Below are 72089 nucleotides of genomic sequence, written 5' to 3'. Positions count from 1 at the left end.
AGCCTTAAAAAGCCGGTTTTAGACAAGAGTTGTCTAAAACCGGCCATTTAGGCTCCAATGGCCTGAAACATTTTTTTTGGTCAAAATGACTCAATTTTGGTCTCCAAGTGTCTAAAAAGCCTTTTTTAGTCAAAATAACTGAATTTTGTCACCAAAGGTCTAAAAAAAATTTAGTCAAAGTGACTGTATTTTTGTCTTTTAGAGCCTTAACCACTTGCCGACTGCCGCACGACTATTTACGTTGGCAGTCAGCCCCTCACAGGCAAAGTGACGTTGATCTACGTCACTAGTCTGTGAGGGTCTAGGGAGCGAGTGCGCGCCCTCGGAGGCGCGCTCCCGCGTGGTCACGGACCCCCCCGCGCGTGTGACCGGCGGACCCGATGTCCACCGGTCACTCGGCGATCGTCGCTGCAGAGGGAGAAAGTCAGGCGGCTGATGTAAACAAGCCACCTGTCATTCTCCCCTGTGTAGAAACAGTGATCATACGGTTCTACTATGTAGGACCATTGATCACTGTTCCTACAGCTCAAGCCACAGCCAATCACAGTTAGAATCACGCCCCTAGGGACACACACAGCCCCTCCCTCTCAAAAAAAGTTAACCCCTTCACTGCCAGTGTAATTTTACAGTAACAGTGCATATGTATAGCACTGATTACTGTAGAAATGTCACCCCAAAAGTGTCAAAAATGTCAGTCAAGGGTCCGATCTGTCCACCGCAATTTTGCAGTACCACAAAAAAATCGCAGATCGCCGCCATTACGCATTAAAAAAAAACAACAAAAATAACAAAAATCTTTCCCTTTGTTAGTAAACGCGATAACTTTTGCGCAAACCAATCAAAATACGCTTTTTGCAATTTTTTTACCACCTCTTCCCCTTTAGTGAACTGGTTTAATAATGGGAAGGAATAAAATTCATGGGATTCGCACTGAGCTGGGAAGGCCGGAGCATCCCTTGGTAGGAAAAACCCTCACCAATAAACGTGTCTCTTAGGGAGGAGGGAAGGGGGGGGAAAAAGGGGAATTTTTTTTTTTGTTTGGATAAATTGGGTGGTATTTCACTCATAGCACAAATAAGAGCTAAGTCGATGGTTGACTTAGAATTAATTGGATTTTTTTTTTTTTTTAGAAAACTGGGTGATATTTTACTCACAGCACAAACATGGGGGGGGGGTTGATCCTGGGAAAATATTATTTTTTTTTCTTTCCTCTTGTTTTTTTTTCATCGATACTAATAGATAGGAAAACTCCATGGCTGTTGGAGGAGAAGTTAAGCGATGATTCTTGTTCTTAAAGGGAAAGATAGGGGAAACCCAGTTAACCTTGGCCACTTTATACGCTCCTAATAAACATCAGGATAGGTTTGTAGCTAAAACACTAAACACGCTTAGAAAATTTACACAAGGGCAATTATTGCTAGGAGGCTATTTTAATATGCCTCTGTCTCCAACGGTCGATACCTCTAGGTCTAAATCGACCATTTCTGCAATGGCTTGCAGACGGATGCTGAGGACCAGGGGCGGACTGGGCCGGGAGGCAAGGAGGCAATTGCCCTCCAGGCCGCTCTAAAGCTTCCTAAAAAGGCCACTTGTTCCGCACCGCTTCCACCCCTGCAGACAGGCATGACACCCGCCGGCCGCCGCTACATTGTGTTATACTTGCGGTCGGAGCTTCACTGCTCTGCTGCAGCTCTGCAAGTATACTGTAATACTATGTAGCGGCGGCCGGCGGGTGTCATGCCTGTCTGCAGGGGTGGAAGCGGTGCGGAGCAAGTGGCCTTTTTGACTGGTGAGTCCAGTCACTTCCCTGTCAGGCGGAGTGATCTCCACCCGACAGGGGCTTCCTAGTCCCGGCCGAGCGTGATGTCATCCGGATTCCAGAGGCCAGGAGGCGGGAAGAAAGGACGGAGGAGAGTGCTTCTGTTAAGAACTGCGAGGAAGCTATGTAGATGACCTTAGGTCAACATTCAGTTCCTAAAAGGCAAGGTGAGAGATTGCACCACATTTCAGGTCTTCCCTCTCAAGCCTGCCCTAGTATCTGAAGTCCACATGGTTCTCTCTCAGCAGCAATCCCTCTGCAGCCTAGATCCCCTCATGGCACAGCTACAGCCTCACATCTCTCCACCCCATTGCACTGCTATCCCTGCCTCTCCCTCAGGTTCTCTCCCTATACTCACGAGGAGCCAGCCCAGGCAGTGAAGACTTGTGCAAGTGAGTTTCAGAGGCTGATAATACACCTTGTGTGAACTGGCTGAAGTGTTTAACTCATTGAGGGGAGGGGTTAATTTACAATGCTGTTTGTAAAATGCAGCATGGAGGGGGTTAATGTACTGCCACTGGCCACTGATGCATTAGTGACCAGTGGCAGTTAATTAACCCCTTTGTGCTGCATTAGTGACAGTGGCACCAGTGTCAGTGTTAATTAACCCCTGTATTGTGCAGCATGAAATGGTTAATAAACACTGACACTGGTACAACTAATGCAGCACAAAGGGGTTAATGACTGCCACTAGTCACTATGCATCAGTGTCCAGTGGTGTATTTTATTTTTGTGCTGCCCTAGGCAAGATTTAAATCGGCACCCCCCATCTACATTTATCCCACCCCAGCCACAGTATACTGTTCTTGTCTCAGGGTCTGATGAGGAAGCCACAGCTGTTCACAATGAATGGCTGCGGCTTCCTTATCAGACCCTGGGACATTAGGGCAGAGGATGGGGGTCAGTGGGACATAGGACGGGGTCAGCAGGGCAGAGAATTTGGCGGCAATGGTAAGCACTGATCAGGAGCAATAATTAAGCTGCATTGATATGCAGCACTAGTAGGTGGCACTGATGGACACTGATAGGTGGCACTGATCAAGCTGCACTGATGAGGCTGAGCTTGAATGCACTGGTGAGGCTGCATTGATGGGCAATGATCAGGCTGCATTGATGAGCACTGATGAGGCTGCACTGATGGACACTGGTGGTGCTGCGTTGATGGCGACTGATGAGGCTGCATTGATGGAAACTGATGAGGCTGCACTGGTGGACACTGATGAGGCTCAAAAAGTGAAAAAATGTGGCGCTCAACAACTTGATAAAACACAAAATAAATTATTCCAATGTGCAAACATTCGTGCAAAAAAACAGTTTCTAGTGTCCAAAAAAAAAAGGGTTAAGCAAACAGCCAATGATGGAAACACAGACTTGATAGGAGTGAATCTCAAAAAAGCCTCCACCTCCACACGATCACCCAGTGAAATGTATAGGTACCGCTTACCAGAACCACTGGACCCCTTAGTTATAGGGGGTCAAACACGCTTATTGATCCATATCAGATCCGACCTTGCACATCCCCCTCTCACACAGGCGAGATAGGAGACGCCGCTCCACGCCTGCGTTCCTTAGACCCTTAGATTGGGAACGTGAGACCGTAAACTTCCGGGTCTAAGGAACGCAGGCGTGGAGCGGCGTCTCCTATCTCCAGCAAACTGAAACTGATCTTAAGGCTTTTCATTGTTCGGATTGTAGTAAGTGCATTTTATATCAATAAATGATCCTTTGATGAGTAATACTGCACCATGAGAGCCTGTTTGTCATTTCTCTCCATCTATGACTTGGTTCTTTAATACTCCATCGATTTGGCTACACACTGTCGCCTATGTGAGAGGGGGATGTGCAAGGTCGGATCTGATGTGGATCAATAAGCATGTTTGACCCCCTATAACTAAGGGGTCCAGTGGTTCTGGTAAGCGGTACCTATACATTTCACTGGGTGATCGTGTGGAGGTGGAGGCTTTTTTGAGATTCACTCCTATCAAGTCTGTGTTTCCATCATTGGCTGTTTGCTTTACCCATTTTTTTTTTTGGACACTAGAGACTGTTTTTTTGCACGAACGTTTTCACATTGGAATAATTTATTTTGTGTGTTATCAAACTGTTGAGCGCCACATTTTTTCACTTTTTCATTTGTCACGTTATTCACGTTGATTTTACAGCTCGCAGAGTGGAAGCTATTTCACCTTAAACACATTTATGGATATGAGTAGTGTTTATTTATTTATACATCACATTCATTTTGCGCAGTTTTTGTTGGGTTCACCAATAATCTTCTTTCACTGATGAGGCTGAGCTGATGGACACTGATCAGGTTGCATTGATGGGCAATGATCGGGTTGCATTGATGGGCACTGGTGAGGCTGCATTGATGGGCACTGATCAGGCTGCATTGATGGGAACTGATAAGGCTGCACTGGTGAGGCTGTATTTATGGGCACTGGAGAGGCTGCATTAATGGACACTGGTGAGGTTGCATTTATGGGCACTGGTGAGGCTGAATTGATGGGCACTGATCAGGCTGCATTGATGGGCACTGGTCAGGTTGCATTGATGGGCAATGATCAGGATGCCTTGATGGGCACAGGTGAGGCTGCATTAATGGGCACTGATGAGGCTGGACTGATGGGCACTGGTGAGGCTGCATTAATGGGCACTGATGAGGCTGGACTGATGGGCACTGGTGAGGCTGCATTAATGGGCACTGATGAGGCTGGACTGATGGGCACTGGTGAGGCTGCATTGATGCATTATTTTTGTTAAACCTCATTTGTTGCTATTAACATTAAATTATGTTACCACATTGTATCATATTTGTCTTGTTTTATAACATCAATATCAGTTATAAACCAGGTGGGCATAGATGGTGAGCTCGGTGGTTCAATGGGCCACTTGACTGGACTTGCCCCCCAGGCCCAAGGCTGCCAGTCCTCCCCTGCTGAGGACTCTATACAAGGAACAAATGATAGATGTATGGCGTATTCAACACCCGACGGAAAGGGAATTTACATTTTATTCAAGTTCACATGGGAGTTATTTGAGAATAGATTTCTTTCTGGTCCCCCACACTCATCTCCAAGCGGTTAAATGCACTGATATAGACAACATAACATGGTCAGATCACGCAATGATCTCAATGATTTATAGTGTCACAACAATTTATTCAATAAAACAGAGATCTTGGAAATTAAACAAGAGTATTTTGCAGATAGAAGAGGTGAGGGTGGAGTGCAGAAGGAGCTTAGGGACTATTTCGATGTTAACGATCAGCCAGGATGCTCTATAGGAATATTGTGGGAAGCCCATAAATCAGTGATAAGAGGAGTTCTGATTAACCACTTGCCTACAGTGCACTTTCACCCCCTTCCTGCCCAGACCGATTTTCAGCTTTCAGCGCTCTCACACTTTAAATGAGAATTACTCAGTCATGCAACACTGTACCCATACAAAAATTGTGTCCTTTTTTTTACACAAATAGAGCTTTCTTTTGATGCTATTTGCTAAATACTGGGTTTTTTATTTTTTGTGCTATAAATAAAAAAATACTGAAAATATCGTGAAAAAACGAATTTTTCTTTGTTTCTGTCATAAAATTTTGCAAATTAGTCATTTTTCTTCACAAATTTTGGCCAAAATTTATACTGCTACTTATCTTTGGTAAAAAAAACCCAAATAAGTGTATATTATTTGGTCTTTGTGAAAGTTATAGAGTCCACAAGCTATGGTGCGAATCATTGAAAATTGATCACACTTGATCACACCTGATGTACTGAAGGCCTATCTCATTTCTTGAGACACTAAAAAGTCAGGAAAGTACAAATACCCCCCAAATGACCCCTTTTTGGAAAGTAGACATTCCAAGGTATTTAATAAGGGGCATGGTGAGTTTTTTGAAGTTGTAATTTTTTCCCACAATGCTTTGCAAAATGAGATTTTTTTTTTTTTTTTTTACAAATTGCCTTATTAACAGGTTATTTCTCTCACACAGCACATGTATACTTGCAACTACACCCCAAAACACATTCTACTACTCCTCCTGAGTATGGCGATACCACATGTGTGAGACTTTTTCACAGCCTGGCCACATACAGAGGCCTAACATCCAAGTAGTACCGTCCGGCATTCTAGGAGCACAAATTACACATATCATTTCCTGACAACCTATCGCACTTTTGAAGGCCCTGGAGCACCAGGACAATGGAAACCCCCATAAAATGACCCCATTTTGGAAAGCAAACAGCCCAACATATCATTTTTGAGGCATGAGTCTTTTGAATGTCATTTTTTTCCACAAGTTTTTGGAAAATGTGGAAAGAAAATGAAAACACATTTTTTTACACAAAGCTGTCCATTTATGCAATATTTCTAAAACATAGCATGTACATAGCAAACATTGCACCCCAAAATACATTCTGCTATTCCTCCTGAGTATGGCGATACCACATGTGTAACACTTTTTTACAGCCTGGCCACAAACATAGGCCTAACATCAAAGTAGCCCTTTTCACAAAGTTGTCCATTTATCCACTTTAAGACTGGGCCTATTTTTGACACTTGGTGTTTACAAGCTAAAATCATTTTCTTTGCTAGAAAACTACTTGGAACCCCCAAACATTATATATTTTTTTTAGCAAAGACCCTAGAGAATAAAAAGGAGATCGTTGCAATATTTTTTATCACACTATATTTGCGTAGCAGTCTTCCAAATGCGATTTTTTTGAAAAAAATTCACTTTTTTGAACTAAAAAATAAGAAAACAGTAAATTTAGCCCAATTTTTTTCCATAATGTGAAAGATAATGTTACGCCGAGTAATTAGATACCCAACATGTCATGCTTCAAAATTGCGCATTCTCACAGAATGGCGCCAAACATTGATACTTAAAAATCCCCATAGGCAACATTTTGAAAATTTCTGCAGGTTACTAGCTTAGAGTTGCAGAGGAGGTCTAGGGCTCAAATTATTGCTCTCACTCTAACGATCGCGGCGATACCTCACATGTATGGTTTGAACACCGTTTACATATGTGGGCGGGACTTGCGTATGCGTTTGCTTCTGCGCGCGAGCTAACGGGGACAGACCGCTTTAATTTCTTTTTTTTCCTATTTATTTTATTTATTATTTTTTTATTTTTACACAGTTTAAAAAAAAAATGTTTTGATCATTTTTATTCCTATTACAAGGAATGTAAACATCCCTTGTAATAGAAATAGGCATGACAGGTCCTCTTTATTGTGAGATCTGGGGTCAAAAAGACCTCACACCTCACAACTGCACTAAAAAAGAAAAAAAAATTGTTGAAAGAGGAAAAAAAAAAAAGAAAAAAAAAGTGGCCCTTTAAACCGGTTGCTAGGCAACGTCTTTTGACGTAGCTCCGGTCCTCCAAGACCATAGAGTCGAGTGAGGGCCATCTTGCCCTCACTCGACTTCCTGTCTCTGAGGATCCGGGACCGGATAGTTTTCCTCGCTGCCGGCGGGTCCGGTAAGCTGGGAAAACGTCTGGGACGCGGCAGGAGGGGGGGCACCTCTTCCCCTGCACCGTAAGGGTAATTCCGCGGCGAATCCGCCACTGGGACCACCCTTATCTGAAAGCCGATCGCCCGCCGTTTCAAAAAATACCGGGGTTATGGGGGCTATCTGCTACCATAACCCCAGTATTTAGCTTTTAATGGCCGACGCATATAGTCATTAGGCGGTCAGTAAGTGATTGCATGTATATGGCAAACAGGTGTCGATGACTGATGGGGTGACAGGTGACAATGACTGATGGGGTGACAGGTGACGATGACTGATGGGGTGACAGGTGACGATTACTGATGGGGTTACAGGTGACGATGACTGTTGGGGTGACAGGTGACGATAATTGATGAGGTGACAGGTGACGATGATTGATGAGGTGACAGGTGACGATGATTGATGGGGTGACAGATGACAATCACTGACGGGGTAACAAGTGACGATGATTGATGGGGTGACAGGTGACGATCACTGATGGGGTGACAAGTGACGATGATTGATAGGGTGACAGATGATGATGACTGATGGGGTAACAGGTGACGGTGATTGATGGGGTGACAGGTGACCGGCGATGGTCACTGATGGGTGACAGGTGATGGGCAATGGTGCACGGCGGTACTGATGGCAGTCTCTGGTGACCGGTGAACTTTAGGCTACGTTCACATGTGAGCATAGCGATCGCGGGCAGAATCACCGCGATTCCGCCCGCGATCCAGAAATCATTGCAAATCGTGGGACGCCTGTGCGTTGCCCGTGATTTGCAATAGCACCCCAAACGCTGTGCGATGTTGCTGCGATTTCCGCCTGCCGAATCGAGGTAACATCACGCAAACAATGCATGACGCCCCAAAGAAGCTCTTGTACCTTTTTTGGGCGTCATGCGATGTTTGCGCGATGTTACCGCGATAAAAATCCCCATAGGCAACATTTTAAAAATTTCTGCAGGTTACTTGCTTAGAGTTACAGAGGAGATCTAGGGCTCAAATTATTGCTCTCGCTCTAACGATCGCGGCGATACCTCACATGTATGGTTTGAACACCGTTTACATATGTGGGCGGGACTTGCGTATGCGTTTGCTTCTGCGCGCAAGCTAACGGGGACAGGGCGCTTTAATTTCTTTTTTTTCCTATTTATTTTATTTATTATTTTTTTATTTTTACACAGTTTAAAAAAAAATTTTTGATCATTTTTATTCCTATTACAAGGAATGTAAACATCCCTTGTAATAGAAATAGGCATGACAGGTCCTCTTTATTGTGAGATCTGGGGTCAAAAAGACCTCACAACTGCACTAAAAAAGAAAAAAAAATTGTTGAAAGAGGAAAAAAAAAAGTGGCCCTTTAAACCGGTTGCTAGGCAACGTCTTTTGACGTAGCTCCGGTCCTCCAAGACCATAGAGTCGAGTGAGGGCCATCTTGCCCTCACTCGACTTCCTGTCTCTGAGGATCCGGGACCGGATAGTTTTCCCCGCTGCCGGCGGGTCCGGTAAGCTGGGAAAACGTCTGGGACGCGACAGGAGGGGGGGGTCACCTCTTCCCCTGCACCGTAAGGGTAATTAAGCAGTGAATCCGCCACTGGGACCACCCTTATCTGAAAGCCGACCGCCCGCCGTTTCAAAAAATACCGGGGTTATGGGGGCTATCTGCTGCCATAACCCCAGTATTTAGCTTTTAATGGCCGACGCATATAGTCATTAGGCGGTCAGTAAGTGATTGCATGTATATGGCAAACAGGTGACGATGACTGATGGGGTGACAGGTGACAATGACTGATGGGGTGACAGGTGACGATGACTGATGGGGTGACAGGTGACGATGACTGATGGGGTGACAGGTGACGATGACTGTTGGGGTGACAGGTGACGATAATTGATGAGGTGACAGGTGACGATGATTGATGAGGTGACAGGTGACGATGATTGATGGGGTGACAGATGACAATCACTGACGGGGTGACAAGTGACGATGATTGATGGGGTGACAGGTGACGATCACTGATGGGGTGACAAGTGACGATGATTGATAGGGTGACAGATGACGATGACTGATGGGGTGACAGATGACGATGACTGATGGGGTGACAGGTGACGGTGATTGATGGGGTGACAGGTGACGGGCGATGGTCACTGATGGGTGACAGGTGATGGGCGATGGTGCACGGCGGTACTGATGGCAGTCTCTGGTGACCGGTGAACTTTAGGCTACGTTCACATGTGAGCATAGCGATCGCGGGCAGAATCACCGCGATTCCGCCCGCGATCCAGAAATCATTGCAAATCGCGGGACGCCTGTGCATTGCCCGTGATTTGCAATAGCACCCCAAACGCTGTGCGATGTTGCTGCGATTTCCGCCTGCCAAATCGAGGTAACATCACGCAAACAACGCATGACGCCCCAAATAAGCTCTTTTACCTTTTTGGGCGTCATTCAATGTTTGCGCGATGTTACCGCGATTCGGCAGGCGGAAATGGCGGCAACATCGCACAGCGTTTGGGGTGCTATTGCAAAAAACGGGCAACACACAGGCGTCCCGCAATTTGCAATGATTTCCGGATCGCGGGCAGAATCGCGGTGATTCTGCCCGCGATCGCTGCGCTCACATGTGAACGCTATGGGTGTCAATTTCTGGGCACTGATGAGGTGACTGTTGGGTGACAGGTGACATTGGTGGGGGGGCGCTGAGGACTGTGTGGGGACCTTTATTAGTGTGATTTTACTGTGATTTTACTTTTACAGGTACACAGAGCAGTAACTCACTGTTTCTAGCTCTGCTCCCCTCATACTGGAAACTGTATGAGGGGAGAAGAGCTAGTAACAGTGAGTTACTGCTCTTTGTTTACATTTTGTGATCGGCTGTGAATGGATTCACAGCCGATCACATAGTAAACAGTCACTGTCAGTGACTGTTTACTACTGCCGGTGACAGCTGTGTTCCTACGGAACACAGCACCACCGACATGACCGCGCTGCGCGCTCCCGATCGCGCATGCGCGGTCATCTCCCGGGCGCCTCCATTGTGATCGGCTGTGTCATTGGAACACAGCCGATCACGTGGGAAACAGCCACGCCCATTGGCTGTTTCCCCCCCTGCCGGTGACGGGGGGTGTCCCGGGGACACCCCGACACCGGCAGTGCAGGGCGGCGCGCACGCGATCGCGCGCCTGCCCTGCATTCCTGGGATCACGTCATATGACGTCTTCCCAGGATAATGGTCGCACCGCTCCGCCGTCAATTGACGGCGGGCGGGCGGCAAGTAGTTAAGCATGGAGCAAGAATAGAAAGAAATAAACAATTAACATTATTAGAGAAACTTAAAATATTAGAAATAGAGCATAACATCAAGGGAGGGAGGAGCCTGTCGATGGCGCCAAGCCGGTGTGCGGGTGTATGCTGGAGTGAGAGCTGTCTGATGAGATGGATGTGAAGTGCCTCGGCTTCCCCAGCGTCCCTGCACTCGGGAGCTTATGAGAGCTCTCCCCCCTGGGAGTGTCCCCTACCCTGCACCCTAAGCGAGCCACAGAGAGTGGAGAGAAATCCACCAGCAAGCTGAGTATACCGCCTGGAGCCCGCCTTGAGCCCGCTGAAGACCCGTTGGAGCTTTGGCAGCGCCGGGTGAGAGCCGGCGCTGGTTGATTCGGAGCCAGCCGGAAAGAGAAGGCGGGAGCTCGGCGGCAGCTCGGCGGAGGAACACAGGCGAGCGGTCAAGCTTCCGGAGAGCGAGCGGGTCCCAGTAGGGACACACAATGGCCACGAGGTGGGGAGTCGCAGCACCAAGCCCGGCAGCCGGCGACCGACCGCACCGTCTCTGAAAGAAGCGGAGCAGACGCCTAGAACCAACGGAGAGAAGTCAGCGCGGCTGATGAAGATGTGGTGAGAGGGTGAAAGCCCCCCTTCTTTCTTTTTATGTGTAGTTACTTCCCTAAACTGCTTGTTGGCACCTAGGACATAACTGTACAATGCAAATGGAAGCAGATATTTAAAAAGGTTGCCATACAAGCAATAGATCAATTGAGGATAAATGGTTATATGGGATGGACTGACCTGAAAAAAGGGTGACCTGATTACACCCCTCCAGAAAAAATCTAAATACTATATATTGACATTGGTATTAACACTGCATAGATAAGGGGGAAAAGATCAATTAGGGAGAAAACCCCCTCTGGAAGAAAAAAGAAAGAAAAGATCAGACCTCCTACGGACGTATTTTTTTTTTTTTTTTTGCCTCTTCCTTTTTCTTGTATACCTTTATCGTTTTTTTTTTTTTTTTTTTGCTGTGTTCTTCCCTCTCTATTTGGGTCGGGAGATATAATTGTGAGTCTTTGGAAATAGACCTATCTAACTAACAAATAATTGATGGAGATATAAAACTGAGTCTGCATTTTATGTCTATCTCAAACTCCTAGCGATTACATACAGAAATTGATCTGGAGGCCTTACTAGAAACCGCACTAGGTCAAATCAGTTTCTATATATATATATGTGTCACTGTTCTAAGACACTACAGAGAAAGCTATTAAAATAACAGACACCTCTCTGAGGGCCTTAAATATCCAGAGAAAGCATATTCTTTCTCTATTTAGAGAAAGTACATAAAGTTTAAATTAATACAGCAACCGTGCCACATTTCTCTATAACTGAGATAGAAGGGGCCCAGACAAACAAGTGAAATATAGGCAAGTCAAGACCTTAAATAAGAGAAGAGAAATACTATAAGAAAAAGATACCCATATCACTGTATCAAGAGAGACTGAGGCCTAATATGAAGAACAAGACCACAAAAGAAATACCAGGGAAACCTGCAAAGTGTTCAGCTAGCCCAGGGACTATTAAAAAATACATGACACCAGAGGGAAAGGGGCTAAGTATACCACCAGAAAGACAACCGGTGGTTAGACCAAAACAGAATACAGAGGCTAGTAAAAAAACGAAATCTCAAGGAAATATGGGTACAAGTGGAGAAGAAAGTTTGGAAGTATCAAGGGATAGTACTCAAATATTAGAAGATAATGAAACGAGCAAAGCTGAGGAAAATAGTGGGAAGGAAACCCCTCCATCAAAGTCAGAGATGCGTGAAATGTTCGCTAGCCTCGAAAAATCTATTAAAGCAGAAATGGCAACTTTATATGGAGATCTGGGCCATATTTTTGTCAGAGTTGAGGAAACAGAAGACAAGATAGTTCATCACGGGAGGAAACAGAAAAATTTAAAGGAACAAATGAAGAAAATGCAGACAGATCAAAGAAATATGTTATATAAAATGGAGGATCAGGAGAATAGACATAGAAGAAAGAACTTACGAATAAGAGGAATACCGGAGAAGGGAAAAGCGGAAAATCTACAAGAAACATTGGAGAACATCTTTAACCCCCTGCTGGGAAATGCAACCACAGAAAAAATGGAATTTGAGAGAATACATAGATTAAGGAAACCAATTAATATACCAAAGGATAAATCAAGGGACGTGATTGTTAGATTTCACAAATATGAGACAAGAGCCCAGATTTGGGAGAAAATGAGAGAAAGACCTGTCCTAAAATGTGAGGGAGAGGAGATTCAGATCTTCCCAGATCTGGCGCAAGAGACGATCAATAGGAAACGTATCCTAAGGCCAGTAGTGGAAGAGTTAATTGGGGAAGGGGGGAAAAGAGCGGGAGGGGAAAATGGGAAAAAAACCCCAAAAAAACGATCCTACCCTATTAAGAGATAGGAAAAAAAACCCCAAAAAAATAACTAATTTCTATAAGACAGGGTCCAACCCAGAAGAACTTGAACCCTTAAACCCCAGAGAATATATTAAAATCCAGGTAAACGAACAGAAAAGTTATATAAATCAGAAATGGTACTAATCAATATACTTTCTTATAATGTACGAGGGTTAAACTCACTAGATAAAAGGAAAAAAATTCTAAAAGAAATCAATTACTTGAAAGCAGACATAACATTTCTACAAGAGACTCATATTTCCCACGCGTCCAACATCAGGCTATACTCCCAGAACCATCCCTTCTGGTATTATGCAGACTCCACGGGAAGCAAGTCCAGGGGAGTGGCCATTGGTATGACCAGAAATCTTGGATTTGTGCTTGAGGAGAGACTGGGGGATCCAGAGGGTAGATACCTCTTCTTAAGAGGTAAGATAGGAGAGGAGGAAATTACCTTAGCAAATATATACAGTCCTAATGTAAGACAAATAGAGTTCCTGGGGAAAGTAATGAGTAAATTATTGACGTTTAAAAAGGGGGAGTGGTCGTAGCGGGAGACCTAAATCTTTGCCTCGATCCAGAAATAGATACTACATCAAAATCTGTAAGCTCCAACAAAAATAAAAAAAAAGAATTAAAGAAAAACTGCTAATAAATCAATTAGTAGATGCTTGGAGAATTCTCCACCCGAAAAGCAGAGATTATACCTGTTTTTCAAATGCTCATGGAACTTTTTCGAGATTAGATTACATATTAATAGAACATAGATGGCTGGAAAAAATAGAAGAGGCAGAGATAGGGACAAGGACCTGGTCCGACCACACCCCCATCAATGTAAAATTAAAAATGTCTAAAGAGAGGCCTAAGATGGACGCGTGGAGAATTAATGAAGAGATCCTCAGAGATAAAAAATGGGGGAAAGAAATAGAAAAAGAGTTGGCACTCTACTTTCAAGTAAATGATCAAAATGATTCACCAAAAAATATGGTGTGGGAAGCTCATAAAGCTTATATAAGGGGTATACTAATCTCAAAAGGGGCACAAAAGAAAAAAGAAAGTACAATAAACAAAGATAATCTCCCAACAGAAGTACACTATCTTGAGTATAAACATAAAAAAACACAAGATACACAGACATATAAGTTATTAGAAAAAAAGAGTGAAGAATTGAGAGACCTCCTAGACCAGGAAATTAGACAAGAAATGAAGAGATATACAAAAGAAAATTATACGGAAAGTAACAAAGTTGGGAGAAATCTCGCAAGAATATTAAAAAAGAGGAAAGCGAGGAACTTTATAGATAAAATAAAAAACAAAAACGTGGACATAATCCAAACAACAACAGGAATTGCTAAAGAATTTCAAAAGTACTATGAAAACCTTTACTCAGTAAAAAAAGAGGATTCGCAGGGCTTTGAGCCGGATAGAAGGGAGAAAATTAAAAAATATCTTAGGAATGCTACACTGACAAGGGTAGAGGAAGATATACTATTAGATCTAGAGAGACCAATTTCTGAACAGGAAATAGAGACAGCGATAAAGGAAACAAGCTCAGGTAAAAGCCCAGGCCCAGACGGGTTTACAATTAATTATTATAAAAGATATAAGGAAATATTAATACCAAAATTAAAAGAATATTTGAATGGAATTGGCACTCAATATATGATGAGCAGAGAAGCTCTATCCGCCTCAATAACTGTGATCCCCAAAGAGAAGAAAGATTGGTTATTATGTTCCAGTTATAGGCCTATTGCCCTCCTTAATGTAGACACTAAGTTATTCACAAAAATTTTGGCGACTAGGTTTAAGAGGTTAATGAGGAAATGGATACATAGAGACCAAGTAGGGTTTATCCCGGGTCGACAGGGTCGAGATAACGGAATTAAAACCATTCTCCTAATTAACCAAATGCTAAAAAATAGTCCCTCAAGTATTATAATGTCATTAGATGCCGAAAAGGCATTTGACAGAGTGGATTGGGAGTTTATAAGAATGGCCATAATATTACTGAACAGTGTCCCTGAGGAAATATATAAAGAAATATTGCAGATTGCTAGAATATGGCATCAGTGTTTCTTAGACCCCTGCTAGTGGGGTGCGGTTTGTTATTGTGAATACCTGCATTCCATTGTCCTATTGTTTCTGTCTGTCTTGTAAGCATATTATGGGATGAGTGTTTGTGTGGAATGACTCGAAGAGGGAGGGGGTTTTGGAGAAGTGTAGATCTCTTGTGTTTTCAATAAACAATGCATTCTGAGTTGACTCCCAGCCTATGTGTCGTCTAGTTCTTGGGAGGAAAAGTGTACAGTGAAAAATCCAGGAAAATCAGAGGGGGAAATAAGAAAGTTCTTATCTGCTAACCAGAAAACAACAGAAACCAATAGAACAGCAGAAATGGGTGATACCCCTACAGAATGGGACTCTAGTGGTGTTACAGACTCTAGAACAACATCCCCTCTGCAGATGGGAGACGCGGAAGTCACTCCAAATACATGATTAAGACAGAAAAGTGACTCAGTAGTCTCGCTAGGGCCCCAATGGGATATACAAATGGCTGAGTTTAGAGCCATGATAAGCTCCCTCCCAACAAAACGGGACATGGAACAGTTAGTTGGACGATTAGATGAGACTCACAGAAAGGAAATACAGTTGATTAAAAAGAGATCAGACGAGATTGGGCGCGTTCAGGGTTATTTGGCCATAGGCGATCACCACTGCCACCCTCGACCCCTTTGAACTTGGTCATGGCAAGATGGCACCTCAGGAGAAACCAAAAGAAAGCCAACGAATAAAGGAAAAGCCAAAAGCCTACAGCACCTGATATTCCCAGGCAGTCTCCCATCCAGCTACTAACCAGGCCTGACCCTGCTTAGCTTCTGAGATCAGATGAGATCGGGTGCTTTCAGGGTGATGTGGCCGTAGGCGATCACAAATGCCACCCTCGACCCCTTTGAACTTGGCCATGGCAAGATGGCACCTCAGGAGAAACAAAAAGAAAGCCAACGAATAAAGGAAAAGCCAAAAGCCTATAGCACCTGATATTCCCAGGCGGTCTCCAATCCAGATTTTAACCAGGCCCGACCCTGCTTAGCTTCCGAGATCAGACGAGATTGGGCACGTTCAGGGTGATGTGGCCATAGGCGATCACCACTGCCACCCTCGACCCCTTTGAACTTGGCCATGACAAGATGGCACCTCAGGAGAAACAAAAAGAAAGCCAATGAATAATGGAAAAGCCTACAGCACCTGGTATTCCCAGGCTGTAGCGGAATGGACACTGAGAGTGTGGCTTGTGTTGAAAGAATGGCCATAATATTACTGAACAGTGTCCCTGAGGAAATATATAAAGAAATATTGCAGATTGCTAGAATATGGCAGCAGTGTTTCATAGACCCCTGCTAGTGGGGTGGGGTTTGTTATTGTGAATACCTGCATTACATTGTCCTATTGTTCCTGTCTGCCTTGTAAGCATATTATGGGATGTGCGTTTGTGTGGAATGACTCGAAGAGGGAGGGGGTTTTGGCAGAGTGTAGATCTCTTGTGTATTCAATAAACAAGGCATTCTGAGTTGACTCCCAGATTATGTGTCGTCTAGTTCTTGGGGGGGAAGGATTGTATAAGGCTACATGGATTGTTGCATGCTGTACCTGCCTAGTTGGATTATTACCTGTTTTCCTATCTACCAGCAGAGCCAATGTAGATTAAACTACTGCTCCGCTACACAGGCGGTCTCCCATCCAGGTACTAACCAGGCCCGACCCTGCTTAGCTTCTGAGATCAGACCAGATTGGGCGTTTTCAGGGTGATGTGGCCGTAGGCGATCACCACTTCCACCCTCGACCCCTTTGAACTTGGCCATGGCAACATGGCACCTCAGGAGAAACAAAAAGAAAGCCAACGAATAAAGGAAAAGCCAAAAGCCTACAGCACCTGGTATTCCCAGGTGGTCTCCCATCCAGGTACTAACCAGGCCTGACCCTGCTTAGCATCCAAGATCAGGCGAAATCGGGCGCGCTCAGGGTAATGTGGCCGTAGGCGATCACCACTGCCACCCTCGACCCCTTTGAACTTGGCCATGGCAAGATGGCACCTCAGGAGAAACAAAAAGAAAGCCAACGAATAAAGGAAAAGCCAAAAGCCTACAGCACCTGGTATTCCCAGGCAGTCTCCCATCAAGGTACTAACCAGGCCCGACCCTGCTTAGCTTCCGAGATCAGACAAGATCGGGCGCTTTCAGTGTTATGTGGCCATAGGCGATCACCACTGCCACCCTCGACCCCTTTGAACTTTGCCATGGCAAGATGGCACCTCAGGAGAAACAAAAAGAAAGCCAACGAATAAAGGAAAAGCCAAAAGTCTACAGCACCTGGTATTCCCAGGCAGTCTCCCATCCAGGTACTAACCAGGCCCGACCCTGCTTAGCATCCAAGATCAGACGAAATCGGGCGCGCTCAGGGTAATGTGGCCGTAGGCGATCACCACTGCCACCCTCGACCCCTTTGAACTTGGCCATGGCAAGATGGCACCTCAGGAGAAACAAAAAGAAAGCCAACGAATAAAGGAAACGCCAAAAGCCTACAGCACCTGGTATTCCCAGGCAGTCTCCCATCAAGGTACTAACCAGGCCCGACCCTGCTTAGCTTCCAAGATCAGACGAGATCGGGCGCTTTCAGTGTGATGTGGCCGTAGGCGATCACCACTGCCACCCTCGACCCCTTTGAACTTTGCCATGGCAAGATGGCACCTCAGAAGAAACAAAAAGAAAGCCAACAAATAAAGGAAAAGCCAAAAACCAACAGCACCTGGTATTCCCAGGCAGTCTCCCATCCATTTTCTAACCAGGCCCAACCCTGCTTAGCTTCTGAGATCAGACGAGATTGGGCGCATTCAGGGTTATGTGGCCGTAGGCAATCACCACTGTCACCCTCGACCGCTTTGAACTTGGCCAAGCCAAGATGGCACCTCAGGAGAAACAAAAAGAAAGCCAATAAATAATGGAAAAGCCTACAGCACCTGGTATTCCAAGGCTGTAGCGGAAGGGACACTGAGAGTGTGGCTTGTGTTGAAAGAATGGCCATAATATTACTGAACAGTGTCCCTGAGGAAATATATAAAGAAATATTGCAGATTGCTAGAATATGGCAGCAGTGTTTCTTAGACCCCTGCTAGTGGGGTGCGGTTTGTTATTGTGAATACCTGCATTCCATTGTCCTATTGTTTCTGTCTGCCTTGTAAGCATATTATGGGATGTGTGTTTGTGTGGAATGACTCGAAGAGGGAGGGGGTTTTGGAGAAGTGTAGATCTCTTGTGTTTTCAATAAATAATGCATTCTGAGTTGAGTCCCAGCCCATGTACATGTCATGTCTTTTATGTTTTCTCCTTTTTGTTACCGAGAAATGTTCACTCTCGAGAAATGTCTATGAAAACTCCTGAAGAAGCTATTATGAAGATGGCGAAACATGTAGAATATATTTCAGTACCCCAGCTCTGAACAATTGTGCTATAAAATATACACCATGGGCCTCCCACATCTCCGCGCCCTCTAGACGAAACAGTTCCGAAAAGTTGCGATTATGCCAAATCGGAGTCTGAGGAAGGTAACCCGTGATCTGCAACATCCCCTTGACACAGCGCCACACCATGCGAATCAAGGCGAGTGTGGGTAACCGAGTCCCCATATTGGAGAACCCCACTTCAAGGTGTACAAGGACAGGGTGAGGCGAGTCAGTAGGGACCAATAAGGACCCAATAGGATCGAATGGATCCAAAAGACCCCAGCCCCCCATATGCTGAACCTGGAAAGCTAGAAAATATACTCTGGGGTCAAAGTGACTGTATTTTTGTCTTTTAGAGCCTTAACCACTTGCCGACTGCCGCACGACTATTTACGTCGTCACTAGTCTGTGAGGGTCTAGGGAGCGAGCGCGCGCCCTCGGAGGCGCGCTCCCGCGTTGTCACGGACCCCCCCGCGCGTGTGACCGGTGGACCCGATGTCCACCGGTCACTCGGCGATCATCGCTGCAGAGGGAGAAAGTCAGGCGGCTGATGTAAACAAGCCACCTGTCATTCTCCCCTGTGTAGAAACAGTGATCATACGGTTCTACTATGTAGGACCATTGATCACTGTTCCTACAGCTCAAGCCACAGCCAATCACAGTTAGAATCATGCCCCTAGGGACACACACAGCCCCTCCCTCTCAAAAAAAGTTAACCCCTTCACTGCCAGTGTAATTTTACAGTAACAGTGCATATGTATAGCACTGATTACTGTAGAAATGTCACTGGTAACCCCAAAAGTGTCAAAAATGTCAGTCAAGGGTCCGATCTGTCCACCGCAATTTTGCAGTACCACAAAAAAAATCGCAGATCGCCGCCATTACGCATTAAAAAAAAAAAAAACAACAAAAATGACAAAAATCTTTCCTTTTGTTAGTAAACGCGATAACTTTTGCGCAAACCAATCAAAATACGCTTTTTGCAATTTTTTTACCACCTCTTCCCCTTTAGTGAACTGGTTTAATAATGGGTAGGAATAAAATTCATGGGATTCGCACTGAGCTGGGAAGGCCGGAGCATCCCTTGGTAGGAAAAACCCTCACCAATAAACGTGTCTTTTAGGGAGGAGGGAAGGGGGGGGGGAAAGGGGAATTTTTTTTTGTTTGGATAAATTGGGTGGTATTTCACTCATAGCACAAATAAGAGGGGGGGGGGGGTCGATGGTTGACTTAGAATTAATTGGATTTTTTTTTTTTTTTTTAGAAAACTGGGTGATATTTTACTCACAGCACAAACATGGGGGGGGGGGTTGATCCTGGGAAAATATTATTTTTTTTTCTTTCCTTTTGTTTTTTGTTTTTTTTAGAAAACTGGGTGATATTTTACTCACAGCACAAATAAGAGGGGGGTTGATATAGAAATTTATATATACACACCACGCGACTAATATGCAAACAAAATCTCGAGGGGTATCGATACTAATAGATAGGAAAACTCCATGGCTGTTGGAGGAGAAGTTAAGCGATGATATTGGCAGATTCTTGTTCTTAAAGGGAAAGATAGGGGAAACCCAGTTAACCTTGGCCACTTTATACGCTCCTAATAAACATCAGGATAGGTTTGTAGCTAAAACACTAAACACGCTTAGAAAATTTACACAAGGGCAATTATTGCTAGGAGGCGATTTTAATATGCCTCTGTCTCCAACGGTCGATACCTCTAGGTCTAAATCGACCATTTCTGCAATGGCTTGCAGACGGATGCTGAGGACTCTATACAAGGAACAAATGATAGATGTATGGCGTATTCAACACCCGACGGAAAGGGAATTTACATTTTATTCAAGTTCACATGGGAGTTATTCGAGAATAGATTTCTTTCTGGTCCCCCACACTCATCTCCAAGCGGTTAAATGCACTGATATAGACAACATAACATGGTCAGATCACGCAATGATCTCAATGATTTATAGTGTCACAACAATTAATTCAATAAAACAGAGATCTTGGAAATTAAACAAGAGTCTTTTGCAGATAGAAGAGGTGAGGGTGGAGGTACAGAAGGAGCTTAGGGACTATTTCGATGTTAACGATCAGCCAGGATGCTCTATAGGAATATTGTGGGAAGCCCATAAATCAGTGATAAGAGGAGTTCTGATTAACCACTTGCCTACAGTGCACTTTCACCCCCTTCCTGCCCAGACCGATTTTCAGCTTTCAGCGCTCTCACACTTTGACTGAGAATTACTCAGTCATGCAACACTGTACCCATACAAAAATTGTGTCCTTTTTTTACACAAATAGAGATTTCTTTTGATGCTATTTGATAAATACTGGGTTTTTTATTTTTTGTGCTATAAATAAAAAAAGACAGAAAATATCGTGAAAAAACAAATTTTTCTTTGTTTCTGTCATAAAATTTTGCAAATTAGTCATTTTTCTTCACAAATTTTGGCCAAAATTTATACTGCTACTTATCTTTGGTAAAGAAAACCCAAATAAGTGTATATTATTTGGTCTTTGTGAAAGTTATAGAGTCCACAAGCTATGGTGCGAATCATTGAAAATTGATCACACTTGATCACACCTGATGTACTGAAGGCCTATCTCATTTCTTGAGACACTAAAAAGTCAGGAAAGTACAAATACCCCCCAAATGACCCCTTTTTGGAAAGTAGACATTCCAAGGTATTTAATAAGGGGCATGGTGAGTTTTTTGAAGTTCTAATTTTTTCCCACAATGCTTTGCAAAATGAGTTTTTTTTTTTACAAATTGCCTTATTAACAGGTTATTTCTCTCACACAGCACATGTATACTTGCAACTACACCCCAAAACACATTCTACTACTCCTCCTGAGTATGGCGATACCACATGTGTGAGATTTTTTCACAGCCTGGCCACATACAGAGGCCTAACATCCAAGTAGTACCGTCCGGCATTCTAGGAGCACAAATTACACATATCATTTCCTGACAACCCTTCGCACTTTTGAAGGCCCTGGAGCACCAGGACAATGGAAACCCCCATAAAATGACCCCATTTTGGAAAGCAAAAAGCCCAACGTATAATTTTTGAGGCATAATGAGTCTTTTGAATGTCATTTTTTTCCACAAGTTTTTGGAAAATGTGGAAAGAAAATGAAAACACATTTTTTTACACAAAGCTGTCCATTTATGCAATATTTCTAACACATAGCATGTACATAGCAAACATTGCACCCCAAAATACATTCTGCTATTCCTCCTGAGTATGGCAATACCACATGTGTAACACTTTTTCACAGCCTGGCCACAAACATAGGCCTAACATCCAAGTAGCCCTTTTCACAAAGTTGTCCATTTATCCACTTTAAGACTGGGCCTATTTTTGACACTTGGTGTTTACAAGCTAAAATCATTTTTTTTGCTAGAAAACTACTTGGAACCCCCAAACATTATATATATATTTTTTTAGCAAAGACCCTAGAGAATAAAATGGAGATCGTTGCAATATTTTTTATCACACCATATTTGCGCAGCAGTCTTCCAAATGCGATTTTTTTGAAAAAAATTCACTTTTTTGAACTAAAAAATAAGAAAACAGTAAATTTAGCCCAATTTTTTTCCATAATGTGAAAGATAATGTTACGCCGAGTAATTAGATACCCAACATGTCATGCTCACTGAATGGCGCCAAACATTGGTACTTAAAAATCCCCATAGGCAACATTTTGAAAATTTCTGCAGGTTACTAGCTTAGAGTTACAGAGGAGGTCTAGGGCTCAAATTATTGCTCTCACTCTAACGATCGCGGCGATACCTCACATGTATGGTTTGAACACCGTTTACATATGTGGGCGGGACTTGCGTATGCGTTTGCTTCTGCGCGCGAGCTAACGGGGACAGACCGCTTTAATTTCTTTTTTTTCCTATTTATTTTATTTATTATTTTTTTATTTTTACACAGTTTAAAAAAAAATGTTTTGATCATTTTTATTCCTATTACAAGGAATGTAAACATCCCTTGTAATAGAAATAGGCATGACAGGTCCTCTTTATTGTGAGATCTGGGGTCAAAAAGACCTCACACCTCACAACTGCACTAAAAAAGAAAAAAAAATTGTTGAAAGAGGAAAAGAAAAAAAAGAAAAAAAAAAGTGGCCCTTTAAACCGGTTGCTAGGCAACGTCTTTTGACGTAGCTCCGGTCCTCCAAGACCATAGAGTCGAGTGAGGGCCATCTTGCCCTCACTCGACTTCCTGTCTCTGAGGATCCGGGACCGGATAGTTTTCCCCGCTGCTGGCGGGTCCGGGAAGCTGGGAAAACGTCTGGGACGCGGCAGGATGGGGGGCGCCTCTTCCCCTGCACCGTAAGGGTAATTCCGCGGCGAATCTGCCACTGGGACCACCCTTATCTGAAAGCCGACCGCCAGCCGTTTCAAAAAATACCGGGGTTATGGGGGCTATCTGCTGCCATAACCCCAGTATTTAGCTTTTAATGGCCGACGCATATAGTCATTAGGCGGTCAGTAAGTGATTGCATGTATATGGCAAACAGGTGACGATGACTGATGGGGTGACAGGTGACAATGACTGATGGGGTGACAGGTGACGATGACTGATGGGGTGACAGGTGACGATGACTGATGGGGTTACAGGTGACGATGACTGTTGTGGTGACAGGTGATGATAATTGATGAGGTGACAGGTGACGATGATTGATGAGGTGACAGGTGACGATGATTGATGGGGTGACAGATGACAATCACTGACGGGGTGACAAGTGACGATGATTGATGGGGTGACAGGTGACGATCACTGATGGGGTGACAAGTGACGATGATTGATAGGGTGACAGATGATGATGACTGATGGGGTAACAGGTGACGGTGACTGATGGGGTGACAGGTGACGGTGATTGATGGGGTGACAGGTGACGGGCGATGGTCACTGATGGGTGACAGGTGATGGGCGATGGTGCACGGCGGTACTGATGGCAGTCTCTGGTGACCGGTGAACTTTAGGCTATGTTCACATGTGAGCATAGCGATCGCGGGCAGAATCACCGCGATTCCGCCCGCGATTCCGCCCGCGATCCAGAAATCATTGCAAATCGCGGGACGCCTGTGCATTGCCCGTGATTTGCAATAGCACCCCAAACGCTGTGTGATGTTGCTGCGATTTCCGCCTGCCGAATCGAGGTAACATCACGCAAACAACGCATGACGCCCCAAATAAGCTCTTGTACCTTTTTTGGGCGTCATTCGATGTTTGCGCGATGTTACCGCGATTCGGCAGGCGGAAATGGCGGCAACATCGCACAGCGTTTGGGGTGCTATTGCAAAAAACGGGCAACGCACAGGCATCCCGCAATTTGCAATGATTTCCGGATCGCGGGCAGAATCGCGGTGATTCTGCCCGCGATCGCTGCGCTCACATGTGAACGTTATGGGTGTCAATTTCTGGGCACTGATGAGGTGACTGTTGGGTGACAGGTGACATTGGGGGGGACGCTGAGGACTGTGTGGGGACCTTTATTAGTGTAATTTTACTGTGATTTTACTTTTACAGGTACACAGAGCAGTAACTCACTGTTTCTAGCTCTGCTCCCCTCATACTGGAAACTGTATGAGGGGAGAAGAGCTAGTAACAGTGAGTTACTGCTCTTTGTTTACATTTTGTGATCGGCTGTGAATGGATTCACAGCCGATCACATAGTAAACAGTCACTGTCAGTGACTGTTTACTACTGCCGGTGACAGCTGTGTTCCTACGGAACACAGCGCCACCGACATGACCGCGCTGCGCGCTCCCGATCGCGCATGCACGGTCATCTCCCGGGCGCCTCCATTGTGATCGGCTGTGTCATTGGAACACAGACGATCACGTGGGAAACAGCCACGCCCATTGGCTGTTTCCCCCCTGCCGGTGACGGGGGGTGTCCCGGGGACACCCCGACACCGGCAGTGCAGGGCGGCGCGCACGCGATCGCGCGCCTGCCCTGCATTCCTGGGATCACGTCATATGACGTCTTCCCAGGATAATGGTCGCACCGCTCCGCCGTCAATTGACGGCGGGCGGGCGGCAAGTAGTTAAGCATGGAGCAAGAATAAAGAAAGAAAGAAATAAACAATTAACAACATTATTAGAGAAACTTAAAATATTAGAAATAGAGCATAAACAAAAAAAGGTAAATAAGACACTAGAGGAACTAGTTATCGTAAGAAAACAAATATCAGATCTACTCCAATATAGAGCTAAGGCTGCAATACAAATATCGAGAAAGGTATCCTATGAATCAGGAAACAAATGTGGAAAGACCTTAGCAAGATCTATTCAGAACCAAAAATTAAGATCTTATATCCCACAGATTGTAACATCAGAAGGTGATACCGAAACAAATTTCTGATGAGTTTAGGAATTTTTATTCTCTGTTGTATAATTTACCGGAGACAGGGAAAACACAGAAAGAGATAGATGAGTATTTGATACAAACAGGTCTCCCTAAACTATCGGAAGAAGAACGAGAGGATCTGGAAAAACAAATCTCGTTAGAGGAAATACAACAGACTATAAGAAACATGAAGATAGGCAAAGCACCAGGACCGGATGGATTAACACCACAGTACTTCCATGTATTGTCCCCAATTTTGGGACCATACATGGAAAGACTATTTAATGAGAGAGGTCCAGAGGGGAGCCTACTTGACGCTGATTCTGAAGGAGGGTAAGGACCCAGCAAATTGAGGAAGTTATAGGCCTATCTCCCTGTTAAATACAGATTTAAAAATCTTCACGAAAATATTAGCTACTAGAATGTCGAGGATCCTTTCGAGGGTAATTCATTTAGATCAAGTAGGATTCATGATGGCAAGAGAAGCGAAAGACAATACTACGAGAGTCCTCAATTTAATCCACATAGTTAATAAAGCAAGGACCCCCTGTGTTATACTGAGCACCGGCGCTGAAAAGGCTTTCGATAGAGTTGAGTGGGCCTTTATGCAGTCAGTGCTCAGATATATAGGAGTAGGAGAAGTAATGAGGGAAAGAATCACCAAAGTCTATTCAAATCCGACAGCGAGGGTGAAGGCTAATGGGGTACTCTCAGAACCTTTTTATATAAAGAACGGCACAAGACAAGGATGTCCACTTTCCCCATTGCTCTTCGCTCTAGTACTGGAACCTTTCTTATGTAAAATCCGCATGAATCCGGATATAAGAGGAGTTTCCCAGGGCAAAGAGCAATATAAAATCACAGCCTATACGGATGATCTGTTATTTACCTTGACAGAGCCAGACATCTCACTACCGGTGCTCCTAAAGGAATTTAAACAGTATGGGGACATGTCGAATCTCAAAATAAATTATGGGAAATCGGAAGCGCTGGGAATAGGGGTCTCGGAAGTAAAAATGAAGAGACTAAAAAGTAACTTTGGCTTTATCTGGGTAAAAGAGGCAGTGAAATATTTAGGGACATATATATCAGCAGTCCTGTCAAGGTTAGTCGACCTGAATTTGCTCCCTCTGGTCAAGGAGACAAGGAGACTTCTTGACCAATGGGAGGGGGGACTCCAGTCTTGGTTTGGGAGGGGGAACCTAACAAAAATGAACATCATACCAAAATATTTATATTTGATGCAAGCTCTGCCTATCAAAATATCGAATAGCTTCTTTAAAACCATACATGGAATGTTTACTAGATATATCTGGGCCAAGAAGAAGCCACGCATAGCTCGTAATAACTTAACTTTGCCTAAGCATATGGGAGGACTTGCGATCCCAGATCTACGTAGATACTATCATGCCACACAGCTAAATAGAATAATAGATTGGTGGCACCATTCGGAAATGAAAATTTGGGTTCAAATAGAACAGGCACAGACTGCAGTGTCCTTAAAGAGAGCGTTATGGTGCTATCAGAGTCTCCCTAAGACATTAAAAACACACCCGTTGATAGGAAATACTATAAAGATAGGCAATCAGCAATCCCTGAGGCAAAAGTTAACAACAATAGATTCCCCTCTATATCCTATATTGGGGAACCCAAACTTTACCCCAGGACTGGATAGACAGTATTTCAAAAAACTAAGAGAATCCGGACAAGTAAGTGTAAAAACGTTAAAAGAGCTGGCCCTCGATCCCTAATTTAACAGATAGGAATGGACCATTTGGCCTCCCCCTTTGGGAGGCGCTCCAGGTACGACATTTCTTGGAGTCGCTCCCAAGGCCGGAGAAATTTGTAAAACCGTTGAAAAACTTTGAGAGGCTATGTGAGAAGGGGGAGAGTAGTGGACGTGTCCTCTCTATGCTATATAAAAAGGATGAATACCCCAGTAGAACAACCAAATTTAAATTGGGTGGAAAAGTGGAAATCAGATTTAAATAGGGATATAACAATAGCACAGGTACAGAGAATATGTAGGTTAACATTCGGGCCAACAAAGTGCACTAAAATTCAGGAAACAAATTATAAGATCTTAACCAGATGGTATAATACACCAGATAAATTACATAAGTGGTATCCCCAGGAATCTGATAGGTGCTGGAGATGTGGGGAGGGAGAGGGTACGTTGTACCATATTTTCTGGAATTGCCCAGATATAAAGAAATACTGGTCGGAAGTAGGGGGTATAATTCAGAAAATAACGGATTATAGAATTGAGGGAGATGCAGCCTTTTGCCTCTTGCAGATATCGGGGCTATCAAGGAAGAAATATGAAAGATCGATATTACCTCATATGATGAATGCTGCAAGAGCATGCATACCGCAATACTGGAGGAGGACAAATCCCCCCTTAGTATCTGAATGGGCACGAAAATTAGAGCATATAAATAAAATGGAGGATTTAGTACTTTCCTCACAAAACAAATACGAACACTATAAGGCGATATGGGGTATCTGGAACTTATTTACGATCTCGGATGAGGGGAAACAACTTCTCCACTTAGCACCCTAAAATATGAGCTTGGGGGACTAGACTACAAAGGTTCAGCGTTTTGGAGGCCTTGGTTGAGGGAGGAGAGGGGGAGGAGAAAAAAATTCTAAAAAATGTTTTTTTTTTTTGTTTTTTTTGTGAGTGGATGTTTGTCTGATAGTATGAGTGAGGGAAGGGGGGAGGGTAGGGAGGGAGGGGAAAAGAGTGGAAAGGAGAAAAGAATAGTGTAGAAGACGGAAAGATGAACTCCATAGCTGTCTTCTCGGAAGACACAATACAGAGGTAGATTAAAGGGGGCAGCAGTGATGTTTGGAGAGGAAGGGAGAGGGAAGAGTGAAAAGGAAGATTGGGTAATAGCCTTGTGATCTGGACAAACTGTTTCCTCGTCAACAAATTTTTTTCTCTTTCTTATTGCGGGCATAATTGGTACCCTGGAAAATGATGGATATTTCTTTGAATGTGAACACATTGTGTACTGGGAAGAGGATGGGGGCTTGTATTGTGGTTCTCGTTCTCTTTTTGTTTATGCCTTGGAGGTATATATTATACTTTGTGTTGTAATTCTCCTTGAAATTGAAATAAAGAACAATAAATACAAAAAAAGAAAGCTAAGAACGTAGTATTTTAAAAAAGAATAGCGCGCAAATGCAAAGGAAATTACTACCAAATCTGAAGAGAGTCCATAAATAAAAATGGGGGTTTGGTCCCACCATATGGCCATATCGTGCTCAAGCCCACTACTGCGTCAAAGTACCCCATTATCAGTGGGTCCTACACTATCCATGAAAAAGAGATGAATCCAGCCTTTCTAACCCATGGAGATAATACTCCTTGCTGGGAAAAATGTGCAAATGCACTACAGGGGACTCCTCCTATATCCACTTGATGGTGGACACTGATTGAGTACAGGTGTGTGTGGGGGGTGGGGAGGGCTGCTCAACCCCGATAGTCTGGTCAGACCGAATACATAATAAACAGGCAAAAAATTTGGGGGAGCATACCCATGTATTTCCAAAGCTGCTGCAGCTATGAACCAAAAGACATGTATATTAAAAAAGAATAGCGCGCAAATGCAAAGGAAATTACTACCAAATCTGAAGAGAGTCCATAAATAAAAATGGGGGTTTGGTCCCACCATATGGCCATATCGTGCTCAAGCCCACTACTGCGTCAAAGTACCCCATTATCAGTGGGTCCTACACTATCCATGAAAAAGAGATGAATCCAGCCTTTCTAACCCATGGAGATAATACTCCTTGCTGGGAAAAATGTGCAAATGCACTACAGGGGACTCCTCCTATATCCACTTGATGGTGGACACTGATTGAGTACAGGTGTGTGTGGGGGGTGGGGAGGGCTGCTCAACCTCGATAGTCTGGTCAGACCGAATACATAATAAACAGGCAAAAAATTTGGGGGAGCATACCCATGTATTTCCAAAGCTGCTGCAGCTATGAACCAAAAGACATGTATATTAAAAAAGAATAGCGTGCAAATGCAAATGAAATTACTACCAAATCTGAAGAGAGTCCATAAATAAAAATGGGGGTTTGGTCCCACCATATGGCCATATCGTGCTCAAGCCCACTACTGCGTCAAAGTACCCCATTATCAGTGGGTCCTACACTATCCATGAAAAAGAGATGAATCCAGCCTTTCTAACCCATGGAGATAATACTCCTTGCTGGGAAAAATGTGCAAATGCACTACAGGGGACTCCTCCTATATCCACTTGATGGTGGACACTGATTGAGTACAGGTGTGTGTGGGGGGTGGGGAGGGCTGCTCAACCTCGATAGTCTGGTCAGACCGAATACATAATAAACAGGCAAAAAATTTGGGGGAGCATACCCATGTATTTCCAAAGCTGCTGCAGCTATGAACCAAAAGACATGTATATTAAAAAAGAATAGCGCGCAAATGCAAAGGAAATTACTACCAAATCTGAAGAGAGTCCATAAATAAAAATGGGGGTTTGGTCCCACCATATGGCCATATCGTGCTCAAGCCCACTACTGCGTCAAAGTACCCCATTATCAGTGGGTCCTACACTATCCATGAAAAAGAGATGAATCCAGCCTTTCTAACCCATGGAGATAATACTCCTTGCTGGGAAAAATGTGCAAATGCACTACAGGGGACTAAGAACGTAGTATTCTGTGGCTGAAGGTACATTAGGCATTCACTGGATAAAGAAGTAAGTGTCGGCCGTAAAAGGCCCCACAAATTAGCCCACATCAGTTTACCTGACAACTAAGAACGTAGTATTTGGTGGCTGGAGGTACATTAGGCATTCACACAGTATACAGAAGTAAGTGTCGGCCTGTATAGGCCCCAAAAATTAGCTCACATGGGTTTAACTGACAGCAAAGAACGTAGTATTTAATGGCTGGAGGTACATTAGTCATTCACATGATACAGAAGTAAGTGTCGGCCTGTATAGGCCCCAAAAATTAGCTCACATGGGTTTAACTGACAGCAAAAAACGTAGTATTCTGTGGCAGAAGGTACATTAGGCATTCACAGGATACAGAAGTAAGTGTCAGCCATAAAAGGCCCCAGAAATTAGCCCACATGGGTTTACCTGACACTCACCTTCAGCCACAGAATACTACGTTCTTAGCTGTCAGTTCAACCCATGGCTAATTTTTGGGGCCGATACAGGCCGACACTTACTTCTGTATCCTGTGAATGTACCTTCAGCCACAGAATACTAAATACATTCATTTTGACAAAAAAAATTTCAGACCATTGGAGACCAAATGCAGTTATCTTGTCTAAAACCGGCTTTTAAAGACTCTAAAAGACAAAAATACAGTCATTTTGACTAAAAAATGTTGTCAGACCTTTGGTGACTAAATGCAGTTATTTTGACTAAAGAAGGCTTTTTAGACACTTGGAGACCAAAATAGAGTCATTTTGACCAAAAACAATTTTTCAGGCCATTGGAGCCCAAATAAAGTTATCTTGTCTAAAAACAGGCATTTAAGGCTCTAAAAGACAAAAATACAGTAATTTTGACTAAATATTTTTTCAGACCTTTGGTGACCAAATGCCGTTATTCTGACTAACAAAAAGACACTTGGAGACCAAAATAGAGTCATTTTGACCAAAAAAATTTTTTCAGGCCATAGGAGCCCAAATGTCTAAAATCTTGTCTAAAACCGGCTTTTTAAGGCTCAAAAAGACAAAAATAGAGTAATTTTGAGAAAAAAAAATTTCAGACCTTTGATGACCAAATGCAGTTATTCTGACTAAAAAAGGCTTTTTAGACACTTGGAGACCAAAATAAAGTCATTTTGACCAAAAACATTTTTTCAGGCCATTGGAGCCAAATGTCTAAAATCTTGCCTAAAACCGGCTTTTTAAGGCTCTACAAGACATAAATGTAGTCATTTTGATTACATTTTTTTTCAGACGTTTGGGAGTCATTTTGACAAAAACATTTTTTTCAGGCCATTGGAGCCCAAATGGCTGATTTTAGACAAATCTTGTCTAAACCCAGCTTTTTATGGCTCTAAAAGACAAAAATACAGTCATTTTGACTAAAATTGTTTTTCAGACCTTTGTTGACCAAATGCAGTTATTTTGACTAAAATAGGCTTTTTATACACTTGGAGACCAAAATACAGTCATTTTGACCCAAAAAATTTTTTCAGACCATTGGAGACAAAATACAGTAATCTTGTCTAAAACCGGCTTTTTAAGACTCTAAAAGACAAAAATAGTCATTTTGATTAAAAAAATTTTTCAGACCTTTGGTGACCAAATGCAGTTATTTTGACTAAAAAAGGCTTTTAAGACACTTGGAGACCAAAATAGAGTTATTTTGACCCAAACAAATGTTTCAGGCGATTGGTTAACAAATGCAATTATCTTGTCCAAAACCGGCTTTTGAAGACTCTAATAGACAAAAATACAATCATTTTGACTAAATTTTTTTCAGACCTTTGGTGACCAAATGCAGTTATTTTGACTAAAAAGGGCTTTTTACACACATGGAGACCAAAATAGAGTCATTTTGACCAAAAAAATGTTTTCAGATCAATGGTAACGAAATGCAATTATCTTGTCTAAAACCGGCTTTTTAAGACTCTAAAAGACAAAAATACAGTCATTTTGGCTAAAAAAAAGTTTTCAGACCTTGGGTGACCAAACGTAGTTATTTTGACTAAAAAGGGCTTTTTATAGACTTGGAGACCTAAATAGAGTCATTTTGATGAAAAACATTTTTTCAGGCCATTGGTTACCAAATGTAGTTTATCTTGTCTAAAAGCAGTGTTTTAAGACTCTAAAAGGCAAAAATACAGTCATTTTGGCTAAAAAAAGGTTTTCAGACCTTTGGTGACAAAATGCATTTATTTTGACTAAAATAAGCTTTTTAGACACTTGGAGACCAAAATAGAGTCATTTTGACCCAAACAGATGTTTCAGGCGATTGGTTACCAAATGCAATTAATCTTGTCCAAAACCGGCTTTTTAAGACTCTAATAGACGAAAATACAATCATTTTGACTAAAAAAAGGTTTTTCAGACCTTTGGTGACCAAATGCAGTTATTTTGACAAAAAGGGGCTTTTTAGGCACTTGGAGACCAAAATAGAGTCATTTTGACCAAAAAAATGTTTTCAAATCACTGGTTACGAAATGCAATTATCTTGTCTAAAACCGGCTTTTTAAGACTCTAAAAGACAAAAATAGTCATTTTGGCTAAAAAAGTTTTTCAGACCTTTGGTGACCAAATGCAGTTATTTTGACTAAAAAAGGCTTTTTAGACACTTGGAGACCATAATAGAGTCATTTTGACCAAAAAAATGTTTTCAGATCACTGGTAACGAAATGCAATTATCTTGTCTAAAACCGGCTTTTTAAGACTCTAAAAGACAAAAAGACTCTAAAAGAAAAAAAGCCGGTTTTAGACAAGATAATTGCTTTTGTTAACCAATCGCCTGAAATATTTGTTTGGGTCAAAATGACTCTATTTTGGTCTCCAAGTGTCTTAAAAGCCTTTTTTCATCAAAATAACTGCATTTGGTCACCAAAGGTCTGAAAAACTTTTTTAGCCAAAATGACTATATTTTTGTCTTTTAGAGTCTTAAAAAGCCGGTTTTAGACAAGATAATTGCATTTCGTAACCAGTGATCTGAAAACATTTTTTTGGTCAAAATGACTTTATTTCGGTCTCCAAGTGTCTAAAAAGCCCTTTTTAGTCAAAAAAAATGCATTTGGTCACCAAAGGTCTGAAATAAAAATTTAGTCAAAATGACTGTATTTTCGTCTATTAGAGTCTTAAAAAGCCGGTTTTGGACAAGATAATTGCATTTGGTAACCAATCGCCTGAAACATTTGTTTGGGTCAAAATGACTCTATTTTGGTCTCCAAGTGTCTAAAAAGCCTTTTTTAGTCAAAATAAATGCATTTGGTCACCAAAGGTCTGAAAACCTTTTTTTAGCCAAAATGACTATTTTTGTCTTTTAGAGTCTTAAAACACTGCTTTTAGACAAGATAAATTACATTTGGTAACCAATGGCCTGAAAAAATGTTTTTGGTCAAAATGACTCTATTTAGGTCTCCAAGTGTCTAAAAAGCCCTTTTTAGTCAAAATAACTACGTTTGGTCACCAAAGGTCTGAAAAACTTTTTTAGCCAAAATGACTGTATTTTTGTCTTTTAGAGTCTTAAAAAGCCGGTTTTAGACAAGATAATTGCATTTCGTTACCAGTGATCTGAAAACATTTTTTGGTCAAAATGACTCTATTTTGGTCTCCATGTGTCTAAAAGGCCCTTTTTAGTCAAAATAACTGCATTTGGTCACCAAAGGTCTGAAATAAAAATTTAGTTAAAATAACTGTATTTTCGTCTGTTAGAGTCTTAAAAAGCCGGTTTTGGACAAGATAATTGCATTTGGTAACCAACCGCCTGAAACATTTGTTTGGGTCAAAATGACTCTATTTTGGTCTCCAAGTGTCTAAAAAGCATTTATTTTTTTGCATTTAATCACCAAAGGTCTGAAATTTTTTTTAATATTTATTGAGTATAAACAGTACATTGAATAAATAACATGAACCGTAGACATAATCAGTTACAGAACCAGTGTTTGGAAAAATACAAATATATAAAGGATATAACAGCAACAGTACAGGAAAACGTCATCCATAAACCATTGCATTCAGGTGAAAATTACAGCCAAGTAAACAAACCTGAGCATGTGCCCATGTGCATAAGAGAAGGATAAATAAAAACATACAGTTATTCCCTCCCAATAGTAATAGGACCATGAACATCTAGCAATATAGCACACACCTCCGTAAAGTAGCAAAAACCCACCTGAAGTACTAAGTGCAAAGGAGAAGGGAAGGGAAAAAAGGAAAACAGTGGCAGAAAACTTAAAGGGAGGGGGGAGGGGGGAAAGGAAGGGAAAGGATGGGAGGACTCTGCACACTAGACCTTCTCAAGAAATGCTACCCTATCCAATGAGCAGCCGATCCATAACCAACTGGGGGGAGCCAAGGCCGGGTCATCCAACCAAGGTTGCCATAACGAGGCAAATTTCTTGTGAGCATTTCGATGCTGGTATGGCTTTTCCCTGATTAAAGAGGCATTGACCTGTGTTATCCACTGGCCCCTGCTCGGCACCCTGGAGGTGATCCAAAATCGATGATCGATGAGAGGCAAAGATCCCACGTCTGCCCATCTATGGGTCCAAGATCCCCCCTCCCACCCTGCACGAGCAGGGAGGGAAGAGGGGTCCTGCACGGATCCCAACAGAAGGACATAAACCTGTGAGATCATACCCTTCTTGTCCGAGACCCGAAACACCTCACCCAACAGGCAGTGAGTGTCGGGTGTCAAAGAAGCCAAGCCTGCCTGGGCCATCATTGCGTGTCTCAATTGTAGTTAGTGAAAGAAACAGTGCCTAGGAACATCAAACTCCCTCTGTAAGTCTTGAATATATTTCAGTACCCCAGCTCTGAACAATTGTGCTATAAAATATACACCATGGGCCTCCCACATCTCCGCGCCCTCTAGACGAAACAGTTCCGAAAAGTTGCGATTATGCCAAATCGGAGTCTGAGGAAGGTAACCCGTGATCTGCAACATCCCCTTGACACAGCGCCACACCATGCGAATCAAGGCGAGTGTGGGTAACCGAGTCCCCATATTGGAGAACCCCACTTCAAGGTGTACAAGGACAGGGTGAGGCGAGTCAGTAGGGACCAATAAGGACCCAATAGGATCGAATGGATCCAAAAGACCCCAGCCCCCCATATGCTGAACCTGGAAGGCTAGAAAATATACTCTGGGGTTGGGGACTGCCAAGCCACCACTATCCTTGCCCATCTGAAGGGTAGCCAATTTAATCCTAGCCACTTTTTTGCATCAGATCAGTTCTCGGAACTGGGAGTCAATCCTATAGAACCATTTCCTGGGTATCCAGATTGGGGAGTTGTGCAAGACATAAAGAAGTTGAGGAGCCCACACCATCTTAATTAGATTGACTCGCCCAGCCACCGACAAGGGAACTTTGCAGCAGAGGTACGAGGTTCAGTGTGATATACTGGGTAGGATCAGGAGACACCTGGATCCCCAAATATTTGAAGCAGTCAACCACTCGCACTGTGGATGCACAGTCCGGAAGAGGCTGAGTTATGGGATCAAGGGGCATTAAAACTGATTTATCCCAATTTATGGAAAATCCCGACAGGGACCCAAAATAGTCAATAAGGGACATTACCGCCCGCAAGGATTCCCCTGTATCACCTAGGTAGAGCAGTGTGTCATCCGCATAGAGTGAGATAACGTCTGCATGGGAGCCCCTTCTGAACCCCACTATGTCAGGGGAGGACCGAATCCACGCCGCTAAGGTCTCCAGTGCCATGGCAAACAGCAATGGAGATAGTGGGCAGTCCTGTCTAGTCCCCCTGTGCAAACAGAAGGGTCCAGAAAGCTCCCCTTTCACCCTCAGTCTGGCCGCGGGGGCAGCGTACAGTACCCGCACCCAGTTCAGAAAGTTCTCTCCCACACCAAAGCGTTTGAGAACTTCCCATAGGTACACCCATTCAACACTATCGAATGCCTTAGCGGCATCTAGCGAAAAGACTGCCCGGTTCCCAGGGTTGTCTACTGGGATCTGAAGGTTCAGAAATAGTCGGCAGAGATTAAGTGCCGTCGATCTGGTCAGGATAAACCCCGATTGATCCCTATGGACAACCCCCTGGACAACAGAGGACAGCCTAGTGGCCAGTATCTTAGCTAGAACCAGATACCTCCAGCCATCAAATACTACGTTCTCTGCTGTCAGTTAAACCCATGTGAGCTAATTTTTGGGGCCTATACAGGCCGACACTTACTTCTGTATACTGGAAATGCCTAATGTACCTCCAGCCATCAAATACACTAGGTTCTTTGCTGTCAGTTAAACCCATGTGAGCTAATTTTTGGGGCCTATACAGGCCGACACTTCTGTATACTGTGAATGCCTAATGTACCTCAAGCCATCAAATACAGTACGTTCTTTGCTGTCAGTTAAACCCATGTGAGCTAATTTTTGGGGCCTATACAGGCTGACACTTACTTCTGTATCCTGTGAATGCCTAATGTACCTTCAGCCACAGAATACTACGATCTTAGCTGTCAGTTAAACCCATGTGGGCTAGTTTTTGGGGACTATACAGGCCGACACTTACGTCTGTATCCTGTGAATGCCTAATGTACCTTCAGCCTCCAAATACTACATACTTAGCTGTCAGGTAAACCCATGTGAGCTCATTTTTGGGGCCTATACATTCTGACACTTACTTCTGTATACTGTGTGAATGCCTAATGTACCTTCAGCCACAGAATACTACGTTCTTAGCTGTCAGTAAAACCCATGTGGGCTAATTTTTGGGGACTATACAGGCCGACAGATACTTCTGTATCCTGTGAATGCCTAATGTACCTTCAGCCACCAAATACTACATTCTTAACTGTCAGGTAAACCCATGTGAGCTAATTTTTGGGGCCTATACATGCCGACACTTACTTCTGTATACTGTGTGAAAGCCTAATGTACCTCTAGCCATCAAATTCTATGTTCTTTGCTGTCAGTTAAACCCATGTGAGCTATTTTTTGGGGCCTATACAGGCCGACACTTACTTATGTATACTGTGTGAATGCCTAATGTACCTCCAGCCACCAAATACTACGTTCTTATTGTCAGGTAAACTGATGTGGGCTAATTTTTGGGGCCTTTTACGGCCGACACTTACTTCTGTATCCCGTGAATGCCTAATGTACCTTCAGCCACAGAACACTACATTCTTAACTATCAATTAAACCCATGTGGGCTAATTTTTGGGCCCTATACAGACACTTACTTCTGTACCCTGTGAATGCCTAATATACCTTCAGCCACCAAATACTACGTTCTTAGCTGTTAGGTAAACCCATGTGGGCTAATTTTTGGGGCCTTTTACGGCCGACACATATTCTTTGCACTGGCACTTTATTTTGCACATATCTTAAAAGTTACCCCACGGTCTGGATACACTGTTGGTTTTACTTTATATATAAAAGGTAGCACCGTTTCCAACTACCTTCCCCCCATATGATACTTGACCCCTAATGTTTTAGGGGTTGGTTGGTGGCTGCAACCTATTTTTATGCAATAAAGTCTCTGAGAATGTATCCATAGCGCTGGTCTTTCTCCTCACCTGCATTTCATTTTACAGCCGACACTTACTTCTGTATTCTGTGAATGAAAAAAAACTTTTAGTCAAAAGGGCTGTATTTTTGTATTTTAGAGTCTTAAAAAGCCGGTTTTAGACAAGATAACTGCATTTTGCTCTCCAATGGCCTGAAAATTTTTTTGGTCAAAATGACTCTATTTTGATCTCCAAGTGTATAAAAAGCCTTTTTTTTAGTCAAAATAAGTCATTTGGCCACCAAAGGTCTGAAATTGTTTTTTAGTCAAAATGACCCAATTTTTGTCTTTTAGAGTCTTAAAAATCCGGTTTTAGACAAGATTACTGCATTTTGTCTCCAATGGTCTGAAAATTTTTTTGGGTCAAAATGACTGTATTTTGGTCTCCAAGTGTCCAAAAAGACTATTTTAGTCAAAATAACTGCATTTGGTCATTAAAGGTCTGAATTTTTTTGTCAAAATGACTATTTTTGTCTTTTAGAGCTTTAAAAAGTCGGATTTAGACACGATTTGTCTAAAACCGGCCATTTGGGCTCCAATGGCCTGAAAAAAATGTTTTGGTCAAAATGACTCTATTTTTGTCTCCAAGTGTCTAAAAAGCCTTTTTAAGTCAAAATAACTGCATTTGGTCACCAAAGGTCTGACATTTTTTTTAGTCAAAATGACTGTATTTTTGTCTTTTGGAGCCTTAAAAAGCCGGTTTTAGACAAGAGTTGTCTAAAACCGGCCATTTGGGCTCCAATGGCCTGAAACATTTTTTTTGGTCAAAATGACTCAATTTTGGTCTCCAAGTGTCTAAAAAGCCTTTTTTAGTCAAAATAACTGAATTTTGTCACCAAAGGTCTAAAAAAAATTTAGTCAAAGTGACTGTATTTTTGTCTTTTAGAGCCTTAACCACTTGCCGACTGCCGCACGACTATTTACGTTGGCAGTCAGCCCCTCACAGGCAAAGTGACGTTGATCTACGTCACTAGTCTGTGAGGGTCTAGGGAGCGAGTGCGCGCCCTCGGAGGCGCGCTCCCGCGTGGTCACGGACCCCCCCGCGCGTGTGACCGGCGGACCCGATGTCCACCGGTCACTCGGCGATCGTCGCTGCAGAGGGAGAAAGTCAGGCGGCTGATGTAAACAAGCCACCTGTCATTCTCCCCTGTGTAGAAACAGTGATCATACGGTTCTACTATGTAGGACCATTGATCACTGTTCCTACAGCTCAAGCCACAGCCAATCACAGTTAGAATCACGCCCCTAGGGACACACACAGCCCCTCCCTCTCAAAAAAAGTTAACCCCTTCACTGCCAGTGTAATTTTACAGTAACAGTGCATATGTATAGCACTGATTACTGTAGAAATGTCACCCCAAAAGTGTCAAAAATGTCAGTCAAGGGTCCGATCTGTCCACCGCAATTTTGCAGTACCACAAAAAAATCGCAGATCGCCGCCATTACGCATTAAAAAAAAACAACAAAAATAACAAAAATCTTTCCCTTTGTTAGTAAACGCGATAACTTTTGCGCAAACCAATCAAAATACGCTTTTTGCAATTTTTTTACCACCTCTTCCCCTTTAGTGAACTGGTTTAATAATGGGAAGGAATAAAATTCATGGGATTCGCACTGAGCTGGGAAGGCCGGAGCATCCCTTGGTAGGAAAAACCCTCACCAATAAACGTGTCTCTTAGGGAGGAGGGAAGGGGGGGGAAAAAGGGGAATTTTTTTTTTTGTTTGGATAAATTGGGTGGTATTTCACTCATAGCACAAATAAGAGGGGGGGGTCGATGGTTGACTTAGAATTAATTGGATTTTTTTTTTTTTTAGAAAACTGGGTGATATTTTACTCACAGCACAAACATGGGGGGGGGGGGGGTTGATCCTGGGAAAATATTATTTTTTTTTCTTTCCTTTTGTTTTTTTTTCATCGATACTAATAGATAGGAAAACTCCATGGCTGTTGGAGGAGAAGTTAAGCGATGATATTGGCAGATTCTTGTTCTTAAAGGGAAAGATAGGGGAAACCCAGTTAACCTTGGCCACTTTATACGCTCCTAATAAACATCAGGATAGGTTTGTAGCTAAAACACTAAACACGCTTAGAAAATTTACACAAGGGCAATTATTGCTAGGAGGCTATTTTAATATGCCTCTGTCTCCAACGGTCGATACCTCTAGGTCTAAATCGACCATTTCTGCAATGGCTTGCAGACGGATGCTGAGGACCAGGGGCGGACTGGGCCGGGAGGCAAGGAGGCAATTGCCCTCCAGGCCGCTCTAAAGCTTCCTAAAAAGGCCACTTGTTCCGCACCGCTTCCACCCCTGCAGACAGGCATGACACCCGCCGGCCGCCGCTACATTGTGTTATACTTGCGGTCGGAGCTTCACTGCTCTGCTGCAGCTCTGCAAGTATACTGTAATACTATGTAGCGGCGGCCGGCGGGTGTCATGCCTGTCTGCAGGGGTGGAAGCGGTGCGGAGCAAGTGGCCTTTTTGACTGGTGAGTCCAGTCACTTCCCTGTCAGGCGGAGTGATCTCCACCCGACAGGGGCTTCCTAGTCCCGGCCGAGCGTGATGTCATCCGGATTCCAGAGGCCAGGAGGCGGGAAGAAAGGACGGAGGAGAGTGCTTCTGTTAAGAACTGCGAGGAAGCTATGTAGATGACCTTAGGTCAACATTCAGTTCCTAAAAGGCAAGGTGAGAGATTGCACCACATTTCAGGTCTTCCCTCTCAAGCCTGCCCTAGTATCTGAAGTCCACATGGTTCTCTCTCAGCAGCAATCCCTCTGCAGCCTAGATCCCCTCATGGCACAGCTACAGCCTCACATCTCTCCACCCCATTGCACTGCTATCCCTGCCTCTCCCTCAGGTTCTCTCCCTATACTCACGAGGAGCCAGCCCAGGCAGTGAAGACTTGTGCAAGTGAGTTTCAGAGGCTGATAATACACCTTGTGTGAACTGGCTGAAGTGTTTAACTCATTGAGGGGAGGGGTTAATTTACAATGCTGTTTGTAAAATGCAGCATGGAGGGGGTTAATGTACTGCCACTGGCCACTGATGCATTAGTGACCAGTGGCAGTTAATTAACCCCTTTGTGCTGCATTAGTGACAGTGGCACCAGTGTCAGTGTTAATTAACCCCTGTATTGTGCAGCATGAAATGGTTAATAAACACTGACACTGGTACAACTAATGCAGCACAAAGGGGTTAATGACTGCCACTAGTCACTATGCATCAGTGTCCAGTGGTGTATTTTATTTTTGTGCTGCCCTAGGCAAGATTTAAATCGGCACCCCCCATCTACATTTATCCCACCCCAGCCACAGTATACTGTTCTTGTCTCAGGGTCTGATGAGGAAGCCACAGCTGTTCACAATGAATGGCTGCAGCTTCCTTATCAGACCCTGGGACATTAGGGCAGAGGATGGGGGTCAGTGGGACATAGGACGGGGTCAGCAGGGCAGAGAATTTGGCGGCAATGGTAAGCACTGATCAGGAGCAATAATTAAGCTGCATTGATATGCAGCACTAGTAGGTGGCACTGATGGACACTGATAGGTGGCACTGATCAAGCTGCACTGATGAGGCTGAGCTTGAATGCACTGGTGAGGCTGCATTGATGGGCAATGATCAGGCTGCATTGATGAGCACTGATGAGGCTGCACTGATGGACACTGGTGGTGCTGCGTTGATGGCGACTGATGAGGCTGCATTGATGGAAACTGATGAGGCTGCACTGGTGGACACTGATGAGGCTCAAAAAGTGAAAAAATGTGGCGCTCAACAACTTGATAAAACACAAAATAAATTATTCCAATGTGCAAACATTCGTGCAAAAAAACAGTTTCTAGTGTCCAAAAAAAAAAGGGTTAAGCAAACAGCCAATGATGGAAACACAGACTTGATAGGAGTGAATCTCAAAAAAGCCTCCACCTCCACACGATCACCCAGTGAAATGTATAGGTACCGCTTACCAGAACCACTGGACCCCTTAGTTATAGGGGGTCAAACACGCTTATTGATCCATATCAGATCCGACCTTGCACATCCCCCTCTCACACAGGCGAGATAGGAGACGCCGCTCCACGCCTGCGTTCCTTAGACCCTTAGATTGGGAACGTGAGACCGTAAACTTCCGGGTCTAAGGAACGCAGGCGTGGAGCGGCGTCTCCTATCTCCAGCAAACTGAAACTGATCTTAAGGCTTTTCATTGTTCGGATTGTAGTAAGTGCATTTTATATCAATAAATGATCCTTTGATGAGTAATACTGCACCATGAGAGCCTGTTTGTCATTTCTCTCCATCTATGACTTGGTTCTTTAATACTCCATCGATTTGGCTACACACTGTCGCCTATGTGAGAGGGGGATGTGCAAGGTCGGATCTGATGTGGATCAATAAGCATGTTTGACCCCCTATAACTAAGGGGTCCAGTGGTTCTGGTAAGCGGTACCTATACATTTCACTGGGTGATCGTGTGGAGGTGGAGGCTTTTTTGAGATTCACTCCTATCAAGTCTGTGTTTCCATCATTGGCTGTTTGCTTTACCCATTTTTTTTTTTGGACACTAGAGACTGTTTTTTTGCACGAACGTTTTCACATTGGAATAATTTATTTTGTGTGTTATCAAACTGTTGAGCGCCACATTTTTTCACTTTTTCATTTGTCACGTTATTCACGTTGATTTTACAGCTCGCAGAGTGGAAGCTATTTCACCTTAAACACATTTATGGATATGAGTAGTGTTTATTTATTTATACATCACATTCATTTTGCGCAGTTTTTGTTGGGTTCACCAATAATCTTCTTTCACTGATGAGGCTGAGCTGATGGACACTGATCAGGTTGCATTGATGGGCAATGATCGGGTTGCATTGATGGGCACTGGTGAGGCTGCATTGATGGGCACTGATCAGGCTGCATTGATGGGAACTGATAAGGCTGCACTGGTGAGGCTGTATTTATGGGCACTGGAGAGGCTGCATTAATGGACACTGGTGAGGTTGCATTTATGGGCACTGGTGAGGCTGAATTGATGGGCACTGATCAGGCTGCATTGATGGGCACTGGTCAGGTTGCATTGATGGGCAATGATCAGGATGCCTTGATGGGCACAGGTGAGGCTGCATTAATGGGCACTGATGAGGCTGGACTGATGGGCACTGGTGAGGCTGCATTAATGGGCACTGATGAGGCTGGACTGATGGGCACTGGTGAGGCTGCATTAATGGGCACTGATGAGGCTGGACTGATGGGCACTGGTGAGGCTGCATTGATGCATTATTTTTGTTAAACCTCATTTGTTGCTATTAACATTAAATTATGTTACCACATTGTATCATATTTGTCTTGTTTTATAACATCAATATCAGTTATAAACCAGGTGGGCATAGATGGTGAGCTCGGTGGTTCAATGGGCCACTTGACTGGACTTGCCCCCCAGGCCCAAGGCTGCCAGTCCTCCCCTGCTGAGGACTCTATACAAGGAACAAATGATAGATGTATGGCGTATTCAACACCCGACGGAAAGGGAATTTACATTTTATTCAAGTTCACATGGGAGTTATTTGAGAATAGATTTCTTTCTGGTCCCCCACACTCATCTCCAAGCGGTTAAATGCACTGATATAGACAACATAACATGGTCAGATCACGCAATGATCTCAATGATTTATAGTGTCACAACAATTTATTCAATAAAACAGAGATCTTGGAAATTAAACAAGAGTATTTTGCAGATAGAAGAGGTGAGGGTGGAGTGCAGAAGGAGCTTAGGGACTATTTCGATGTTAACGATCAGCCAGGATGCTCTATAGGAATATTGTGGGAAGCCCATAAATCAGTGATAAGAGGAGTTCTGATTAACCACTTGCCTACAGTGCACTTTCACCCCCTTCCTGCCCAGACCGATTTTCAGCTTTCAGCGCTCTCACACTTTAAATGAGAATTACTCAGTCATGCAACACTGTACCCATACAAAAATTGTGTCCTTTTTTTTACACAAATAGAGCTTTCTTTTGATGCTATTTGCTAAATACTGGGTTTTTTATTTTTTGTGCTATAAATAAAAAAATACTGAAAATATCGTGAAAAAACGAATTTTTCTTTGTTTCTGTCATAAAATTTTGCAAATTAGTCATTTTTCTTCACAAATTTTGGCCAAAATTTATACTGCTACTTATCTTTGGTAAAAAAAACCCAAATAAGTGTATATTATTTGGTCTTTGTGAAAGTTATAGAGTCCACAAGCTATGGTGCGAATCATTGAAAATTGATCACACTTGATCACACCTGATGTACTGAAGGCCTATCTCATTTCTTGAGACACTAAAAAGTCAGGAAAGTACAAATACCCCCCAAATGACCCCTTTTTGGAAAGTAGACATTCCAAGGTATTTAATAAGGGGCATGGTGAGTTTTTTGAAGTTGTAATTTTTTCCCACAATGCTTTGCAAAATGAGATTTTTTTTTTTTTTTTTTACAAATTGCCTTATTAACAGGTTATTTCTCTCACACAGCACATGTATACTTGCAACTACACCCCAAAACACATTCTACTACTCCTCCTGAGTATGGCGATACCACATGTGTGAGACTTTTTCACAGCCTGGCCACATACAGAGGCCTAACATCCAAGTAGTACCGTCCGGCATTCTAGGAGCACAAATTACACATATCATTTCCTGACAACCTATCGCACTTTTGAAGGCCCTGGAGCACCAGGACAATGGAAACCCCCATAAAATGACCCCATTTTGGAAAGCAAACAGCCCAACATATCATTTTTGAGGCATGAGTCTTTTGAATGTCATTTTTTTCCACAAGTTTTTGGAAAATGTGGAAAGAAAATGAAAACACATTTTTTTACACAAAGCTGTCCATTTATGCAATATTTCTAAAACATAGCATGTACATAGCAAACATTGCACCCCAAAATACATTCTGCTATTCCTCCTGAGTATGGCGATACCACATGTGTAACACTTTTTTACAGCCTGGCCACAAACATAGGCCTAACATCAAAGTAGCCCTTTTCACAAAGTTGTCCATTTATCCACTTTAAGACTGGGCCTATTTTTGACACTTGGTGTTTACAAGCTAAAATCATTTTCTTTGCTAGAAAACTACTTGGAACCCCCAAACATTATATATTTTTTTTAGCAAAGACCCTAGAGAATAAAAAGGAGATCGTTGCAATATTTTTTATCACACTATATTTGCGTAGCAGTCTTCCAAATGCGATTTTTTTGAAAAAAATTCACTTTTTTGAACTAAAAAATAAGAAAACAGTAAATTTAGCCCAATTTTTTTCCATAATGTGAAAGATAATGTTACGCCGAGTAATTAGATACCCAACATGTCATGCTTCAAAATTGCGCATTCTCACAGAATGGCGCCAAACATTGATACTTAAAAATCCCCATAGGCAACATTTTGAAAATTTCTGCAGGTTACTAGCTTAGAGTTGCAGAGGAGGTCTAGGGCTCAAATTATTGCTCTCACTCTAACGATCGCGGCGATACCTCACATGTATGGTTTGAACACCGTTTACATATGTGGGCGGGACTTGCGTATGCGTTTGCTTCTGCGCGCGAGCTAACGGGGACAGACCGCTTTAATTTCTTTTTTTTCCTATTTATTTTATTTATTATTTTTTTATTTTTACACAGTTTAAAAAAAAAATGTTTTGATCATTTTTATTCCTATTACAAGGAATGTAAACATCCCTTGTAATAGAAATAGGCATGACAGGTCCTCTTTATTGTGAGATCTGGGGTCAAAAAGACCTCACACCTCACAACTGCACTAAAAAAGAAAAAAAAATTGTTGAAAGAGGAAAAAAAAAAAAGAAAAAAAAAGTGGCCCTTTAAACCGGTTGCTAGGCAACGTCTTTTGACGTAGCTCCGGTCCTCCAAGACCATAGAGTCGAGTGAGGGCCATCTTGCCCTCACTCGACTTCCTGTCTCTGAGGATCCGGGACCGGATAGTTTTCCTCGCTGCCGGCGGGTCCGGTAAGCTGGGAAAACGTCTGGGACGCGGCAGGAGGGGGGGCACCTCTTCCCCTGCACCGTAAGGGTAATTCCGCGGCGAATCCGCCACTGGGACCACCCTTATCTGAAAGCCGATCGCCCGCCGTTTCAAAAAATACCGGGGTTATGGGGGCTATCTGCTACCATAACCCCAGTATTTAGCTTTTAATGGCCGACGCATATAGTCATTAGGCGGTCAGTAAGTGATTGCATGTATATGGCAAACAGGTGTCGATGACTGATGGGGTGACAGGTGACAATGACTGATGGGGTGACAGGTGACGATGACTGATGGGGTGACAGGTGACGATTACTGATGGGGTTACAGGTGACGATGACTGTTGGGGTGACAGGTGACGATAATTGATGAGGTGACAGGTGACGATGATTGATGAGGTGACAGGTGACGATGATTGATGGGGTGACAGATGACAATCACTGACGGGGTAACAAGTGACGATGATTGATGGGGTGACAGGTGACGATCACTGATGGGGTGACAAGTGACGATGATTGATAGGGTGACAGATGATGATGACTGATGGGGTAACAGGTGACGGTGATTGATGGGGTGACAGGTGACCGGCGATGGTCACTGATGGGTGACAGGTGATGGGCAATGGTGCACGGCGGTACTGATGGCAGTCTCTGGTGACCGGTGAACTTTAGGCTACGTTCACATGTGAGCATAGCGATCGCGGGCAGAATCACCGCGATTCCGCCCGCGATCCAGAAATCATTGCAAATCGTGGGACGCCTGTGCGTTGCCCGTGATTTGCAATAGCACCCCAAACGCTGTGCGATGTTGCTGCGATTTCCGCCTGCCGAATCGAGGTAACATCACGCAAACAATGCATGACGCCCCAAAGAAGCTCTTGTACCTTTTTTGGGCGTCATGCGATGTTTGCGCGATGTTACCGCGATAAAAATCCCCATAGGCAACATTTTAAAAATTTCTGCAGGTTACTTGCTTAGAGTTACAGAGGAGATCTAGGGCTCAAATTATTGCTCTCGCTCTAACGATCGCGGCGATACCTCACATGTATGGTTTGAACACCGTTTACATATGTGGGCGGGACTTGCGTATGCGTTTGCTTCTGCGCGCAAGCTAACGGGGACAGGGCGCTTTAATTTCTTTTTTTTCCTATTTATTTTATTTATTATTTTTTTATTTTTACACAGTTTAAAAAAAAATTTTTGATCATTTTTATTCCTATTACAAGGAATGTAAACATCCCTTGTAATAGAAATAGGCATGACAGGTCCTCTTTATTGTGAGATCTGGGGTCAAAAAGACCTCACAACTGCACTAAAAAAGAAAAAAAAATTGTTGAAAGAGGAAAAAAAAAAGTGGCCCTTTAAACCGGTTGCTAGGCAACGTCTTTTGACGTAGCTCCGGTCCTCCAAGACCATAGAGTCGAGTGAGGGCCATCTTGCCCTCACTCGACTTCCTGTCTCTGAGGATCCGGGACCGGATAGTTTTCCCCGCTGCCGGCGGGTCCGGTAAGCTGGGAAAACGTCTGGGACGCGACAGGAGGGGGGGGTCACCTCTTCCCCTGCACCGTAAGGGTAATTAAGCAGTGAATCCGCCACTGGGACCACCCTTATCTGAAAGCCGACCGCCCGCCGTTTCAAAAAATACCGGGGTTATGGGGGCTATCTGCTGCCATAACCCCAGTATTTAGCTTTTAATGGCCGACGCATATAGTCATTAGGCGGTCAGTAAGTGATTGCATGTATATGGCAAACAGGTGACGATGACTGATGGGGTGACAGGTGACAATGACTGATGGGGTGACAGGTGACGATGACTGATGGGGTGACAGGTGACGATGACTGATGGGGTGACAGGTGACGATGACTGTTGGGGTGACAGGTGACGATAATTGATGAGGTGACAGGTGACGATGATTGATGAGGTGACAGGTGACGATGATTGATGGGGTGACAGATGACAATCACTGACGGGGTGACAAGTGACGATGATTGATGGGGTGACAGGTGACGATCACTGATGGGGTGACAAGTGACGATGATTGATAGGGTGACAGATGACGATGACTGATGGGGTGACAGATGACGATGACTGATGGGGTGACAGGTGACGGTGATTGATGGGGTGACAGGTGACGGGCGATGGTCACTGATGGGTGACAGGTGATGGGCGATGGTGCACGGCGGTACTGATGGCAGTCTCTGGTGACCGGTGAACTTTAGGCTACGTTCACATGTGAGCATAGCGATCGCGGGCAGAATCACCGCGATTCCGCCCGCGATCCAGAAATCATTGCAAATCGCGGGACGCCTGTGCATTGCCCGTGATTTGCAATAGCACCCCAAACGCTGTGCGATGTTGCTGCGATTTCCGCCTGCCAAATCGAGGTAACATCACGCAAACAACGCATGACGCCCCAAATAAGCTCTTTTACCTTTTTGGGCGTCATTCAATGTTTGCGCGATGTTACCGCGATTCGGCAGGCGGAAATGGCGGCAACATCGCACAGCGTTTGGGGTGCTATTGCAAAAAACGGGCAACACACAGGCGTCCCGCAATTTGCAATGATTTCCGGATCGCGGGCAGAATCGCGGTGATTCTGCCCGCGATCGCTGCGCTCACATGTGAACGCTATGGGTGTCAATTTCTGGGCACTGATGAGGTGACTGTTGGGTGACAGGTGACATTGGTGGGGGGGCGCTGAGGACTGTGTGGGGACCTTTATTAGTGTGATTTTACTGTGATTTTACTTTTACAGGTACACAGAGCAGTAACTCACTGTTTCTAGCTCTGCTCCCCTCATACTGGAAACTGTATGAGGGGAGAAGAGCTAGTAACAGTGAGTTACTGCTCTTTGTTTACATTTTGTGATCGGCTGTGAATGGATTCACAGCCGATCACATAGTAAACAGTCACTGTCAGTGACTGTTTACTACTGCCGGTGACAGCTGTGTTCCTACGGAACACAGCACCACCGACATGACCGCGCTGCGCGCTCCCGATCGCGCATGCGCGGTCATCTCCCGGGCGCCTCCATTGTGATCGGCTGTGTCATTGGAACACAGCCGATCACGTGGGAAACAGCCACGCCCATTGGCTGTTTCCCCCCCTGCCGGTGACGGGGGGTGTCCCGGGGACACCCCGACACCGGCAGTGCAGGGCGGCGCGCACGCGATCGCGCGCCTGCCCTGCATTCCTGGGATCACGTCATATGACGTCTTCCCAGGATAATGGTCGCACCGCTCCGCCGTCAATTGACGGCGGGCGGGCGGCAAGTAGTTAAGCATGGAGCAAGAATAGAAAGAAATAAACAATTAACATTATTAGAGAAACTTAAAATATTAGAAATAGAGCATAACATCAAGGGAGGGAGGAGCCTGTCGATGGCGCCAAGCCGGTGTGCGGGTGTATGCTGGAGTGAGAGCTGTCTGATGAGATGGATGTGAAGTGCCTCGGCTTCCCCAGCGTCCCTGCACTCGGGAGCTTATGAGAGCTCTCCCCCCTGGGAGTGTCCCCTACCCTGCACCCTAAGCGAGCCACAGAGAGTGGAGAGAAATCCACCAGCAAGCTGAGTATACCGCCTGGAGCCCGCCTTGAGCCCGCTGAAGACCCGTTGGAGCTTTGGCAGCGCCGGGTGAGAGCCGGCGCTGGTTGATTCGGAGCCAGCCGGAAAGAGAAGGCGGGAGCTCGGCGGCAGCTCGGCGGAGGAACACAGGCGAGCGGTCAAGCTTCCGGAGAGCGAGCGGGTCCCAGTAGGGACACACAATGGCCACGAGGTGGGGAGTCGCAGCACCAAGCCCGGCAGCCGGCGACCGACCGCACCGTCTCTGAAAGAAGCGGAGCAGACGCCTAGAACCAACGGAGAGAAGTCAGCGCGGCTGATGAAGATGTGGTGAGAGGGTGAAAGCCCCCCTTCTTTCTTTTTATGTGTAGTTACTTCCCTAAACTGCTTGTTGGCACCTAGGACATAACTGTACAATGCAAATGGAAGCAGATATTTAAAAAGGTTGCCATACAAGCAATAGATCAATTGAGGATAAATGGTTATATGGGATGGACTGACCTGAAAAAAGGGTGACCTGATTACACCCCTCCAGAAAAAATCTAAATACTATATATTGACATTGGTATTAACACTGCATAGATAAGGGGGAAAAGATCAATTAGGGAGAAAACCCCCTCTGGAAGAAAAAAGAAAGAAAAGATCAGACCTCCTACGGACGTATTTTTTTTTTTTTTTTTGCCTCTTCCTTTTTCTTGTATACCTTTATCGTTTTTTTTTTTTTTTTTTTGCTGTGTTCTTCCCTCTCTATTTGGGTCGGGAGATATAATTGTGAGTCTTTGGAAATAGACCTATCTAACTAACAAATAATTGATGGAGATATAAAACTGAGTCTGCATTTTATGTCTATCTCAAACTCCTAGCGATTACATACAGAAATTGATCTGGAGGCCTTACTAGAAACCGCACTAGGTCAAATCAGTTTCTATATATATATATGTGTCACTGTTCTAAGACACTACAGAGAAAGCTATTAAAATAACAGACACCTCTCTGAGGGCCTTAAATATCCAGAGAAAGCATATTCTTTCTCTATTTAGAGAAAGTACATAAAGTTTAAATTAATACAGCAACCGTGCCACATTTCTCTATAACTGAGATAGAAGGGGCCCAGACAAACAAGTGAAATATAGGCAAGTCAAGACCTTAAATAAGAGAAGAGAAATACTATAAGAAAAAGATACCCATATCACTGTATCAAGAGAGACTGAGGCCTAATATGAAGAACAAGACCACAAAAGAAATACCAGGGAAACCTGCAAAGTGTTCAGCTAGCCCAGGGACTATTAAAAAATACATGACACCAGAGGGAAAGGGGCTAAGTATACCACCAGAAAGACAACCGGTGGTTAGACCAAAACAGAATACAGAGGCTAGTAAAAAAACGAAATCTCAAGGAAATATGGGTACAAGTGGAGAAGAAAGTTTGGAAGTATCAAGGGATAGTACTCAAATATTAGAAGATAATGAAACGAGCAAAGCTGAGGAAAATAGTGGGAAGGAAACCCCTCCATCAAAGTCAGAGATGCGTGAAATGTTCGCTAGCCTCGAAAAATCTATTAAAGCAGAAATGGCAACTTTATATGGAGATCTGGGCCATATTTTTGTCAGAGTTGAGGAAACAGAAGACAAGATAGTTCATCACGGGAGGAAACAGAAAAATTTAAAGGAACAAATGAAGAAAATGCAGACAGATCAAAGAAATATGTTATATAAAATGGAGGATCAGGAGAATAGACATAGAAGAAAGAACTTACGAATAAGAGGAATACCGGAGAAGGGAAAAGCGGAAAATCTACAAGAAACATTGGAGAACATCTTTAACCCCCTGCTGGGAAAAGCAACCACAGAAAAAATGGAATTTGAGAGAATACATAGATTAAGGAAACCAATTAATATACCAAAGGATAAATCAAGGGACGTGATTGTTAGATTTCACAAATATGAGACAAGAGCCCAGATTTGGGAGAAAATGAGAGAAAGACCTGTCCTAAAATGTGAGGGAGAGGAGATTCAGATCTTCCCAGATCTGGCGCAAGAGACGATCAATAGGAAACGTATCCTAAGGCCAGTAGTGGAAGAGTTAATTGGGGAAGGGGGGAAAAGAGCGGGAGGGGAAAATGGGAAAAAAACCCCAAAAAAACGATCCTACCCTATTAAGAGATAGGAAAAAAAACCCCAAAAAAATAACTAATTTCTATAAGACAGGGTCCAACCCAGAAGAACTTGAACCCTTAAACCCCAGAGAATATATTAAAATCCAGGTAAACGAACAGAAAAGTTATATAAATCAGAAATGGTACTAATCAATATACTTTCTTATAATGTACGAGGGTTAAACTCACTAGATAAAAGGAAAAAAATTCTAAAAGAAATCAATTACTTGAAAGCAGACATAACATTTCTACAAGAGACTCATATTTCCCACGCGTCCAACATCAGGCTATACTCCCAGAACCATCCCTTCTGGTATTATGCAGACTCCACGGGAAGCAAGTCCAGGGGAGTGGCCATTGGTATGACCAGAAATCTTGGATTTGTGCTTGAGGAGAGACTGGGGGATCCAGAGGGTAGATACCTCTTCTTAAGAGGTAAGATAGGAGAGGAGGAAATTACCTTAGCAAATATATACAGTCCTAATGTAAGACAAATAGAGTTCCTGGGGAAAGTAATGAGTAAATTATTGACGTTTAAAAAGGGGGAGTGGTCGTAGCGGGAGACCTAAATCTTTGCCTCGATCCAGAAATAGATACTACATCAAAATCTGTAAGCTCCAACAAAAATAAAAAAAAAGAATTAAAGAAAAACTGCTAATAAATCAATTAGTAGATGCTTGGAGAATTCTCCACCCGAAAAGCAGAGATTATACCTGTTTTTCAAATGCTCATGGAACTTTTTCGAGATTAGATTACATATTAATAGAACATAGATGGCTGGAAAAAATAGAAGAGGCAGAGATAGGGACAAGGACCTGGTCCGACCACACCCCCATCAATGTAAAATTAAAAATGTCTAAAGAGAGGCCTAAGATGGACGCGTGGAGAATTAATGAAGAGATCCTCAGAGATAAAAAATGGGGGAAAGAAATAGAAAAAGAGTTGGCACTCTACTTTCAAGTAAATGATCAAAATGATTCACCAAAAAATATGGTGTGGGAAGCTCATAAAGCTTATATAAGGGGTATACTAATCTCAAAAGGGGCACAAAAGAAAAAAGAAAGTACAATAAACAAAGATAATCTCCCAACAGAAGTACACTATCTTGAGTATAAACATAAAAAAACACAAGATACACAGACATATAAGTTATTAGAAAAAAAGAGTGAAGAATTGAGAGACCTCCTAGACCAGGAAATTAGACAAGAAATGAAGAGATATACAAAAGAAAATTATACGGAAAGTAACAAAGTTGGGAGAAATCTCGCAAGAATATTAAAAAAGAGGAAAGCGAGGAACTTTATAGATAAAATAAAAAACAAAAACGTGGACATAATCCAAACAACAACAGGAATTGCTAAAGAATTTCAAAAGTACTATGAAAACCTTTACTCAGTAAAAAAAGAGGATTCGCAGGGCTTTGAGCCGGATAGAAGGGAGAAAATTAAAAAATATCTTAGGAATGCTACACTGACAAGGGTAGAGGAAGATATACTATTAGATCTAGAGAGACCAATTTCTGAACAGGAAATAGAGACAGCGATAAAGGAAACAAGCTCAGGTAAAAGCCCAGGCCCAGACGGGTTTACAATTAATTATTATAAAAGATATAAGGAAATATTAATACCAAAATTAAAAGAATATTTGAATGGAATTGGCACTCAATATATGATGAGCAGAGAAGCTCTATCCGCCTCAATAACTGTGATCCCCAAAGAGAAGAAAGATTGGTTATTATGTTCCAGTTATAGGCCTATTGCCCTCCTTAATGTAGACACTAAGTTATTCACAAAAATTTTGGCGACTAGGTTTAAGAGGTTAATGAGGAAATGGATACATAGAGACCAAGTAGGGTTTATCCCGGGTCGACAGGGTCGAGATAACGGAATTAAAACCATTCTCCTAATTAACCAAATGCTAAAAAATAGTCCCTCAAGTATTATAATGTCATTAGATGCCGAAAAGGCATTTGACAGAGTGGATTGGGAGTTTATAAGAATGGCCATAATATTACTGAACAGTGTCCCTGAGGAAATATATAAAGAAATATTGCAGATTGCTAGAATATGGCATCAGTGTTTCTTAGACCCCTGCTAGTGGGGTGCGGTTTGTTATTGTGAATACCTGCATTCCATTGTCCTATTGTTTCTGTCTGTCTTGTAAGCATATTATGGGATGAGTGTTTGTGTGGAATGACTCGAAGAGGGAGGGGGTTTTGGAGAAGTGTAGATCTCTTGTGTTTTCAATAAACAATGCATTCTGAGTTGACTCCCAGCCTATGTGTCGTCTAGTTCTTGGGAGGAAAAGTGTACAGTGAAAAATCCAGGAAAATCAGAGGGGGAAATAAGAAAGTTCTTATCTGCTAACCAGAAAACAACAGAAACCAATAGAACAGCAGAAATGGGTGATACCCCTACAGAATGGGACTCTAGTGGTGTTACAGACTCTAGAACAACATCCCCTCTGCAGATGGGAGACGCGGAAGTCACTCCAAATACATGATTAAGACAGAAAAGTGACTCAGTAGTCTCGCTAGGGCCCCAATGGGATATACAAATGGCTGAGTTTAGAGCCATGATAAGCTCCCTCCCAACAAAACGGGACATGGAACAGTTAGTTGGACGATTAGATGAGACTCACAGAAAGGAAATACAGTTGATTAAAAAGAGATCAGACGAGATTGGGCGCGTTCAGGGTTATTTGGCCATAGGCGATCACCACTGCCACCCTCGACCCCTTTGAACTTGGTCATGGCAAGATGGCACCTCAGGAGAAACCAAAAGAAAGCCAACGAATAAAGGAAAAGCCAAAAGCCTACAGCACCTGATATTCCCAGGCAGTCTCCCATCCAGCTACTAACCAGGCCTGACCCTGCTTAGCTTCTGAGATCAGATGAGATCGGGTGCTTTCAGGGTGATGTGGCCGTAGGCGATCACAAATGCCACCCTCGACCCCTTTGAACTTGGCCATGGCAAGATGGCACCTCAGGAGAAACAAAAAGAAAGCCAACGAATAAAGGAAAAGCCAAAAGCCTATAGCACCTGATATTCCCAGGCGGTCTCCAATCCAGATTTTAACCAGGCCCGACCCTGCTTAGCTTCCGAGATCAGACGAGATTGGGCACGTTCAGGGTGATGTGGCCATAGGCGATCACCACTGCCACCCTCGACCCCTTTGAACTTGGCCATGACAAGATGGCACCTCAGGAGAAACAAAAAGAAAGCCAATGAATAATGGAAAAGCCTACAGCACCTGGTATTCCCAGGCTGTAGCGGAATGGACACTGAGAGTGTGGCTTGTGTTGAAAGAATGGCCATAATATTACTGAACAGTGTCCCTGAGGAAATATATAAAGAAATATTGCAGATTGCTAGAATATGGCAGCAGTGTTTCATAGACCCCTGCTAGTGGGGTGGGGTTTGTTATTGTGAATACCTGCATTCCATTGTCCTATTGTTCCTGTCTGCCTTGTAAGCATATTATGGGATGTGCGTTTGTGTGGAATGACTCGAAGAGGGAGGGGGTTTTGGCAGAGTGTAGATCTCTTGTGTATTCAATAAACAAGGCATTCTGAGTTGACTCCCAGATTATGTGTCGTCTAGTTCTTGGGGGGGAAGGATTGTATAAGGCTACATGGATTGTTGCATGCTGTACCTGCCTAGTTGGATTATTACCTGTTTTCCTATCTACCAGCAGAGCCAATGTAGATTAAACTACTGCTCCGCTACACAGGCGGTCTCCCATCCAGGTACTAACCAGGCCCGACCCTGCTTAGCTTCTGAGATCAGACCAGATTGGGCGTTTTCAGGGTGATGTGGCCGTAGGCGATCACCACTTCCACCCTCGACCCCTTTGAACTTGGCCATGGCAACATGGCACCTCAGGAGAAACAAAAAGAAAGCCAACGAATAAAGGAAAAGCCAAAAGCCTACAGCACCTGGTATTCCCAGGTGGTCTCCCATCCAGGTACTAACCAGGCCTGACCCTGCTTAGCATCCAAGATCAGGCGAAATCGGGCGCGCTCAGGGTAATGTGGCCGTAGGCGATCACCACTGCCACCCTCGACCCCTTTGAACTTGGCCATGGCAAGATGGCACCTCAGGAGAAACAAAAAGAAAGCCAACGAATAAAGGAAAAGCCAAAAGCCTACAGCACCTGGTATTCCCAGGCAGTCTCCCATCAAGGTACTAACCAGGCCCGACCCTGCTTAGCTTCCGAGATCAGACAAGATCGGGCGCTTTCAGTGTTATGTGGCCATAGGCGATCACCACTGCCACCCTCGACCCCTTTGAACTTTGCCATGGCAAGATGGCACCTCAGGAGAAACAAAAAGAAAGCCAACGAATAAAGGAAAAGCCAAAAGTCTACAGCACCTGGTATTCCCAGGCAGTCTCCCATCCAGGTACTAACCAGGCCCGACCCTGCTTAGCATCCAAGATCAGACGAAATCGGGCGCGCTCAGGGTAATGTGGCCGTAGGCGATCACCACTGCCACCCTCGACCCCTTTGAACTTGGCCATGGCAAGATGGCACCTCAGGAGAAACAAAAAGAAAGCCAACGAATAAAGGAAACGCCAAAAGCCTACAGCACCTGGTATTCCCAGGCAGTCTCCCATCAAGGTACTAACCAGGCCCGACCCTGCTTAGCTTCCAAGATCAGACGAGATCGGGCGCTTTCAGTGTGATGTGGCCGTAGGCGATCACCACTGCCACCCTCGACCCCTTTGAACTTTGCCATGGCAAGATGGCACCTCAGAAGAAACAAAAAGAAAGCCAACAAATAAAGGAAAAGCCAAAAACCAACAGCACCTGGTATTCCCAGGCAGTCTCCCATCCATTTTCTAACCAGGCCCAACCCTGCTTAGCTTCTGAGATCAGACGAGATTGGGCGCATTCAGGGTTATGTGGCCGTAGGCAATCACCACTGTCACCCTCGACCGCTTTGAACTTGGCCAAGCCAAGATGGCACCTCAGGAGAAACAAAAAGAAAGCCAATAAATAATGGAAAAGCCTACAGCACCTGGTATTCCAAGGCTGTAGCGGAAGGGACACTGAGAGTGTGGCTTGTGTTGAAAGAATGGCCATAATATTACTGAACAGTGTCCCTGAGGAAATATATAAAGAAATATTGCAGATTGCTAGAATATGGCAGCAGTGTTTCTTAGACCCCTGCTAGTGGGGTGCGGTTTGTTATTGTGAATACCTGCATTCCATTGTCCTATTGTTTCTGTCTGCCTTGTAAGCATATTATGGGATGTGTGTTTGTGTGGAATGACTCGAAGAGGGAGGGGGTTTTGGAGAAGTGTAGATCTCTTGTGTTTTCAATAAATAATGCATTCTGAGTTGAGTCCCAGCCCATGTACATGTCATGTCTTTTATGTTTTCTCCTTTTTGTTACCGAGAAATGTTCACTCTCGAGAAATGTCTATGAAAACTCCTGAAGAAGCTATTATGAAGATGGCGAAACATGTAGAATATATTTCAGTACCCCAGCTCTGAACAATTGTGCTATAAAATATACACCATGGGCCTCCCACATCTCCGCGCCCTCTAGACGAAACAGTTCCGAAAAGTTGCGATTATGCCAAATCGGAGTCTGAGGAAGGTAACCCGTGATCTGCAACATCCCCTTGACACAGCGCCACACCATGCGAATCAAGGCGAGTGTGGGTAACCGAGTCCCCATATTGGAGAACCCCACTTCAAGGTGTACAAGGACAGGGTGAGGCGAGTCAGTAGGGACCAATAAGGACCCAATAGGATCGAATGGATCCAAAAGACCCCAGCCCCCCATATGCTGAACCTGGAAAGCTAGAAAATATACTCTGGGGTCAAAGTGACTGTATTTTTGTCTTTTAGAGCCTTAACCACTTGCCGACTGCCGCACGACTATTTACGTCGTCACTAGTCTGTGAGGGTCTAGGGAGCGAGCGCGCGCCCTCGGAGGCGCGCTCCCGCGTTGTCACGGACCCCCCCGCGCGTGTGACCGGTGGACCCGATGTCCACCGGTCACTCGGCGATCATCGCTGCAGAGGGAGAAAGTCAGGCGGCTGATGTAAACAAGCCACCTGTCATTCTCCCCTGTGTAGAAACAGTGATCATACGGTTCTACTATGTAGGACCATTGATCACTGTTCCTACAGCTCAAGCCACAGCCAATCACAGTTAGAATCATGCCCCTAGGGACACACACAGCCCCTCCCTCTCAAAAAAAGTTAACCCCTTCACTGCCAGTGTAATTTTACAGTAACAGTGCATATGTATAGCACTGATTACTGTAGAAATGTCACTGGTAACCCCAAAAGTGTCAAAAATGTCAGTCAAGGGTCCGATCTGTCCACCGCAATTTTGCAGTACCACAAAAAAAATCGCAGATCGCCGCCATTACGCATTAAAAAAAAAAAAAACAACAAAAATGACAAAAATCTTTCCTTTTGTTAGTAAACGCGATAACTTTTGCGCAAACCAATCAAAATACGCTTTTTGCAATTTTTTTACCACCTCTTCCCCTTTAGTGAACTGGTTTAATAATGGGTAGGAATAAAATTCATGGGATTCGCACTGAGCTGGGAAGGCCGGAGCATCCCTTGGTAGGAAAAACCCTCACCAATAAACGTGTCTTTTAGGGAGGAGGGAAGGGGGGGGGGAAAGGGGAATTTTTTTTTGTTTGGATAAATTGGGTGGTATTTCACTCATAGCACAAATAAGAGGGGGGGGGGTCGATGGTTGACTTAGAATTAATTGGATTTTTTTTTTTTTTTTTAGAAAACTGGGTGATATTTTACTCACAGCACAAACATGGGGGGGGGGGGTTGATCCTGGGAAAATATTATTTTTTTTTCTTTCCTTTTGTTTTTTGTTTTTTTTAGAAAACTGGGTGATATTTTACTCACAGCACAAATAAGAGGGGGGTTGATATAGAAATTTATATATACACACCACGCGACTAATATGCAAACAAAATCTCGAGGGGTATCGATACTAATAGATAGGAAAACTCCATGGCTGTTGGAGGAGAAGTTAAGCGATGATATTGGCAGATTCTTGTTCTTAAAGGGAAAGATAGGGGAAACCCAGTTAACCTTGGCCACTTTATACGCTCCTAATAAACATCAGGATAGGTTTGTAGCTAAAACACTAAACACGCTTAGAAAATTTACACAAGGGCAATTATTGCTAGGAGGCGATTTTAATATGCCTCTGTCTCCAACGGTCGATACCTCTAGGTCTAAATCGACCATTTCTGCAATGGCTTGCAGACGGATGCTGAGGACTCTATACAAGGAACAAATGATAGATGTATGGCGTATTCAACACCCGACGGAAAGGGAATTTACATTTTATTCAAGTTCACATGGGAGTTATTCGAGAATAGATTTCTTTCTGGTCCCCCACACTCATCTCCAAGCGGTTAAATGCACTGATATAGACAACATAACATGGTCAGATCACGCAATGATCTCAATGATTTATAGTGTCACAACAATTAATTCAATAAAACAGAGATCTTGGAAATTAAACAAGAGTCTTTTGCAGATAGAAGAGGTGAGGGTGGAGGTACAGAAGGAGCTTAGGGACTATTTCGATGTTAACGATCAGCCAGGATGCTCTATAGGAATATTGTGGGAAGCCCATAAATCAGTGATAAGAGGAGTTCTGATTAACCACTTGCCTACAGTGCACTTTCACCCCCTTCCTGCCCAGACCGATTTTCAGCTTTCAGCGCTCTCACACTTTGACTGAGAATTACTCAGTCATGCAACACTGTACCCATACAAAAATTGTGTCCTTTTTTTACACAAATAGAGATTTCTTTTGATGCTATTTGATAAATACTGGGTTTTTTATTTTTTGTGCTATAAATAAAAAAAGACAGAAAATATCGTGAAAAAACAAATTTTTCTTTGTTTCTGTCATAAAATTTTGCAAATTAGTCATTTTTCTTCACAAATTTTGGCCAAAATTTATACTGCTACTTATCTTTGGTAAAGAAAACCCAAATAAGTGTATATTATTTGGTCTTTGTGAAAGTTATAGAGTCCACAAGCTATGGTGCGAATCATTGAAAATTGATCACACTTGATCACACCTGATGTACTGAAGGCCTATCTCATTTCTTGAGACACTAAAAAGTCAGGAAAGTACAAATACCCCCCAAATGACCCCTTTTTGGAAAGTAGACATTCCAAGGTATTTAATAAGGGGCATGGTGAGTTTTTTGAAGTTCTAATTTTTTCCCACAATGCTTTGCAAAATGAGTTTTTTTTTTTACAAATTGCCTTATTAACAGGTTATTTCTCTCACACAGCACATGTATACTTGCAACTACACCCCAAAACACATTCTACTACTCCTCCTGAGTATGGCGATACCACATGTGTGAGATTTTTTCACAGCCTGGCCACATACAGAGGCCTAACATCCAAGTAGTACCGTCCGGCATTCTAGGAGCACAAATTACACATATCATTTCCTGACAACCTATCGCACTTTTGAAGGCCCTGGAGCACCAGGACAATGGAAACCCCCATAAAATGACCCCATTTTGGAAAGCAAAAAGCCCAACGTATAATTTTTGAGGCATAATGAGTCTTTTGAATGTCATTTTTTTCCACAAGTTTTTGGAAAATGTGGAAAGAAAATGAAAACACATTTTTTTACACAAAGCTGTCCATTTATGCAATATTTCTAACACATAGCATGTACATAGCAAACATTGCACCCCAAAATACATTCTGCTATTCCTCCTGAGTATGGCAATACCACATGTGTAACACTTTTTCACAGCCTGGCCACAAACATAGGCCTAACATCCAAGTAGCCCTTTTCACAAAGTTGTCCATTTATCCACTTTAAGACTGGGCCTATTTTTGACACTTGGTGTTTACAAGCTAAAATCATTTTTTTTGCTAGAAAACTACTTGGAACCCCCAAACATTATATATATTTTTTTTTAGCAAAGACCCTAGAGAATAAAATGGAGATCGTTGCAATATTTTTTATCACACCATATTTGCGCAGCAGTCTTCCAAATGCGATTTTTTGAAAAAAATTCACTTTTTTGAACTAAAAAATAAGAAAACAGTAAATTTAGCCCAATTTTTTTCCATAATGTGAAAGATAATGTTACGCCGAGTAATTAGATACCCAACATGTCATGCTCACTGAATGGCGCCAAACATTGGTACTTAAAAATCCCCATAGGCAACATTTTGAAAATTTCTGCAGGTTACTAGCTTAGAGTTACAGAGGAGGTCTAGGGCTCAAATTATTGCTCTCACTCTAACGATCGCGGCGATACCTCACATGTATGGTTTGAACACCGTTTACATATGTGGGCGGGACTTGCGTATGCGTTTGCTTCTGCGCGCGAGCTAACGGGGACAGACCGCTTTAATTTCTTTTTTTTCCTATTTATTTTATTTATTATTTTTTTATTTTTACACAGTTTAAAAAAAAATGTTTTGATCATTTTTATTCCTATTACAAGGAATGTAAACATCCCTTGTAATAGAAATAGGCATGACAGGTCCTCTTTATTGTGAGATCTGGGGTCAAAAAGACCTCACACCTCACAACTGCACTAAAAAAGAAAAAAAAATTGTTGAAAGAGGAAAAGAAAAAAAAGAAAAAAAAAAGTGGCCCTTTAAACCGGTTGCTAGGCAACGTCTTTTGACGTAGCTCCGGTCCTCCAAGACCATAGAGTCGAGTGAGGGCCATCTTGCCCTCACTCGACTTCCTGTCTCTGAGGATCCGGGACCGGATAGTTTTCCCCGCTGCTGGCGGGTCCGGGAAGCTGGGAAAACGTCTGGGACGCGGCAGGATGGGGGGCGCCTCTTCCCCTGCACCGTAAGGGTAATTCCGCGGCGAATCTGCCACTGGGACCACCCTTATCTGAAAGCCGACCGCCAGCCGTTTCAAAAAATACCGGGGTTATGGGGGCTATCTGCTGCCATAACCCCAGTATTTAGCTTTTAATGGCCGACGCATATAGTCATTAGGCGGTCAGTAAGTGATTGCATGTATATGGCAAACAGGTGACGATGACTGATGGGGTGACAGGTGACAATGACTGATGGGGTGACAGGTGACGATGACTGATGGGGTGACAGGTGACGATGACTGATGGGGTTACAGGTGACGATGACTGTTGTGGTGACAGGTGATGATAATTGATGAGGTGACAGGTGACGATGATTGATGAGGTGACAGGTGACGATGATTGATGGGGTGACAGATGACAATCACTGACGGGGTGACAAGTGACGATGATTGATGGGGTGACAGGTGACGATCACTGATGGGGTGACAAGTGACGATGATTGATAGGGTGACAGATGATGATGACTGATGGGGTAACAGGTGACGGTGACTGATGGGGTGACAGGTGACGGTGATTGATGGGGTGACAGGTGACGGGCGATGGTCACTGATGGGTGACAGGTGATGGGCGATGGTGCACGGCGGTACTGATGGCAGTCTCTGGTGACCGGTGAACTTTAGGCTATGTTCACATGTGAGCATAGCGATCGCGGGCAGAATCACCGCGATTCCGCCCGCGATTCCGCCCGCGATCCAGAAATCATTGCAAATCGCGGGACGCCTGTGCATTGCCCGTGATTTGCAATAGCACCCCAAACGCTGTGTGATGTTGCTGCGATTTCCGCCTGCCGAATCGAGGTAACATCACGCAAACAACGCATGACGCCCCAAATAAGCTCTTGTACCTTTTTTGGGCGTCATTCGATGTTTGCGCGATGTTACCGCGATTCGGCAGGCGGAAATGGCGGCAACATCGCACAGCGTTTGGGGTGCTATTGCAAAAAACGGGCAACGCACAGGCATCCCGCAATTTGCAATGATTTCCGGATCGCGGGCAGAATCGCGGTGATTCTGCCCGCGATCGCTGCGCTCACATGTGAACGTTATGGGTGTCAATTTCTGGGCACTGATGAGGTGACTGTTGGGTGACAGGTGACATTGGGGGGGACGCTGAGGACTGTGTGGGGACCTTTATTAGTGTAATTTTACTGTGATTTTACTTTTACAGGTACACAGAGCAGTAACTCACTGTTTCTAGCTCTGCTCCCCTCATACTGGAAACTGTATGAGGGGAGAAGAGCTAGTAACAGTGAGTTACTGCTCTTTGTTTACATTTTGTGATCGGCTGTGAATGGATTCACAGCCGATCACATAGTAAACAGTCACTGTCAGTGACTGTTTACTACTGCCGGTGACAGCTGTGTTCCTACGGAACACAGCGCCACCGACATGACCGCGCTGCGCGCTCCCGATCGCGCATGCACGGTCATCTCCCGGGCGCCTCCATTGTGATCGGCTGTGTCATTGGAACACAGACGATCACGTGGGAAACAGCCACACCCATTGGCTGTTTCCCCCCTGCCGGTGACGGGGGGTGTCCCGGGGACACCCCGACACCGGCAGTGCAGGGCGGCGCGCACGCGATCGCGCGCCTGCCCTGCATTCCTGGGATCACGTCATATGACGTCTTCCCAGGATAATGGTCGCACCGCTCCGCCGTCAATTGACGGCGGGCGGGCGGCAAGTAGTTAAGCATGGAGCAAGAATAAAGAAAGAAAGAAATAAACAATTAACAACATTATTAGAGAAACTTAAAATATTAGAAATAGAGCATAAACAAAAAAAGGTAAATAAGACACTAGAGGAACTAGTTATCGTAAGAAAACAAATATCAGATCTACTCCAATATAGAGCTAAGGCTGCAATACAAATATCGAGAAAGGTATCCTATGAATCAGGAAACAAATGTGGAAAGACCTTAGCAAGATCTATTCAGAACCAAAAATTAAGATCTTATATCCCACAGATTGTAACATCAGAAGGTGATACCGAAACAAATTTCTGATGAGTTTAGGAATTTTTATTCTCTGTTGTATAATTTACCGGAGACAGGGAAAACACAGAAAGAGATAGATGAGTATTTGATACAAACAGGTCTCCCTAAACTATCGGAAGAAGAACGAGAGGATCTGGAAAAACAAATCTCGTTAGAGGAAATACAACAGACTATAAGAAACATGAAGATAGGCAAAGCACCAGGACCGGATGGATTAACACCACAGTACTTCCATGTATTGTCCCCAATTTTGGGACCATACATGGAAAGACTATTTAATGAGAGAGGTCCAGAGGGGAGCCTACTTGACGCTGATTCTGAAGGAGGGTAAGGACCCAGCAAATTGAGGAAGTTATAGGCCTATCTCCCTGTTAAATACAGATTTAAAAATCTTCACGAAAATATTAGCTACTAGAATGTCGAGGATCCTTTCGAGGGTAATTCATTTAGATCAAGTAGGATTCATGATGGCAAGAGAAGCGAAAGACAATACTACGAGAGTCCTCAATTTAATCCACATAGTTAATAAAGCAAGGACCCCCTGTGTTATACTGAGCACCGGCGCTGAAAAGGCTTTCGATAGAGTTGAGTGGGCCTTTATGCAGTCAGTGCTCAGATATATAGGAGTAGGAGAAGTAATGAGGGAAAGAATCACCAAAGTCTATTCAAATCCGACAGCGAGGGTGAAGGCTAATGGGGTACTCTCAGAACCTTTTTATATAAAGAACGGCACAAGACAAGGATGTCCACTTTCCCCATTGCTCTTCGCTCTAGTACTGGAACCTTTCTTATGTAAAATCCGCATGAATCCGGATATAAGAGGAGTTTCCCAGGGCAAAGAGCAATATAAAATCACAGCCTATACGGATGATCTGTTATTTACCTTGACAGAGCCAGACATCTCACTACCGGTGCTCCTAAAGGAATTTAAACAGTATGGGGACATGTCGAATCTCAAAATAAATTATGGGAAATCGGAAGCGCTGGGAATAGGGGTCTCGGAAGTAAAAATGAAGAGACTAAAAAGTAACTTTGGCTTTATCTGGGTAAAAGAGGCAGTGAAATATTTAGGGACATATATATCAGCAGTCCTGTCAAGGTTAGTCGACCTGAATTTGCTCCCTCTGGTCAAGGAGACAAGGAGACTTCTTGACCAATGGGAGGGGGGACTCCAGTCTTGGTTTGGGAGGGGGAACCTAACAAAAATGAACATCATACCAAAATATTTATATTTGATGCAAGCTCTGCCTATCAAAATATCGAATAGCTTCTTTAAAACCATACATGGAATGTTTACTAGATATATCTGGGCCAAGAAGAAGCCACGCATAGCTCGTAATAACTTAACTTTGCCTAAGCATATGGGAGGACTTGCGATCCCAGATCTACGTAGATACTATCATGCCACACAGCTAAATAGAATAATAGATTGGTGGCACCATTCGGAAATGAAAATTTGGGTTCAAATAGAACAGGCACAGACTGCAGTGTCCTTAAAGAGAGCGTTATGGTGCTATCAGAGTCTCCCTAAGACATTAAAAACACACCCGTTGATAGGAAATACTATAAAGATAGGCAATCAGCAATCCCTGAGGCAAAAGTTAACAACAATAGATTCCCCTCTATATCCTATATTGGGGAACCCAAACTTTACCCCAGGACTGGATAGACAGTATTTCAAAAAACTAAGAGAATCCGGACAAGTAAGTGTAAAAACGTTAAAAGAGCTGGCCCTCGATCCCTAATTTAACAGATAGGAATGGACCATTTGGCCTCCCCCTTTGGGAGGCGCTCCAGGTACGACATTTCTTGGAGTCGCTCCCAAGGCCGGAGAAATTTGTAAAACCGTTGAAAAACTTTGAGAGGCTATGTGAGAAGGGGGAGAGTAGTGGACGTGTCCTCTCTATGCTATATAAAAAGGATGAATACCCCAGTAGAACAACCAAATTTAAATTGGGTGGAAAAGTGGAAATCAGATTTAAATAGGGATATAACAATAGCACAGGTACAGAGAATATGTAGGTTAACATTCGGGCCAACAAAGTGCACTAAAATTCAGGAAACAAATTATAAGATCTTAACCAGATGGTATAATACACCAGATAAATTACATAAGTGGTATCCCCAGGAATCTGATAGGTGCTGGAGATGTGGGGAGGGAGAGGGTACGTTGTACCATATTTTCTGGAATTGCCCAGATATAAAGAAATACTGGTCGGAAGTAGGGGGTATAATTCAGAAAATAACGGATTATAGAATTGAGGGAGATGCAGCCTTTTGCCTCTTGCAGATATCGGGGCTATCAAGGAAGAAATATGAAAGATCGATATTACCTCATATGATGAATGCTGCAAGAGCATGCATACCGCAATACTGGAGGAGGACAAATCCCCCCTTAGTATCTGAATGGGCACGAAAATTAGAGCATATAAATAAAATGGAGGATTTAGTACTTTCCTCACAAAACAAATACGAACACTATAAGGCGATATGGGGTATCTGGAACTTATTTACGATCTCGGATGAGGGGAAACAACTTCTCCACTTAGCACCCTAAAATATGAGCTTGGGGGACTAGACTACAAAGGTTCAGCGTTTTGGAGGCCTTGGTTGAGGGAGGAGAGGGGGAGGAGAAAAAAATTCTAAAAAATGTTTTTTTTTTTTGTTTTTTTTGTGAGTGGATGTTTGTCTGATAGTATGAGTGAGGGAAGGGGGGAGGGTAGGGAGGGAGGGGAAAAGAGTGGAAAGGAGAAAAGAATAGTGTAGAAGACGGAAAGATGAACTCCATAGCTGTCTTCTCGGAAGACACAATACAGAGGTAGATTAAAGGGGGCAGCAGTGATGTTTGGAGAGGAAGGGAGAGGGAAGAGTGAAAAGGAAGATTGGGTAATAGCCTTGTGATCTGGACAAACTGTTTCCTCGTCAACAAATTTTTTTCTCTTTCTTATTGCGGGCATAATTGGTACCCTGGAAAATGATGGATATTTCTTTGAATGTGAACACATTGTGTACTGGGAAGAGGATGGGGGCTTGTATTGTGGTTCTCGTTCTCTTTTTGTTTATGCCTTGGAGGTATATATTATACTTTGTGTTGTAATTCTCCTTGAAATTGAAATAAAGAACAATAAATACAAAAAAAGAAAGCTAAGAACGTAGTATTTTAAAAAAGAATAGCGCGCAAATGCAAAGGAAATTACTACCAAATCTGAAGAGAGTCCATAAATAAAAATGGGGGTTTGGTCCCACCATATGGCCATATCGTGCTCAAGCCCACTACTGCGTCAAAGTACCCCATTATCAGTGGGTCCTACACTATCCATGAAAAAGAGATGAATCCAGCCTTTCTAACCCATGGAGATAATACTCCTTGCTGGGAAAAATGTGCAAATGCACTACAGGGGACTCCTCCTATATCCACTTGATGGTGGACACTGATTGAGTACAGGTGTGTGTGGGGGGTGGGGAGGGCTGCTCAACCCCGATAGTCTGGTCAGACCGAATACATAATAAACAGGCAAAAAATTTGGGGGAGCATACCCATGTATTTCCAAAGCTGCTGCAGCTATGAACCAAAAGACATGTATATTAAAAAAGAATAGCGCGCAAATGCAAAGGAAATTACTACCAAATCTGAAGAGAGTCCATAAATAAAAATGGGGGTTTGGTCCCACCATATGGCCATATCGTGCTCAAGCCCACTACTGCGTCAAAGTACCCCATTATCAGTGGGTCCTACACTATCCATGAAAAAGAGATGAATCCAGCCTTTCTAACCCATGGAGATAATACTCCTTGCTGGGAAAAATGTGCAAATGCACTACAGGGGACTCCTCCTATATCCACTTGATGGTGGACACTGATTGAGTACAGGTGTGTGTGGGGGGTGGGGAGGGCTGCTCAACCTCGATAGTCTGGTCAGACCGAATACATAATAAACAGGCAAAAAATTTGGGGGAGCATACCCATGTATTTCCAAAGCTGCTGCAGCTATGAACCAAAAGACATGTATATTAAAAAAGAATAGCGTGCAAATGCAAATGAAATTACTACCAAATCTGAAGAGAGTCCATAAATAAAAATGGGGGTTTGGTCCCACCATATGGCCATATCGTGCTCAAGCCCACTACTGCGTCAAAGTACCCCATTATCAGTGGGTCCTACACTATCCATGAAAAAGAGATGAATCCAGCCTTTCTAACCCATGGAGATAATACTCCTTGCTGGGAAAAATGTGCAAATGCACTACAGGGGACTCCTCCTATATCCACTTGATGGTGGACACTGATTGAGTACAGGTGTGTGTGGGGGGTGGGGAGGGCTGCTCAACCTCGATAGTCTGGTCAGACCGAATACATAATAAACAGGCAAAAAATTTGGGGGAGCATACCCATGTATTTCCAAAGCTGCTGCAGCTATGAACCAAAAGACATGTATATTAAAAAAGAATAGCGCGCAAATGCAAAGGAAATTACTACCAAATCTGAAGAGAGTCCATAAATAAAAATGGGGGTTTGGTCCCACCATATGGCCATATCGTGCTCAAGCCCACTACTGCGTCAAAGTACCCCATTATCAGTGGGTCCTACACTATCCATGAAAAAGAGATGAATCCAGCCTTTCTAACCCATGGAGATAATACTCCTTGCTGGGAAAAATGTGCAAATGCACTACAGGGGACTAAGAACGTAGTATTCTGTGGCTGAAGGTACATTAGGCATTCACTGGATAAAGAAGTAAGTGTCGGCCGTAAAAGGCCCCACAAATTAGCCCACATCAGTTTACCTGACAACTAAGAACGTAGTATTTGGTGGCTGGAGGTACATTAGGCATTCACACAGTATACAGAAGTAAGTGTCGGCCTGTATAGGCCCCAAAAATTAGCTCACATGGGTTTAACTGACAGCAAAGAACGTAGTATTTAATGGCTGGAGGTACATTAGTCATTCACATGATACAGAAGTAAGTGTCGGCCTGTATAGGCCCCAAAAATTAGCTCACATGGGTTTAACTGACAGCAAAAAACGTAGTATTCTGTGGCAGAAGGTACATTAGGCATTCACAGGATACAGAAGTAAGTGTCAGCCATAAAAGGCCCCAGAAATTAGCCCACATGGGTTTACCTGACACTCACCTTCAGCCACAGAATACTACGTTCTTAGCTGTCAGTTCAACCCATGGCTAATTTTTGGGGCCGATACAGGCCGACACTTACTTCTGTATCCTGTGAATGTACCTTCAGCCACAGAATACTAAATACATTCATTTTGACAAAAAAAATTTCAGACCATTGGAGACCAAATGCAGTTATCTTGTCTAAAACCGGCTTTTAAAGACTCTAAAAGACAAAAATACAGTCATTTTGACTAAAAAATGTTGTCAGACCTTTGGTGACTAAATGCAGTTATTTTGACTAAAGAAGGCTTTTTAGACACTTGGAGACCAAAATAGAGTCATTTTGACCAAAAACAATTTTTCAGGCCATTGGAGCCCAAATAAAGTTATCTTGTCTAAAAACAGGCATTTAAGGCTCTAAAAGACAAAAATACAGTAATTTTGACTAAATATTTTTTCAGACCTTTGGTGACCAAATGCCGTTATTCTGACTAACAAAAAGACACTTGGAGACCAAAATAGAGTCATTTTGACCAAAAAAAATTTTTCAGGCCATAGGAGCCCAAATGTCTAAAATCTTGTCTAAAACCGGCTTTTTAAGGCTCAAAAAGACAAAAATAGAGTAATTTTGAGAAAAAAAAATTTCAGACCTTTGATGACCAAATGCAGTTATTCTGACTAAAAAAGGCTTTTTAGACACTTGGAGACCAAAATAAAGTCATTTTGACCAAAAACATTTTTTCAGGCCATTGGAGCCAAATGTCTAAAATCTTGCCTAAAACCGGCTTTTTAAGGCTCTACAAGACATAAATGTAGTCATTTTGATTACATTTTTTTTCAGACGTTTGGGAGTCATTTTGACAAAAACATTTTTTTCAGGCCATTGGAGCCCAAATGGCCGATTTTAGACAAATCTTGTCTAAACCCAGCTTTTTATGGCTCTAAAAGACAAAAATACAGTCATTTTGACTAAAATTGTTTTTCAGACCTTTGTTGACCAAATGCAGTTATTTTGACTAAAATAGGCTTTTTATACACTTGGAGACCAAAATACAGTCATTTTGACCCAAAAAAATTTTTCAGACCATTGGAGACAAAATACAGTAATCTTGTCTAAAACCGGCTTTTTAAGACTCTAAAAGACAAAAATAGTCATTTTGATTAAAAAAATTTTTCAGACCTTTGGTGACCAAATGCAGTTATTTTGACTAAAAAAGGCTTTTAAGACACTTGGAGACCAAAATAGAGTTATTTTGACCCAAACAAATGTTTCAGGCGATTGGTTAACAAATGCAATTATCTTGTCCAAAACCGGCTTTTGAAGACTCTAATAGACAAAAATACAATCATTTTGACTAAATTTTTTTCAGACCTTTGGTGACCAAATGCAGTTATTTTGACTAAAAAGGGCTTTTTACACACATGGAGACCAAAATAGAGTCATTTTGACCAAAAAAATGTTTTCAGATCAATGGTAACGAAATGCAATTATCTTGTCTAAAACCGGCTTTTTAAGACTCTAAAAGACAAAAATACAGTCATTTTGGCTAAAAAAAAGTTTTCAGACCTTGGGTGACCAAACGTAGTTATTTTGACTAAAAAGGGCTTTTTATAGACTTGGAGACCTAAATAGAGTCATTTTGATGAAAAACATTTTTTCAGGCCATTGGTTACCAAATGTAGTTTATCTTGTCTAAAAGCAGTGTTTTAAGACTCTAAAAGGCAAAAATACAGTCATTTTGGCTAAAAAAAGGTTTTCAGACCTTTGGTGACAAAATGCATTTATTTTGACTAAAATAAGCTTTTTAGACACTTGGAGACCAAAATAGAGTCATTTTGACCCAAACAGATGTTTCAGGCGATTGGTTACCAAATGCAATTAATCTTGTCCAAAACCGGCTTTTTAAGACTCTAATAGACGAAAATACAATCATTTTGACTAAAAAAAGGTTTTTCAGACCTTTGGTGACCAAATGCAGTTATTTTGACAAAAAGGGGCTTTTTAGGCACTTGGAGACCAAAATAGAGTCATTTTGACCAAAAAAATGTTTTCAAATCACTGGTTACGAAATGCAATTATCTTGTCTAAAACCGGCTTTTTAAGACTCTAAAAGACAAAAATAGTCATTTTGGCTAAAAAAGTTTTTCAGACCTTTGGTGACCAAATGCAGTTATTTTGACTAAAAAAGGCTTTTTAGACACTTGGAGACCATAATAGAGTCATTTTGACCAAAAAAATGTTTTCAGATCACTGGTAACGAAATGCAATTATCTTGTCTAAAACCGGCTTTTTAAGACTCTAAAAGACAAAAAGACTCTAAAAGAAAAAAAGCCGGTTTTAGACAAGATAATTGCTTTTGTTAACCAATCGCCTGAAATATTTGTTTGGGTCAAAATGACTCTATTTTGGTCTCCAAGTGTCTTAAAAGCCTTTTTTCATCAAAATAACTGCATTTGGTCACCAAAGGTCTGAAAAACTTTTTTAGCCAAAATGACTATATTTTTGTCTTTTAGAGTCTTAAAAAGCCGGTTTTAGACAAGATAATTGCATTTCGTAACCAGTGATCTGAAAACATTTTTTTGGTCAAAATGACTTTATTTCGGTCTCCAAGTGTCTAAAAAGCCCTTTTTAGTCAAAAAAAATGCATTTGGTCACCAAAGGTCTGAAATAAAAATTTAGTCAAAATGACTGTATTTTCGTCTATTAGAGTCTTAAAAAGCCGGTTTTGGACAAGATAATTGCATTTGGTAACCAATCGCCTGAAACATTTGTTTGGGTCAAAATGACTCTATTTTGGTCTCCAAGTGTCTAAAAAGCCTTTTTTAGTCAAAATAAATGCATTTGGTCACCAAAGGTCTGAAAACCTTTTTTTAGCCAAAATGACTATTTTTGTCTTTTAGAGTCTTAAAACACTGCTTTTAGACAAGATAAATTACATTTGGTAACCAATGGCCTGAAAAAATGTTTTTGGTCAAAATGACTCTATTTAGGTCTCCAAGTGTCTAAAAAGCCCTTTTTAGTCAAAATAACTACGTTTGGTCACCAAAGGTCTGAAAAACTTTTTTAGCCAAAATGACTGTATTTTTGTCTTTTAGAGTCTTAAAAAGCCGGTTTTAGACAAGATAATTGCATTTCGTTACCAGTGATCTGAAAACATTTTTTGGTCAAAATGACTCTATTTTGGTCTCCATGTGTCTAAAAGGCCCTTTTTAGTCAAAATAACTGCATTTGGTCACCAAAGGTCTGAAATAAAAATTTAGTTAAAATAACTGTATTTTCGTCTGTTAGAGTCTTAAAAAGCCGGTTTTGGACAAGATAATTGCATTTGGTAACCAACCGCCTGAAACATTTGTTTGGGTCAAAATGACTCTATTTTGGTCTCCAAGTGTCTAAAAAGCATTTATTTTTTTGCATTTAATCACCAAAGGTCTGAAATTTTTTTTAATATTTATTGAGTATAAACAGTACATTGAATAAATAACATGAACCGTAGACATAATCAGTTACAGAACCAGTGTTTGGAAAAATACAAATATATAAAGGATATAACAGCAACAGTACAGGAAAACGTCATCCATAAACCATTGCATTCAGGTGAAAATTACAGCCAAGTAAACAAACCTGAGCATGTGCCCATGTGCATAAGAGAAGGATAAATAAAAACATACAGTTATTCCCTCCCAATAGTAATAGGACCATGAACATCTAGCAATATAGCACACACCTCCGTAAAGTAGCAAAAACCCACCTGAAGTACTAAGTGCAAAGGAGAAGGGAAGGGAAAAAAGGAAAACAGTGGCAGAAAACTTAAAGGGAGGGGGGAGGGGGGAAAGGAAGGGAAAGGATGGGAGGACTCTGCACACTAGACCTTCTCAAGAAATGCTACCCTATCCAATGAGCAGCCGATCCATAACCAACTGGGGGGAGCCAAGGCCGGGTCATCCAACCAAGGTTGCCATAACGAGGCAAATTTCTTGTGAGCATTTCGATGCTGGTATGGCTTTTCCCTGATTAAAGAGGCATTGACCTGTGTTATCCACTGGCCCCTGCTCGGCACCCTGGAGGTGATCCAAAATCGATGATCGATGAGAGGCAAAGATCCCACGTCTGCCCATCTATGGGTCCAAGATCCCCCCTCCCACCCTGCACGAGCAGGGAGGGAAGAGGGGTCCTGCACGGATCCCAACAGAAGGACATAAACCTGTGAGATCATACCCTTCTTGTCCGAGACCCGA

The sequence above is a fragment of the Pelophylax lessonae genome (genome assembly GCF_965119305.1).
Source record: "Pelophylax lessonae genome assembly, chromosome: 12".
Taxonomy (NCBI): Eukaryota; Metazoa; Chordata; class Amphibia; order Anura; family Ranidae; genus Pelophylax; species Pelophylax lessonae.
Note: the sequence above shows the minus strand (reverse complement) of the source record.